The following is a 72,089-nucleotide window of genomic DNA, read 5'->3' as shown; positions in this document are numbered from 1 at the left end:
CAGCCATGTTTCTGTGGCCATTGCCAATGTTGCAGAGGCCAAAGACAAAGCCACAGCAGGCCGCAGGGTTTGTCAACGCTGTAAACAAGTTGACAAGAAGAGGTTTGTCACACCATGGAAGTGCAAGGCCTGTGATGTGGCTCTCTGTGTCATTGTGGACAGGAACTGTTTTGAAGAGTGGCACAAATAGGGTAAAGGCCAGTGGCTATACCTACTTTTTTTGTAAATAGTTGTGTATTGCTTGTATATATCTCAAGAATACTTTTATATGTTCATATTTGCACTTTGTGGTTCAATTTGAAGCTTTTTTTTCATTTTGGACAGAAACTGTTTTGAGGAGTGGCACAAAAAGGTTTAGGGTTAGAATAGAAGAAAAACGCCAGTGGTTATACCTACTTTTTATTGTAAATAGTTATTTATTGCTTGTATATATCACCAAAATACTTTTATATGTTCATATTTGCACCTTGTGGTTCAATTTGAAGCTTTTAAATGCTTGGTTCACCATGTTTGAGGGTTTTACAATAAAAAAACCATCTTTTTTCTAAACGGACTTTGTGTTTTCTGTGTGTGTTTGGGTCCAGTGTGTTGAAATAGTATGTCAAAGTGAAAAACTTACTAACAGATCATATAGGTGAGGTTGTGCTGAAAAAAAAGATACCCAACATTGGTCTGGTAAACATTTCTTTATGTAGTATATCAGGGCAAAATTGAAGGTACCCAAAAACGGCCAAAAAAGCTCCAGACTCCGAAGAGTTAAGAGGATTAGTGGGGTCAGAAGACAATGGGATTATCCAGTGTTGATGAGTGGGAAGGATGTATTTGTAATTATTATGGATCCAAGGCAGCAGCTACTCTTCCTGGGGTCCAGCAAAATGAAGGCAGTTATATATTTTTTTAAACATTACAATACATTCACAACAGATTTCACAACATATTAAGTGTGCCCTCGTGTGTTTGTATACATGTGTCTGTGCCTATGTTTGTGTTGCTTCACAGTCCTCGCTGTTGCATAATGTGTATTTTATCTGTTTTTAAATCTTTTACTGCTTTCATGAGTTACTTGATGTGGAATAGAGTTCCATGTAGTCATGGCGCTATGTACTACTGTGCGCCTCCCATAGTCTGTTCTGGACTTGGGGACTGTGAAGAGACCTCTGGTGACATGTCTTGTGGTATCTTTTCGGCTGTGTGCCAGTAGTTCAAACAGACAGCTCAGTGCATTCAACATGTCAATACCTCTCACAAATACAAGTAGTGATGAAGTCAATCTCTCCTCCACTTTGAGCCAGGACAGATTGACATGCATATGTTAGCTTTCTGTGTACATACAAGGGCCAGCCGTGCTGCCCTGTTCTGAGCCAATTGCAATTTTCCTAGGTCCCTCTTTGTGGCACCTGATCACACGACTGAACAGTAGTCCAGGTTTGACAAAACTAGGGCCTGTAGGACCTGCCTTGTTGATAGTGCAGTTAAGAATGCAGAGCGGCGCTTTATTATGGACAGACTTCTCCCCCATCCTAGCTACTGTTGTATCAATATATTTTGACCATGACAGTTTACAATCCAGGTTTACTCCAAGGAGTTTAGTCTCCTCAACTTGCTCAATTTCCATGTTATTCATTACAACATTTAGTTGACGTTTAGGGTTTAGTGAATGATTTGTCACAAATAAAATGCTTTTAGTTTTTTAAATATTTTTGACTAACTTATTCCTTGCCACCCATTCTGAAACTAACTGCAGCTCTTTGTTAAGTGTTGCAGTCATTTCAGTCGCTGTAGTAGCTGACGTGCATAGTGTTGTGTCATCCACATACGTAGACACACTGACTTTGCTCAAAGCTAGTGGCATGTTGTTAACGAAGATTGAAAAAAGTAAGGGGCCTAGACATCTGCCCTGGGGAATTCCTGATTCTACCTGGATTTTGTTGGAGAGGCTTCCATTAAATAACACCCTCTGTGTTCTGTTAGACAGGTAACTCCTTATCCATAATATAGCATGGGGTGTAAAGCCATAACACATGTTTTCCCAGCAGCAGACTATGATCGATAATGTTAAAATCCAACTTGAAGTCTAACAAAACAGCCACCACAATCTTTTTATCATCAATTTCTCTCAGCCAATCATCAGTCATTTGTGTAAGTGCTGTGCTTGTTGAATGTCCTTCCCTATAAGCGTGCTGAAAGTCTGTTGTCAATTTGTTTACTGTAAAATAGCATTGTATCTGGTCTGAGGGCACACACTATCAAGTAGGCTTAAATTGAAGATTTGTCAATATCGACCGCTATTATCTTCAGTAATTTTCCATCCAAGCTGTCAGACCCCGGTGGCTTGTCATTGTTGATAGACAATAATCATTATTTTTACCTCTTCTTACTTTACGGAATTCAAAATTACAATGCTTGTCTTTCATAATTTGGTCAGATATACTTGGATGTGTAGTGCCAGCGTTTGTTGCTGTCATTTGTAAATTTGCTAATCTTGCCAATTAAAAAATAATTAAATTAGTTTGCATCTGATTCAATGAATGATGGAGCGCAGTTTGCCTTTTTGCCCAAAATTTCATTTACTATCATTCTTTGTCATTTATCATTGTTTCATAGTGTAGTTTCTTTTTATTCAGTTTAGTCACATGATTTCTCAATTTGCATGGCAATGAATTATTGGGTCAACCTACAGGGACATGGAGTGTCTCATCCTGCAAAAGGGATTTTACAGGCATGCTGGGAACATGAGCGAGGACAGAACATGAGCTTTGGGTGGGTGGGTAATATCCAGGTGAATGAGATGGGACTGTATGGAAGGGAGATTAGTCCAACAGTAGCTATTCTTGTAAATCCACCATGGCTACTCCCGCCTGCAGTAGTTGTTCTAGAAGTGTTGGAGAGACTATAGAAAGGAGGGTGTTGATCCATCTGATTTGTTTAATATACATCTGAATACTGTGCATCAGGACTTTGTGGCCATTTACACAGATGGTTCAAAGGATCCAAGGACAGGACAGTATTTGTAGTGCAGGAATGTGGGGTGGCAGTCAGGAAACGTATTACAGATCATCTGGCTGTATATACGGTGAAGCTGATGGCCATACTGTTGGCCTTACAGTGGGTGGAGGAAGTCAAGCCAGACAGAGTAGTTATTTGCTCTGATTCATGTGCAGTGTTGAGGAGTCTGTAGTCCTTTAGCTCACGTAGCAGACAAGACCTGCTTTATGAGGTACTATAAACCCATGGAAAGATTAGACAGATGGGTATACAGATAAAATGTACTTGGGTCCCAGCTCATGTGGGGGTGGAGGGGAATGAGGCAGTTGATGTACTGGCTAAACAAGCACTTAGTAGTGGGGATATTGATGTTGTAGTTTCAATGAGCAAGGCAAAAAGCCTGATATGGACAGTGATGGTGCAGAGATTGCAGGAGCAGTGGAATAGAGATACTAAGGGCAGGCATTTATTTCAAGTACAGAGGAAAGTCGGAGAGGGGAGGACGGCAGGAAGAGACAGAAGAGAGGAGGCTATTTTTTACAAGATTAAGGGTGGGACACAGCCAGTTGAATAAGACCATTAATGTGATTGGAAAGCATCCAACAGGAAAGTGTGATTATTGCCAGGAAACAGAGACCGTGGAGCATGTATTGCTACAGTGTGGCCAGTATCAGAGGGAAAGAGAGAGGATGAGATCTAGTATGAGGGAGGGGATACAGTAAATTAGTTTAAAGAGTATATTGAGTAGAACTTCATTTAGATAGTCTCAAATATATTTTTTAAGAGCAACAGGGCTGGCAGGTAGGATTTAGTTTCTCACTGTCTCTGGCCCACACTCCAGTACAGTAGGTGGCGGTAATGCAACATAACGTTGGATGCCAACAGCCAATAAACCCCACTGAAGAAGAAGACTGGAGCCGCCAGATGGTTTGTCGAAGAAGTATGGTAGAAAGTGTAAGCAAAGTGAGTCGTATGCCGGATCGAAGTCTGGAGGAGAAATGGAAGTAAGTGAGGGAGAATTATCGGAGGTGGCAGGTGTGGTGAAATCCTCGGAGCCCGAGGCTGGTCAGGATAAAGATGAGTCTGTGACGGCAGGAGTAACATTTTGGGAGAAGGTGTACCCCTGCCTTTTGGCTGATCCATTTGTGGCGTCAGTGGGTGAAAACAGATTTGGGTGATGTGGAATCGGTGATGGTAACCTGAGGTGTCCTTGTGATAATTGTTTGTGTTTCTGCTGGTCAGCGGGAGCAGGCGCTTCACTCCAAACGAATTAGGACAAGAGATGTGACTTGTTTTGCTCTCAAGAAAAGGGCTCCATTGAACGGAGTGATTACTGGAGTAGCGGTAAATGTGAAAGTGGACCAACTGAAGGGAAAGATTCCCGGTGTTTGTGATGCTCGTCGTTTAGTGCGACACAGACAGGCTGGCATGAGTGGTGAAACAGAACAGTCGTTGTCTGTTCTTTTGAGTTTTGATGTTGAGTCTCTGCCCTACAAAGTGATGTTAGGATATTTCCGTTTTCTCGTACGAGCTTATGTGCCGAATACATTAGGTTGTTACAGGTGTCAAGCTTATGGGCATGTGGCAGCAGTGTGTAGGAGGGAGGTTCCTAGGTGTGAAAAGTGTGCAGAAGGGCATGAGACTAAGGAATGTGTAGCATTGGGGATAGAAGTAATACGTGTTAATTGTAGGGGTGCCCATAGGGCTGGGGATCAAAGGTGTCCAGTGAGAGAGCGGCAGGTTGAGGTTACCAGGGTTAGGGTGTCGCATGCTGAGGCAGTGAAGAAAGTTGAGGAAGATGGGTCAAGGGGGAGGAATCCTGAGAGGAGTCGTGTGAGTAGTAGATCTGTATCACTGCAGAAGGATGGGCCAAAGAGTGATATAAGTATTCAGTAAGATTGGCTTTTTAGCGTTCATAGCAATGGTGATCAACTGCACTGCAGGGATGGAATGTAAGTCACAGAAAATAGAGGTTGTGGAGGCAGCTGCAGATACATATTTGGGTGTACGAGATTTGACGTCAGAAGAGTTACAGCGTGTGTTGAGTCGTGGTGTCCCGTCCTGTCCTTTCAGGCAGTTGGCCTGATGTAGGACTAGATAGGTTTAAACAGTGGAGTAGGGTGGTGGGTTTTGAATGAGTCTAGGGTTAGATGGTAGGATATTTGTTGATTTATTTTACTTTTTTCAAGCAACGTATAAGGAAGTTATACCCCCTTATACGTTGGTGTTTGTCAGACCATGAGACATCCTGAAAATCAGTCTTCTCATGTAAACGTCTGTAGTGTCCAAACGGTTTGACCTACATACAAACTATTATGACCACTCTATGGAAAGGGGAGACTCTCACGAACACGATGGTGTTCTCCGTTTTGCTCTAAGACCACAAGTGTCACGGTACTCGTCTGAAGGTAACCGGTACCGGTTGAAAAAAATGATGGAAGTATGAAGGTGGTTTTGTGCCTACTCCCCCGTCTGTGCATGTTGCTGTTATGATCAATTTTAAGATGAGTGTTTGTGTTCTGTTAGAGCTAAGGTGCCGTAAAACTTAAATTAAATGGCGAGTCTCAAATAGCCACCTGTCCGTTTTAATAGCCAGGCAACGGCACACATTTCAGGAAATAAACGCCTGTTTCAAATAAACGTCGGGTCTAAATGAATTGTTTGAGGTTACTATGAATTACCATGAATTGTTAGAGGTGTAATGTTTGATTTGTTACATTAAATAATTCAGCAATGACTGAAGAATTATGGCGTTTTTATCGGCAGTAAGAAACTGCTAGCCATTGGTTGCTAACTGCTGAGAACTGCTAGCTAACTGGCAAGCACAAAAATGGTCAACAACTTCGGGAGTACAGACCCCCAGAAATCGGCAGATTGATATGCCATACCTGTCAGGTGGATGGATTATTTTGGCAAAGAAGAAATGCTCACTAACAGGGATGTAAACAAATTTGTGCACAACATATGAGAGAAATACGCTTTTTGTGCATATGGAAAATGTTTTGGCTCTTTTATTTCAGCTCATGAAACATGGGACCAACACTTTACATGTTGTGTTTATATTTTTGTTCAGTGTATTTTAATTGACTGATTTCCTTATATGAACTGTGACTCAGTAAAATCTTTGAAATTGTTGCATGTTGCGTTTGGCTTGAAGCCTATGGGTATCTGCTAGCATGACATGAAAATGGTATCCACGAATTCATCTGACTCTGGGGAAGTAGATGAAGAGCCCTAGTCTGTTAGATATTCAAATTGCATTATTCCACAAGGACCCAACAAATTGAATTAGCAAACTTGGTAAAATGCTAACTTGAAAATGTGTTGTACCAACTATATATCCAATAAATTATAATATTCAGCATATTGAAAAGTATGTTCATAATCTTTAATAGAATTTTGAATGATGCAACATCACATTCGCAATAATATAATTTTACAGAGCATGAATCAAAAGTGCATTTTATGTTTTCATATCTATGAGTCAGGTATGAGGATACTGACCCACCCAGAGGACAGTTTGATGAATGGTGGCAAGGAGCATATTCCACTCTTTCCTTAATGTTACATAATCCTCTTTGACACATAGATATTTGGCAGCAGGAAACTAAACCTATACATCACAATGACTTACACAATGAAACAAGTTCCAAGCTTCTTCTAATTACAACATTGTGTACCAATACTAAATGACCATTATTAGAATACAATTTACAATAACAATTACGGGATAAATTAAAATGTAGGTAGCCTTCATCTAGAGAATCGAGTCTGAGATCAGAGTTTGTTGAAGGAGTTTTTCCACATACTAAAAATAACGTTCACGTTTTACATTCAGAAGCAAATTTCTTGAACTTGAAAACAAAGAAAAAGACATGGACTTGATAGTGTGGTGGAAATGCTTCTCAAAGATATCTCTCAGACACCGGAGCTTGTGAATTCAGTATAGACTTTATTACAATGTAACAAGCCAAGCTGGTCCATGGAGCAACTGCCCATCCTGACTCGGAGCTCTCCTTTTATACAGTTTCATTCTTACACAACATACATAGTCACTCCTCTTTATGTAAATGATTGACATATTTTAGTTCCACGCCACTATGGTTTCCAAAGTCTAAGTGGTTTCTCTCTAGGCGGGGTTTCCCCTCCCCTTGGACTCTTAACACAGTGATATTGGTGGCGTGATACTAGCAGTATCAGAAAAAATAATGAGTACATTCTTAAAGATGATTAGATTACAGGGTGTGCTGACTGTCATTACTATCCAGGCATGCATCTGGATTACAGTGTCAATCATGCTTTATTCTGTTTTTCCCTTCTCGTATACAAAAAGGTGTGGTTGTAGGTTTCCCTTAAGCCCATAATGATTCTGTTATTCCATCTCAACATTTCATAAATAATATAATATATAATATGCCATTTAGCAGATGCTTTTATCCAAAGCGACTTACAGTCATGTGTGCATAAATATTTACGTATGGGTGGTCCCGGGGATCGAACCCACTACCCTGGCATTACAAGCACCATGCTCTACCAATTGAGCTACAGAGGACCACATATGTACTGGAAAATTACCCATAATAGTCATCTGGAATTTTTACATTCATTAGTAGAGCATTTGTTAGTGGGCACAAGCATATCATGCAAGCATAATCTGTTTGTTTCCATTGCATGTACCATAGTTTACATTTTTGTGTCCATCAGGTAACAATTAGAAAATCTTTGCAGAGACAGCAGAGTGAAGTATTTTACGCATCACTTGAGATCTATCAATTGTACAATTATTTCTTACCTAGGCAGTTAAATTGAGCAAAAGTCAGAACAGGTTTTTTACAGAAGGCTAAAATGAATACATACTATAGGCATTTCTCTTGTTTGTGGAATCGTGACAATAATTAAGACAAGCTTAACAGTTCAAAAAAGTCATTATATAATTTATGATGGATGTCCTTGTATTGTTTTTTAAAGGGATTCATTCACTTGCTATGGACTCTAATTACCTGATTGACAAACAGGCACATAGAAATGGTGTATTTCATAAACCAAAATTGAACTCACAGTCATACCGTATGAGCTTAGAATACAAAAATATCCTCATCATACCTCTTTCAGCATATATGATATACAATGTTCTCTCTTATCTTTACCAGGATCCTTTGTCAACTGACTTAGGGTACTGACTGTCCACGGGGCAAACAGGCAATCAGCTACATGCATGAGTGATCTGACATAGCAATCTGGATTCAATTAGCAACTGTGGATCCTCCAGGGCTCATAAAACACCATTCTCAAAATGATGTAATTATGCCCCTGTAGACTGAAGCAGATCTCTTTTGTGGATAATTGCTCAGGCTGCATGCTGGTCTGCTCACAACATGTGCAGAGGCACAACAAGTTATATAGACCTATTAATCAGAACTGGTTTCTAGCGGTTTTGGTGTAAAGCAAAAACAAAAACAAAATCATAATAATGGTATCGCTTTTCATTTAGGTACCCTCTAAAGCTTACTGTCGAAACAGTTTGCACATATATTATGACAAATTTGTGACGTTTTGGTGTTTGGCAGCGTTCGGCAGTTTCTTTTTCGGCTGTTCGAGCACACACAATTTTTTTTTTCTTGAGGCTTGTCAAAGTACCCTTCGTCGGTAATTGGTCAACAGTAGGGATTCTTCAATTACAGTTGAAATCGGAAGTTTACATACACTTAGGTTGGAGTCATTAAAACTCGTTTTTCAACCAATCCACACATTTCTTGTTAACAAACTATAGTTTTGGCAAGTCGGTTAGGATATCTACTTTGTGCATGAGATTATTTCACTTATAATTCACTGTATCACAATTCCAGTGGGTCAGAAGTTTACATACACTAAGTTGACTGTGCCTTTTAAACAGCTTGGAAAATTCCAGAAAATGATGTCATGGCTTTAGAAGCTTCTGATAGGCTAATTGACATAATTTGAGTCAATTGGAGGTGTACCTGTGGATGTATTTCAAGGCCTACCTTCAAACTCAGTGCCTCTTTGCTTGACATCATGGGAAAATCAAAAGAAATCAGCCAAGACCTCAGACAAAAAATTGTAGACCTCCACAAGTCTGGTTCATCCTTGGGAGCAATTTCCAAACGCCTGAAGGTACCACGTTCATCTGTACAAACAATAGTACGCAAGTATAAACACCATGGGACCACGCAACCGTCATACCGTTCAGGAAGGAGAACTGTTCTGTCTCCTAGAGATTAACGTACTTTGGTGCAAAAAGTGCAAATCAATCCCAGAACAACAACAAAGGACCTTGTGAAGATACTGGAGGAAACAGGTACAAAAGTATCTATATCCACAGTAAAACGAGTCCTATATCGACATAACCTGAAAGGCCGCTCAGCAAGGAAGAAGCCACTGCTCCAAAACCGCCATAAAAAAGCCAGACTACGGTTTGCAACTGCACATGGGGACAAATATCTTACTTTTTGGAGAAATGTCCTCTGGTCTGATGAAACATAAATAGAACTGTTTGGCCATAATGACCATCTTTATGTTTGGAGGAAAAAGGAGGTCACTTGCAAGCCGAAGAACACCATCCCAACCTTGAAGCAGGGGGGTGGCAGCATCATGCTGTGGGGGTGCTTTGCTGCAGGAGGGACTGGTGCACTTACAAAATAGATGGCATCATGAGGAAGGAAAATTATGTGGATATATTGAGGCAACATCTCAAGACATCAGTCAGGAAGTTAAAGCTTGGTCGCAAATGGGTCTTCCAAATGGACAATGACCCCAAGCATACTTCCAAAGTTGTGGCAAAATGGCTTAAGGACAACAAAGTCAAGGTCTTGGAGTGGCCATCACAAAGCCCTGACCTCAATCCTATAGAACATTTGTGGGCAGAACTGAAAAAGCGTGTGCAAGCAAGGAGACCTACAAACCTGACTCCGTTACACCAGCTCTGTCAAGAGGAATGGGCCAAAATTCACCCAACTTATTGTGGGAAGCTTGTGGAAGGCTACCCAAAATGTTTGACCCAAGTTAAACAATTTAAAGGCAATGCTACCAAATACTAATTGAGTGTATGTAAACTTCTGACCCACTGGGAATGTAATGAAAGACCCATGGGGCAGCGCACAATTGGCCCATCGTCGTCCAGGATAGGGGAGGGAATGGCCGGCAGGGATGTAGCTCAGTTGGTAGAGCATGGCGTTTGCAACGCCAGGGTTGTGGGTTGGATTCCCACGGGGGGCCAGTATGAAAAATAAATGAATAAATGTATGCACTCACTAACTGTAAGTCGCTCTGGATAAGAGCGTCTGCTAAATGACTAAAATGTAAAATGTAAATAAAAGCTGAAATAAATAATTCCCTCTACTATTATTCTGACATTTCATATTCTTAAAATAAAGTGGTGATCCTAACTGAATTGTTACTAGGATTAAATGTCAGGAATTGTGGAAAAACTAAGTTTAAATGTATTTGGCTAAGGTATATGTAAACTTCCGACTTCAACTTTAAGTGTTTGTCATTCAACGACAGACTACTAGTTTTCATGCACATTTCACTTGAAAAATACAGCACCAAACATCTTATTTAGATGTAAAATTGCACGACTAAGACCTATTTGCTAAAAACGTCAATGAATTACAGATTTCTTAATTATCTTAGATAATTTCTGAGGGAATAACAAGAGAGACAAACAGTAAGAGCGTCTGCTAAATGACTAAAATGTAATGTAATATTGTTGCTTTTGTCTAATTTTTCAAGCGATTTTAAGGGAGTATGCGAACACAGACGTTCACTTCGCCTAGCCGTGTTCAGCTAGGAGCAAACCAAACATATGTATGCAGATGCCTTTAGGAGGGCTGTAAAGGGTAGTAGTTAACTCATTGGTTAAAATTAGGTGATTGTCATTTTGGTGCTTGCTCAAATAGTGAGCTATATGTGGGTGTGTACAGATGTAGGATCTTAATTTGATCAGTCTTTTGTTGCTGAGAATTTTCCTGTACAGCAGGAAATGCAAACTTGTAGTATATTCAAGGTTTATAAAGGCTTCTTAAGTTTGTAATTTCCACTTTAACATGTTAGACTTTATTTGCCCTAACGAAAAATGTATCAACCCCTAAAAAGAATTCCATTAATTATAATCCACATAATTATTCACATTACCTGTTGCTGCATGATTATTTTCCTGCTGTAGCAAACTGGCTTAAATTAAGATCCTATATCTGTAACGTTAATAACAGAAATTACAGTGGAGCAATATAAACCCATTATTTGGCATCACCAAAATGACAGATCACACAATTTAAACTAATTTCAAATGCTATAATAACTCATTATTTATAATTAAACTACCTATTGCAGCGAATAAAGGGGTAATCCAACCAGTACTCAAACCATCGACTATCAACCCAACACCTTAGCCGTATGCAAAGAGAGCCATACCTCTTGCTAGGTTGGTAGGTGTCCTTCGGAAAGTGCGCCCCTGCAATTCTCTTTCTCAAGCCCCTCAGGGCACGCAGTCAATGGCATCATGGTAGCTTCATCTCATGTCTTACACCAATGCAAAGTATTTTGGGGGTGGCCCTGCCCAGGAGTCAAACCCGGGTCCATGACTGTCAACCCAACACCTTAGCCCTTACAAACCTCTTAGAGGGTGCTAGGTGTTGGGTTATGGTCTCTACAATAGGAACTAATAATTCAATGTCTTTAAAACCCCAATAAAGGGTACCTTAATGTAGTACCTTAGTGTTACCCATGAGGGTGCAACATTGAATTACAGTGTATGCATTCTTTTCTCTTAGCATAGATGATATAGCTAAGCCAACATTAAAGTTATTTTTCTCAATCTTCTATCCACATATATCTGAGTAGTAGGCCTACTGGTCTTATTCATTCATATTTTATGAGAGCAAATTATGTCTTGCAAAGCTTAGAATGCATTTCATATAAAGAAAATGTGAGTCATTATGGAACAGATTACTAAGTGTTGAAATGGAGCGAGTGTACTCAGCAGGGATCATTATCACCTTTTTTCCTTTCTATTGTGGAAGTACTGCATGAGGAAAATGTCATATTTACCTCCATGTGGTCTGAAGAGCAAAGCCTTGGAAAATTGCCTATGGACAATTAAAATGGTATAACAGCATTTTCATCAAAAAATGCATAGATGACGTGATACCGATAGTATCTTTCAAAACGTACCCAATAAAAAATGGTGGATTGATAGCAGCCTTGTAGGAAAACAGAAAGAGAGAGATGCTGCTTATAAACAGGGCAAGGTGACCGGGGACAATAGTTTGGTTAAACAGTACAAATATGACTTATGCAGATCGATCAAGAATGTGAAACACAAGTATAGAGACAAAGTGGAGGAGAAATTCAGCGGGTCAGACACAAGGCGTATGTGGCAGGGGCCCCTAACGATCACGGATTACAAAAAGAAAGCCAGCCACATCACGGACACCAATGCCACCCTACCAGACGAGCTAAACAGCTTCTCAAAATTCGAGCACAATGACCCTGAGCTGCCGAGGAGAGCCCCTGATGAAAATATTCTCTGACAACGTGGGCTACACACACAGTCTCCACTGAGGACGTATGTAAGACATTCAAACGTGTTAACCCTCGCAAGGCTTCTGGCCCAGATGGCATTTCTAGCCGTGCCAATTCGCGTACCGCCCTGAGAGATCCACGGACGAAGCAATCACCATTGCACTGCACACTGCTCTTGCCCACCTGGACAAAGGGAATGCATACGTGAGGATGCTGTTCATCGACCAGCTCGGCCTTCAACACCATAGTGCCCTGTAAGCTCATTACAAAGCTCACAGCCCTGGGTCTGAACTCCTCCCTATACAACTGGGTCCTGGGCTTCCTGACGGGCCGCCCCCAGGTGGTGAAGGTAGGCAACAATACCTCCTCGACACTGGTCCTCAACACTGGGCCCCACAAGGGTGCGTCCTCAGTCCCCTCCTGTATTCTCTGTATACCCACGACTATATGGCCTCACACAGTTATAACTCCATCATCAAGTTCGCTGACGACACGTCAGTAGTAGGCCTGATCACCAACAACGACGAGACAGCCTACAGGGAGAAGGTAGGCACTCTGACAGGGTGGTGCCAAGTAAACAACCTCTCCCTCAATGTTAGCAAAGCAAAGGAGCTGATTGTGGAATTCAGGAGGAACCAGGCTGGACACGCCCAATTCTCATCAACGGCGCCGCCATGGAGACGGTCAATAACTTGAAATTCCTCTGCGTACACATCTCAGAGAAGCTAAAATGGTCTAACCACACGGACACTGTAGTGAAGAAGGCACAAAATGTGGCCTGTCCCCGGGGGCCTTCAGTGTTCTACAGGAGCACCATCAAGAGCATACTGTCAGGCTGCATCACAGCCTGGTACGGCAACTCCACCGCCACTGGACCGCAAGGCTCTTCAGAGGGTGATGCGTGCAGCCGAACGCACCATTGGGTGCACACTGCCTGCCCTACAGGACACCTACAACACCAGGTGTCGCAGGAAGGCCAAGAAGCTCATCAGGGACCCAAGCCACCTAACCTTGCCCTGTTCTCTCCACTTCAATCACTCAGACACGTGCAGTGTGCACCCAATTTCTACACACACAGAGATTAAAATTAAAATCCCTTCATTAAATTGACCACCATATAGAGTAGAAATTTGCCTCTCATAAAATAATAAATTAGCATGTTTAACACCTATAATAAATGAATACAACATAAATATGAACGTTACTCAATGTCACAGAAATGTGTTCCTGTGCAAAATGCATCCAAAACTCCATAGATAAAGTGCTCTCTATGCTGCAATAGCACAGTATTCGACTCTATCTCTCCTTTCAATCTCAATAACTTCCTACGGTTAAACCCTTTGAGCTGGTTTCTGAGGCATACTGGTTTGACAATCATTAAATTATACATTCTGTCTGTAATAACCATTTTGACAGATAATCATTGCCGTAGGTGAGAAACTGAAAATACACAAGCTCTCAAGTTTGCCTGCCAGTTAGCATCATTCTGTTAGCCAAGTAACCAACTGGGTAGTTGGCTCATAAATGTTTTTCAATACGCTAGGCATGGTAAGGCAAGGTGAGGCACTGTACAGTATGACGTCTTTCATGTTGTTGTCCAGGGTACTGGACTGATGAAAAAGAAGTAATGGCTCATGGAGAACATCATCCCACTGACATGATTCATGAACTACCACATGCAACATGAAAGAGAACGTTATCATATCCATTCACAGCATAGGCTGCTGTAGGCATGACCATATGAGAAATGTACAGTACATGCTTAAGAAAAATAATTAACTCAGGTCTACCAAGGCTTTTGTTTGAACATATTCAATCCCTTATAAAACAAGCGATTCAAGAGACAATAGGAATAAACAAAATGACCAAAATGACCAAAATGTAAATAACCAAAATGTAAATAGCAGAAGCTCAATGGGGTCCATAATTATTGGCAACATTGATAAAGATGAGTAAAAAAAGACAATCAAATAAATAATATAGATACTGACCTATATAGTATGCTTAAAAAATGGGGCAATTATATTATTTGTCTTGGTTAATTGACCACAAAATCCACATTCTGCAATGGCCATCTGTCGGACTTTGAAAACCTGTGGTTTGAATTAAAGAGGGCAGTCCATAAGCCCAGATGAAGGATATCAAGGATCTGGAAATATTCTGTATGGAGGAATGTTCCAAGAAAAAAAAGTTAAGAACGATTTGAATTAAACATGTCACACATTCCAGCCATTATTACATTTACCATCAACTTTGTTATATGAAATACAAATGCAAATGTAATTCCATTAGGTCAAAACGATATTCCATCAACAGTGTCGTTATCCTCACAAGGGTACTGGAGTAGGCCTACTGCAAACAGGGGTGCCAATAACTTTCACCCCTATCTTTTAGAGATGTTTTAGAATTACTTGTTGAACAAAATCTCTCTCTGAGCAATTGTATTAGTATAAAATATTATCGCATTTGTTTTGCATACAATATAGCATTTATATCATTTATTTTATACAGTTTTTTTTGCTCATTTTCTGTCAAGGGTGCCAATAATTATGGACCCCCCTGTACATATGACAGCATATCCCTAATATGTAGCATCTTCAGCACATTCATAGTTCAACACAAACTTCAGTGTTCAACACCGAAACAACACATATCAATGCCTTTTCCATATAATCAATGCATTTTTCAATCTTCTTAAATTAGCATATATAATACTGCACATTCAATTCCAGTTTCGAGTACACTTGCATTGCACTTCAGAGGTTTCAGAATGATTTGAATTAAAAATATCACACATTTCAGCCATCATAACATTTTAGTCATTTAGCAGACGCTCTTATCCAGAGCGACTTACAGTTAGTGAGTGCATACATTATTATTTATTTTTTTCATACTGGCCCCAGTGGGAATCGAACCCGCAACCCTGGCATTGCAAACGCCATGCTCTACCAACTGAGCTACATCCCTGCCGGCCATTCCCTACCCTGGACGACGCTGGGCCAATAGTGCGCCGCCCCATGGGTCTCCCGGTCGCGACCGGCTATGACAGAGCTGGATTCAAACCAGGATCTCTAGTGGCACAGCTAGCAATGCAATGCAGTGCCTTAGACCACTGCGCCACTCGGGAATCAACTTGGTTACATTAAATACAAATGCAAATGTGATTCCAGAAGGTCAAAAACTATATTCCATCAATAATTGTCAACTGTCAAAAGGCTGCGTCACATCCCCTTACGAACACTCTAATAATTCACTGACATTGTTTTAACTTATTGGTTGAAAAACAAAATGGTATCTTCTGATTTAGAATGTCTGTTTTCTGTGTTTGGTAGGGCTGTAATGTTATTGAGCAACCATGTAAAAAATCCCCCTGGAACTCATTGGCTTCCATTGACAGTCCAAAGTGAAGATTGCAGAGGTCACGTTTTCACATGCTGGTTTTGTGAGCCTCACTGGAATGTATGCAACCAAACAAAAATAAGTGCACATGGAGAGCATTGCCGGGCCCATTAACACACTAACAAAGTCATTTCTGTCATTAGTGGCACAATATTCTTGTGTCAGCAACGTCATGCTTGTTCTGGGAATGTGTCCAGCACAATAACTGTTTTGTATTCATCCGAGTGGTTTTGGACTGTGGGTGATAGAATAATAAATCAGGTCAGGTTATTCTTAAGTTTGATCCGGTCCATTTACTGTTTCTACAGACTGTTAGTGTCGGCAGGCTGCTTGTTGAGAGCATCCAGGGCCGTCTGAGTCTCCTTTTGTCCATCTATGGAGCAGTTGGACACAGCATTGGCCACCTGGCAGAACTTGCGCAGTAGAATCTCCCTTAGAAGCAGGTAAACCCAAGGGTCCAGGATCTGGTTCAGAGAGGCCAGGCGGATGGCGGTGAGAAAGAAGTTACAGTCCACCTGGATGTCTCGACTAGGACTAAGAGTGAAAGACACTTCTGCCGGTTTGCAGTGATGTGAAGACGTCTGTGTCGAGATCATTCTTAACATCAGCACCTAAAGAAGAGAGTCAGTGACAATTGTATCAAGAGTACCTTGGAGGATGTCGCTTTACTTAACATCATTACTAACTTATAGATATACGACATACCATACCTGGTCACATGGATGGCTAACTTGAAATTCCTGCTGTCACTACAGATTTCGGTAAAACGGCTTTCAGTTTCTACACACCTCACTTATGGAAAAATCGTCAGAATACTCTACAGTTAGACGCATTGGGAATGTGGTTTAACCCAAAAAAAAAATGTGTATGTTTCTTATGATCCTTCCTTGATTATATAATTGTTTGGTTTTGTCATGCAGGGCTCACTTGGAAAATAGACATTGCTCTCAATGGGACTCCCCTGTCTAAATAAAGGTTAAATACAATTTAAATAAATAATTGTTGCTAAATCTATGTATTTATGGTAATTACATAGGTAGGTACATTGTAATAACGCTGCAGATAAATAGGCTATATTTGTTACAACTGTGCTTACAGTGTTATTAGTAAACCTGTAGTGCATTGTGTAGGTCTATCTGGAGTGTAGTTATACAAATTAAGTGTAGTTACACCAGCCATGGAACACATTTAGCGACACACCATAAATTGGGACCCTTGGTAGGACATGGGAAGATGCTACGGAAGCCCTGAAGCCCAAGACCCAAACAAATATAATAACAGTCTTGGAATAATCTTGTCCAGATGACTTAGTATCTCGTACAAACAACGGAAACAACTTAATATCTTGTTTAAGTCATTCAGACGAGATACTAAGTCTTTGAATTACTTATTTGCTATTTTGTCTAATTAGGCCTAATTTTTTATGCATAGCCAGTTGTGCTTGTCAGACTGTTGCTGCAGCCATTCATTCACTGATTCCATCCATTGATATCATTATTAATTGACAGTTCTTTGATAGGGCTGCTTTTGAATGCCAGAGCATGTACTGTAAGTGGTCCAACAAGATCTCACGGTTTGACCAATTTGACTACATTCTGATGTTTAACCACATTTCCAAATGTCAAATTTATTTTGAAGTTGCTTGGGTTGCTCCTCCCCATCTGCTCAGCATCTTCCTTCATTAATTCTGAATGGTTAAGGTTTGGGATAGGGTTAAAACTACACTGCTCAAAAAAATAAAGGGAACACTAAAATAACACATCCTAGATCTGAATGAATGAAATAATCTTATTAAATACTTTTTTCTTTACATAGTTGAATGTGCTGACAACAAAATCACACAAAAATGATCAATGGAAATCAAATTTATCAACCCATGGAGGTCTGGATTTGGAGTCACCCTCAAAATTAAAGTGGAAAACCACACTACAGGCTGATCCAACTTTGATGTAATGTCCTTAAAACAAGTCAAAATAGTGTGTGTGGCTCAGTAGTGTGTGTGTGGCCTCCACGTGCCTGTATGACCTCCCTACAACGCCTGGGCATGCTCCTGATGAGGTGGCGGATGGTCTCCTGAGGGATCTCCTACCAGACCTGGACTAAAGCATCCGCCAACTCCTGGACAGTCTGTGGTGCAACGTGGCGTTGGTGGATGGAGCGAGACATGATGTCCCAGATGTGCTCAATTGGATTCATGTCTGGGGAACGGGCGGGCCAGTCCATAGCATCAATGCCTTCCTCTTGCAGGAACTGCTGACACACTCCAGCCACATGAGGTCTAGCATTGTCTTGCATTAGGAGGAACCCAGGGCCAACCGCACCAGCATATGGTCTCACAAGGGGACTGAGGACCTCATCTCGGTACCTAATGGCAGTCCGGCTACCTCTGGCGAGCACATGGAGGGCTGTGCGGCCCCCCAAAGAAATGCCACCCCACACCATGACTGACCCACCGCCAAACCGGTCATGCTGGAGGATGTTGCAGGCAGCAGAACGTTCTCCACAGCGTCTCCAGACTCTGTCACGTCTGTCACATGTGCTCAGTGTGAACCTGCTTTCATCTGTGAAGAGCACAGGGCGCCAGTGGCGAATTTGCCAATCTTGGTGTTCTCTGGCAAATGCCAAATGTCCTGCACAGTGTTGGGCTGTAAGCACAACCCCCACCTGTGGACGTCGGGCCCTCATACCACCCTCATGGAGTCTGTTTCTGACCGTTTGAGCAGACACATTCACATTTGTGGCCTGCTGGAGGTCATTTTGCAGGGCTCTGGCAGTGCTCCTCCTGCTCCTTGCACAAAGGCGAAGGTAGCAGTCCTGCTGCTGGGTTGTTGCCCTGCTACGGCCTCCTCCATGTCTCCTGATGTACTGGCCTGTCTCCTGGTAGCGCCTCCATGCTCTGGACACTACGCTGACAGACACAGCAAACCTTCTTGCCACAGCTCGCATTGATGTGCCATCCTGGATGAGCTGCACTACCTGAGCTACCTGGGTTGTAGACTCCGTCTCATGCTACCACTAGAGTGAAAGCACAACCAGCATTCAAAAGTGACCAAAACATCAGCCAGGAAGCATAGGAACTGAGAAGTGGTCTGTGGTCACCACCTGCAAAACCAGTCCTTTATTGGGGGTGTCTTGCTAATTGCCTATAATTTCCACCTGTTGTCTATTCCATTTGCACAACAGAATGTGAAATGTATTGTCAATCAGTGTTGCTTCCTAAGTGGACAGTTTGATTTCACAGAAGTGTGATTGACTTGGAGTTACATTGTGTTGTTTAAGTGTTCCCTTAATTTTTTTGAGCAGTGTAAATAATTCAAAATGAGTGTCTACCACTGGAATTGAACACGTGACGCTCAGAAGGACGAGCAACCTAGGGTGTCAAAAACACTTTGAAATGTGACATTTGGAGAAACGTGGATAAACTTGATAAACCCGTTTGACTTCAGATTCATATTAGATGCTACAGACAGAAGTTGGCACATCAGCATTACTGACTTCAGACGAGTCCCACGGGGCTTGTTGGGGTCTTAGAGCAAAACATTGGGATGCTACAGACGTTTTTGTGAGAAGACCGATTTTCGGAATGTCTCATGGTCTGACAAACACTGCTGTAGCTTGGCCACCTTCCACCACAGATACGGAAGGCCGACATAGACGTATGTGGTGGATTGAGATGCTGATATCTCTTGATTAAACGGACAGATTTGTATTACATTTACATTTTAGTCATTTAGCAGACGCTTTATCCAGAGCGACTTACAGGAGCAATTAGGGTTAAGTGCCTTGCTCAAGGGCACAGACAGATTTTTCACCTAGTCGGCTCGGGGATTAGAAACAGCGACCTTTTGGTTACTGGCACAACGCTCTTAACCACTAAGCTACCTGCTGCCCGTGGGTATTTTTTTATTATGTTACGGGTGCGTCAATACTCTTAAGGATTTTAATCAGCTCTCAAAATCTGTGGTTAACATGTGGTTGTCGTCATCTGATTAAAAGATGATCCGATCACTAACTGATTGAGATTTGTTGTGTCTACACATGGTAATAAAATGTGTCTCATCTGCCCACTGCAAATTAATCCAACCTGCCTTGGACATCCCCTTATGACAAGCTGTGTAAATCGACAGAAACCACACACTTTTATAGTCAATAGTTGTATAATCTCATCATTATAACCTACTTTTGTTATCCAACGATTTAAGACTGGGTGTAATACTGTTCCGATAACCTAGCTCTGTCCACAGCCTGTCCTATCCCTAAAAAAGTAACTGCACAAACGAGCTGAGTATCTGGATGTGTGTACAAAATACAATAAATACACAGTTTAAATACAAATTACACTTAGGCCTTATTGCACACAGTAGAAACAGAAACAGGTTAAATGATAGAGTACGCCAAAAAGTGCATCTAATGGTGCACCACATTTACCAAAGAGATGTCTGGCCAGGTTTGATATTTACGCATAGATGTTTACATACAATGCCTTCAGAAAATATTCATACCCCTTGACTTATTCCACATTTTGTTGTGTTACAGCCTGAATTCAAAATGGATTACATAGATTCTCTCTCATCCATCTACACACAATACCCCATAATGACAAAGTGAAAACATGTTTTTAGACATTTTTGCACATTTATTGAAAATGAAATACAGAAATATCTAATTTACATAAGTATTCACACCCCTGAGTCAATACATGTTAGAATCAACTTTGGAAGCGGTTACTTTGGCAGCGATTATAGCTGTGAGTCTTTCTGGGTAAGTCTAAGAGCTTTGCACACCTGGATTGTACAATATTTGCTCAATCTTTTAAAAAATTATTCAAGCTCTGTCAAGTTGGTTGTTGATCATTGCAAGACAGCCATTTTCAAGTCTTGCCATAGATTTTCAAACCGATTTAAGTCAAAACTGTAACTAGGCCACTCAGGAACATTCAATGCTGTCTTGGTAAGCAACTGTATATTTGGCCTTGGGTTTTAGGTTATTGTCCTGCTGAAAGGTAGGGGTGTGGATCAGAAAACCAGTCAGTATCTGGTGTTACCACCATTTGCCTCATGCAGTGCAACACATCTCCTTCGCATAGAGTTAATCAGGCTGTTGAGTGTGGCCTGTGGAATGGGGCACTCAAATCACAACGTTGACATCAGCAAACCGCTTGCCCACACAACGTCTTACACACTGTCTGCCATCTGCCCGGTACAGTTGAAACCTGGATTCGTCCGTGAAGAGCACACTTCTCCAGCGTGCCAGTGACCATCGAAGGTGAGCGTTTGCCCAATGAAGTCGGTTAAGACGCCGAACTGCAGTCAGGTCAAGACCCTGGTGAGGACAACGAGCACACAGATGAGCTTCCCTGGGACGGTGTCTGACAGTTTGTGCAGAAATTCTTCAGTTGTGCAAACCCACAGTTTCATCAGCAGTCCGGGTGGCTGGTCTCAGACGATCCCCTAGGTGAAGAAGCCGGATGTGGAGGTCCTGGTCTGGCGTGGTTACATGTGATCTGTGGTTGTGAGGACGGTTGGACGTACTGCCAAAATCTCTAAAACGACGTTGGAGGCTTATGGTAGAGAAATGAACATTTAATTATCTGGCAACAGCTCTGGTGGACATTCCTGCAGTCAGCATGCCAATTGCACGCTTCCTCAAAACCTGAGACATCTGTGGCATTGTGTTGTGTGACAAAACTGCACATTTTAGAGTGGCCTTTTATTTTCCCCAGCACAAGGTGTTAAATCAGCTTCTTGATATGCCACACCTGTCAGGTGGATGGATGATCTTGGCAAAGGAGAAATGCTCACTAACAGGGATGTATTTTTTATTATATTTTAGTCATTTTAGCAGACACTCTTATCCAGAGCGACTTACAGGAGCAATTAGGGTTAAGTGCCTTGCTCAAGGGCACATCGACAGATTTTTCACCTAGTCAGCTCGGGGATTAGAACCAGCAACCTTTTCGGTTACTGGCACAATGCTCTTAACCACTAAGCTACCTGCCGCCCCAAAACAAATTTGTGCACAACATTTAAGAGAAATGCACTTTTTGTGCGTATGGAACATTTCTGGGATCTTTTTATTTCAGCTCATGAAACATGGGACCAACACTTTACATGTTGCATTTATATTTTTGTTCAGTGTAGTTGGGTTCTTTTCTTTGAAAACTTCTGTATTATTGATGCTGCATACTGGGTTATTAATGCTGGGTTATTGAGATATGTTCAGAAGACTGGAGGCGTGGCTTAGTAGGGGCGTGGCCTTAAAATATGTACAGTCTATAAAATGCTGGGTCAAAAACAACCTAATTTGGGTTATTTGGTAACCCATCACTGGGTAAATATTGGACAGAACACACGCTGGGTTATTTTGACCCAGCCAGTTGGGTTGCGTGAATAAGCCAACATGTTGGGTTGTTGGGATTACCCAAACATGGGTTAAACAGTTTGGTATTTTTTACTTTCATGCTGGGTTGACCTAGCAGGTGGGTCTTTTTTAATGTAATTCTCTGGGTATTTTCAGGAGGCGTTGCTTATTAGGGCCATGGATTTCAGATATCTTATTGGCGACCTGTGACAGTAAATGTAATTCCTGTTCATCATGTTAAGTTTACACACTGCAAATAAAATTGCCTTAAAATGTTTAGCATTTTACACATTCTTCTAGAATATTAAGATTATTTATTACATATTATAATAAGGTGGCATCTATCCCAACAATGGGATTTGCATAGGCTTTTAGGGAATTCACACTTCTGTAAGCCTCATTGAAGCTACAAAATCGTAAAATGTTCAACCTTAACATGTGATAACAATACAACAGAACTGAAGAACATAATTACATTTACTCTCACGGGTGGCTAAAAATAACTATCTTAAAGCCACGCCCCTACTAAACTACACCCCCAGCATCAACAACTCAACTTTGCTCTTTTTAAAGAAAACAAACCAACTACATTTACGTCATTTAGCAGATGCTCTTATCCAGAGCAATTAGGGTTAAGTGCCTTGCTTAAGGGCACATCGACAGATTTTTCACCTAGTCGGCTCGGGGATTAGAACCAGTGACCTTTCGGTTACTGGCACAACGCTCTTACCCACTAAGCTACCTGCCGCAACCCAACAGTTGGGTAAACTAAACAACCCAGCGTTTTTTTTTAAGCGTAGGCACTTGGTTTCTAATGAAGTCCATGACCTTTATTCTGGAGAAATTGTAGAGGTATCGTTATCCACTATCTCAACTGGCCGGTGTGATCTATTTTTAGAGGGCAGGACAACAACATTGGATAAATGTATATGCTTTCCTTATTAGGATTTGTTTACACTTCAAAGATATCCGTACAAGATGCATCTTTGACTACCTCCAGAGGTGGTCTTTGCGTCTTTCAATTGTCTACACCTGTCGACAAATGTGGGCACAATCAGAATGTGGGCAAGATCAGGACAACTGACGAATGTTAGAACCAGGTATAAACGAGGCTAAAGACACATAGTGTGGGCTGTCTATGGAATGATATTGGCCAGATAGCCACGTATTCTCGGCAACCCAGAACAAAATCTTGTTTAAACGCTGTCCTCTGGTCAGGTACTTGGTTTGGTTCTGGGACAGGACGAGGAGAGACTACCTATCTACAGCACAGACTGTCTTACCTATAGACTATACTGCATATCATGTGAGCATTACACTATCAGGCATACACATGTTCAGCAGAATGAAACGGTATCTGTACTCTCGTCATGTGCTCCCTGAAGCTTTTCATGCTAAAATGCACCAGTCTTATAGGGCCCGATTCCGACCTACCAAATTACCTAAGCCTTTTGTATGCATGCCTTTCCTACACACTTCTCAGTAGTTGATATTCCGACATACCTTACTCAGTCACATAACAGGCTTTTCGGGCCTGGTTCCCTTGCAAGCGCTGAATAAATGTTATTCAACCACTGAAAACCCTCCCACTTGCTGGCCAACATCTAAATATACAGTATGCATATTCGTCTGTTTCTGCATCAATTGGTAGATTAAAAAAACCCATCTCTGATCTTGTAGATTATTTAGGGTTAGGAAAGTATTTATGAATCATAGAAAAACAGGTTTGGAGAGCCTTTACACACAAAATAAAGAAAATGGTGGTTTGATTAATCCTGAAAATATACTAGATTCTGTTTTTTAACCCATGGTAATGTTGGAAGATTAGTGTACATAGAATTATAATAGCGATGAATAATGTACAATAGTAGGCTATACCCTCGTCTATTGCCTGCGCTAACCATGGAACTGTGTGATGACACAGCCAACTTTTGCCCCATGCGTCGGGTTCAAACTGTTATGGCTTGGTCTGCGCTCCGCTCCATAACAATTTAATTAGCCTATGTCTTTTTTTTTTATATGATCAACTGTTACTAATGATCCTCAGCTACAACCACATGGCTGTGATGGTGTTTACAGAGGAAGCAAATTAAGGTAAACAAAACAATGTAATTAAATGGAATGATAACTAAGAGTAAATTGGCAGTTGAATATGTGTTTTTATTAGCCTACTGATATTGATAGTGGCTAATATTTTACATGATAGAAATAGGAAACAGAGAAAGTCGGGGTAGCCTATAATTAAGACATTCGAGAGTGCCCATCCGCGCAAGTTAAAAGGCTGTACAATTAAATTCTGCATAATTGCACATCATTTCATGAACTTTACTGTGGGAAAGTTGATATGTTGATATGCTTCAGTTTGCGGCCATATGACTAGTTTCATAGTTATAGCTGCAATTCCCTTATCCAAACGATTTACTAATTTACCTAACTCTTATCAATAGCTCTAATCAAGTTGTAAATTATAGTGCATGGAGAATGGTAGTTTTTCTAATAGAAAAATAGAAAAATTAGATGCTTTTTAAACTTGGAACCGGTAGGTTCGCAATACCTTATTCATGGTTTCCCCGCGCGTAAAGGTGGTGGAATTACAATTGAAGTCGGAAGTTTACATACACTTAGGTTGGAGTCATTAAAACTAGTTTTTCAATCACTCCACAAATTTCTTGTTAACAAACTATAGATTTGGCAAGTCGGTTAGGACTTTGTGCATGACACAAGTAATTTTTCCAACAATTGTTTACAGACAGATTATTTCACTTATAATTCACTGTATCACAATTCCAGTGGGTCAGAAGTTTACCTTAGCTAAATTGACTATGCCTTTAAACAGCTTGGAAAATTCCAGAAAATGATGTCATGGATTTAGAAGCTTCTGATAGGCTAATTGACATCATTTGAGTCAATTGGAGGTGTAACTGTGGATGTATTTCAAGGCCTACCTTCAAACTCAGTGCCCCTTTGCTCATGGGAAAATCAAACGAAATCAGCAAAGACCTCAGAAAAAAAATTGTAGACTTCCACAAGTCTGGTTCATCCTTGGGAGGAATTTCCAAACGCCTGAAGGTACCACGTTCATCTGTACAAACAATAGTACACAAGTATAAACATCATGGGACCATGCAGCCGTCATACCGCTCAGGAAGGAGAAGTGTTCTGTCTCCTAGAGATGAACGTACTTTGGTGTGAAAAGTGCAAATCAATCCCAGAACAACAGTAAAGGACCTTGTGAAGATGCTGGAGGAAACAGGTACAAAAGTATCTATATCCACAGTAAAACGAGTCCTATATCGACATAACCTGAAAGGCCGCTCAGCAAGGAAGAAGCCACTGCTCCAAAACCGCCATAAAAAAGCCAGACTACGGTTTGCAACTACACATGTGGACAAAGATCGTACTTTTTGGAGAAATGTCCTCTGGTCCGATGAATCAAAAATAGAGCTGTTTGGCCATAATGACCATTGTTATGTTTGGAGGAAAAAGGGGAAGGCTTGCAAGCCGAAGAACACCATCCCAACCGTGAAGCACGGGGTGGCAGCATCATGCTGTGGGGGTGCTTTGCTGCAGGAGGGACTGGTGCACTTCACAAAATAGATAGCATCATGAGGAAGGAAAATTATGTGGATATATTGAAGCAACATCTCAAGACATCAGTCAGGAAGTTAAAGCTTAGTCGCAAATGGGTCTTCCAAATGGACAATGACCCCAAGCATACTTCCAAAGTTGTGGCAAAATGGCTTAAGGACAACAAAGTCAAGGTATTGGAGTGGCCATCACAAAGCCCTGACCTCAATCCTATAGAAAATGTGTGGGCAGAACTGAAAAAGCGTGTGCGGGCAAGGAGGCCTACAAACCTGACTCAGTTACACCAGCTCTGTCAGGAGGAATGGGCCAAAATTCACCCAACTTACTGTGGGAAGCTTGTGGAAGCTACCCAAAACGTTTGACCCAAGTTAAACAAATTAAAGGCAATGCTACCAAATACTAATTGAGTGTATGTAACCTTCTGACCCACTGGGAATGTGATGGAGAAAAAAAAAGCTGAAATAAATCATTCTCTCTACTATTATTCTGACATTTCACATTCTTCAAATAAAGTGGTGATCCTAACTGACCTAAGACAGGGACTTTTTACTAGGATTAAATGTCAGGAATTGTGAAAAACTGAGTTTAAATGTATTTGGCTAAGGGGTATGTAAACTTCCGACTTCAACTGTACGTCAAGGTCAGAAAATGGCTTCTGTCGCCCCACACCTTCATTTATTTAATCTCCACCCAAAACGAATAGCAGGTGAATGGCACGCTATTCTTATGCTTAAATTCAAGGTCAGAATACGCATAGAGAGAAAAGTGCATAAAAAGGGAATTACGTACCATTTACATGTGCTTAACTTGGGTCGGAATCTGGCCCTTAGAGAATTAAGTCTAAAATGTAATAAAAATACATTCTTTATTTGTATTTTTATACAAATGTTGTTTTATTAAGGACTTAAATAAAAATAAATAAAAAATAACAGTTGAGCAAATTGCTACTTATTTTTGTGGTCTATATTTTGGTAAGAAAAAATTACAAAACAAATATATCAAACCTGTAGGCATAATACAAAAGGGGTTTTGTGTGACTAGATACTCAACATGATGGCAATAGAAATTCTGATATTGGGCTCTATTCAATCTGTATCGCTAATGCGTTAGAGATTGCGCTATTTCATGAACATTCATGAGTCTCGATATAGAACTCGTCGGGTGATTTCTTGAGTGCATGACGTCACTCTGAGCCCTTACCAAAACATGGCAGAAAATGTATCTTCGCCTTGGATCTGAAACCAGTAGTAACCACCAACTTCAATGACAGTTAACATAAAATTTAAATACGAATCTGACATTCTCACGCCCCAAAACATTGTTGCCGAGGAGGGCTTGATAGCTAGCTACAGTGTTTGATTCATATCTGGCGTTTTCTTAAACAGCTCAGCTAGCTAGCGAAATACTAATTAGCGATGCTAGCTAGCTAACGTTAGCTAGACTCGGGAGGTCATGGGCTTCAGGAGCCAGCAGGTTAGATACTGTATGATTCCAGCATGGGCAACAACAACTGGCTTCTAGTTCGTTTTCAGCCAAATATGTTCAACTCATAGCTAGTTTATCCAGTGACCATCGCATTTAGAAGGATAGCTACTGACTGAAATGTAGCTGGCTAGTTAGCATGCTGGCTTACACTGGCCATGCAGTAGCCAACTAGCTAGCTAGCTAATCATGGACACCAAAAGACACAGCTATCTAGACTTGGGAGCTCATGGGCACACAGGCTACATTAGCCAACTGGTTAGACATGATTACACCACAGGCAACAATAACTGGCAACAATAACTAACTTTTCCCCTTAGTTTATCCAATGGCCACCGCATTTAGAAGGATAGCTAATTACTGAAATGTAGCTAGCTAGATCATTGGCCAGGCAGTGGCCACTAACTAATCGTGGACACGTGACCTATTCTTTGATACATATGGGTGAACTTGCTCATATCAAACAACACATACCAGACCGTTTGTGGAAAGGTACAAATAACAATTAGTGAGCTTGTTTTTTGAATGATCGGACATTGAAACTAAAATAGATTGGTAGCTAGCTGGTGAGGTTTTCATTTATTTCTAGGGCTGGCACAATTACTGCATAATCGTGTAACCAACAATTATGGACAATAACCGTGAACTCATCGTCTTAATACATCATAATCGTCTTAATACATGTATTTTAGGAGAAGGGAAGATTTCACTTTATTTAAGAAGATAATATAATTTTTTTCAGGTTTGGGAGCAGAATGGCATGGTCGGGAGGAGAAGCTTCATTTCCAAAAGTTCCAAGTGGCCAAAACCATTATTTATAAAGATGAGGGTGTCACCAAAGCTGTGTTGTATTTATTAGGTATTTCGTAACTAATTTTCAAAGGTGCATTATGATGCATTACAAGAAAAAGAAAAATACTAATGAATGCAGTCTCAGCAAATGCAGGAACATTGCCTATACATTTTAATTACGCTGTAAGGCTACATTTCTGCAATACGAATGTAATAGTTCCATCCTTAACCTAGTCTTCTACTACTCCAGGAACCATTACAAGGTTAAATACAGTTATTAGGTATATTATTTACTTCCAATGAGATGTTAATAAACTACGTGTGTCAATAAGGTTGCAACTGAGACCATTCCTTTGGAATTTTAATTAAAATGTACGTTCTGTGAATTATTTGTAGTATAGGCGTGCCTTGTCAAATATGATTTTAGTCTGTTAGAGAGTTCAACACCACATTGCTATAAAACGAGTAAAACCACCAGAACTTACCAGTAAAGGTGCCCAGCATATAAGCAGCACGCACATGATTCCCAATAGTTGAATGACTGTCTCCGTGGTTAATCGTTCCCACTGCTTGGATGAGTGAGATGTGCCAGATTTCGTTTTGCAACGAATAAGTAATCCACGAATTGTGACGACGTTGCAGGAGAAAGTCACAAGAAGTGAGAATATCCCAAGAACAGCGAAAGTGATGGAGAAAAACATGTTGCCCGAGACCTCTCTGTCTCCAGTGCTTATGAAGCACCAAGTGCCTGGCCATTGCAGCGTGTACTGCCCAACTCCTGCGATCGGCAACAGCGCGAAAAACAGAACAAGACACCATATAACTGCCAGGACTTGCTTTGTCACACTTGTTTTCATGTGATTGGAGTACCAATGAGGACTTGTAATCGCCAATGCTCTCTCAATTGCCATTGCGCTGGCAAGGAATAGAGAACACAGGCCAAAAGTTGTCATGCACACTCCAAAGAAAGCACACAGACTCCCGGATGAGTCTATGCGGTCCCATTTCAAATCGGCTCTGTAAACCGATATAACTATCGGGCTGGTGAGAAGCTGTCCAAACAGATCAGTCAATGCCAGCGACCCTATGCAGAGTAGGAAAGACTTTTTCCTGTTATTTTCTTTTTTTCTGTACGAGCTATATACCAGCATAAGAGCGAGAGAATTGCCCACCATTCCCGTTACCATCATAGTAATGGGGAAAACAACTGATACGGATCCACAGTTGCCACTTTTGGTGACATTGCTCTCACGCAAGGACTTGTTGGATTCCAACATCTCTCCAGGAGAAGAGTTGCGCCAGGTATCCAAAGAGTCGCAGTTGTCGGAAGTCATCCTCTATGTGAGGATACATAAAGTCTAAGTCCACTGTACATGCCCAGCACCCTCCAAGTGTTGTCTGCAAAGCTACTGTGCGTAAAAGCGCGTCAGACCTTTTAAAGCTCGGGAGGCGGGACTACCTGCAAGAGCACACGCACACTTTCAAAATTCGGCAGTACTACCTTTCAACACCAATGGCTCCAGCAGGCTAATTTTGGCAGCTGGACAAGGGCATAATTGGCCATTTCACTGAATTTAAACAAAATATAAAATGCATGTTCACCTTTCTGCTGAAATTAGACTGTAAATGTTTTAGCATAGGCCTATACCTAGTAGGCAGCTATGCCTTACATTGAATATTGGCCTAGGCTATTATTAATGGCTTTGTTGGATTCCAACATCTCTCCAGGAGACGAGTTGCCTATGATTGAACTTACCTGAACTAGGGGTTCTGATCCATTCTGAGTTCCACTGAAAAGCTTCTTTTTTTAAATCCAGGGACCCCCAGCAAAATGTGTGGTCAATAATTGGTGAAAGAAAAATATGAAATTGCACCATGCCAGTCAGTTCTTCTATAAAATGTGAGACATTTTGGCCTTGCTGCTGTTATATTCAATCTTAGTTTTATCACAGCTTTTTCAGGGATCCCTTGGAAGCTCCCTGAGCCACGTGGTTGGAAATCACTGACCTAGGACACTTCAGAGCCATGGGATAAGCCTAGTTGTTGCATTTAAGAAAATGTGGGTCTACTAGCCTGATTATCACAAGGCAAGCCTATATCCTTCACATTGTAGTTTACTTTGAATTAAATGCCATTTGCTAGCCTGATGACTCAAACTAAATTATTCTGCTGCTGTGCCATTCGCTACATACTTTAAACTAATTTCCCTTTACATCGAGAGGTATTTCATTACGCTGTATGTCATCTTCAAGGAGTCTTGCCCTGCTACTGAACAGAGAAGTGTAGCATCATGTCCACCAGATGCGTCAAACTCTTTGGTTGCTGCGGAAGTCATTTATTATCAATGGAACAGTCCACAATGCTACGTTGGGGGTGCCGCACTAGGCTGCTGTGTGTTCTGTATACCGCATGCGCTCAATATTTTGAACTCGTGCGTTTCTTTACAAACGGAAGTACACACACAGAATCCAACTAGCTAGCTTTTAACTAATTAAAAAGTGAAGCACATGTGCATAAAATACAGAAAATGCAGGCTAGATATCTGGAAAAACTAAATGTATATGCATCTGGTGGACACTGGGCATAACGCAAGATGGAGGAGAGCCACTCTTGTCAGAGATCGCATTTATTTTGGGAGATTGCAAAAGATGACCTTTTCATTCAAGACAGGATAAATATAGTTTTTCAGGTGATAATAAAACATGTTTAGTTACTGTACTTTTTCCTCAACTTGTTTCTCTAACTTTATACCAAGTCAAGCTAGCTTGCACTGCAGAGCAGCTAAAAGCTAGGCTAGGTTGAAGATGCTATTGTAATTGGCGATCTCCACCTAATAATTATCATAAAAAACGAACGCCATTACCATCACAAACTTAAACGGGAGGCAACAGTCATAATATAATTGGCTTAGCAGCCAATGTGTATAATTTAACATTGCTATTAAAATAGTATTCACTGGCTAGTTATCCCATAAAGCCATCACTGAAAACAACACATTTTCCATCTTCTGTGTTTTGGTAACTTCCTGTTTTTCGACAGACTGTCTGGACTGAAGAGACTGTAAAGTTAAAAATAATTCTAAGTATGCGCTGTCCATCTTGCAACAGAGCCTTCAACTGCAAGGGGGCGTTAGGTTTCCACTCAGTTGTGGATGTTCCCATTGAAATGCATGACATCTGGTGCAATGTAAAGGAGTGCTTATGGGTAATGTGAACCAGGCTTGTGCCTGGAACACACCTACAGTGTAATTGCGCAAAATGGTAGACAGCATCATCGGGATATGAGTGCAACAAAACTTCAACATTCACCTTCTGCTACCATTTCTGTCAAGCCGTCTATGCATACAATTTGATGAATACTTAGATTTATCCAATGTATGCACCACACAGAACTCACTGCAACTTCCTCTGCGACGCTGCAAGTCAAACGCAGCGTTCCATTGGAAATGAATGCACTGTACTTCTGGTGTACCAAAACGCAATAACACTGTAGGTGTGATCGAGGCATTAACTTCCGTTGGGCGTGGCATAGCGTTTGGCTGGAGCAAGGAGTGTGGGTAGCCAGGCAAGCCATTTGCTGCACTGAAAATAGTTTTAGAATATTCTCGTCACACATTAACCTACCATGAGTGGATAATTCTTCCTCACTATGCACTTGGTTGATAGGCCTATCCCATCATCACGTTTCTACATAGCCTCCTGATGCAGGAGGTTGGTGGCACCTTAATTGGGGAGAACGGGCTCGTGGTAATGACTGGAGCGGAATCATTGGCATGGTATTGAATACATCAAACACATGGTTTCCAGGTGTTTGATGCCATTCCATTTGCTCCGTTCTGGCCATTATTATGTGCCATTATCCCCTCAGCAGACTCCTGAATAGTATTAATCAGTCAGAAAATTAAGTGGGCTAGTTAATTTAGTCTAGTAGTTTTAACTGTAAGTCGCTCTGGATAAGAGCGTCTGCTAAATGACTAAAATGTAAATGCACCAAGGGCCACCTACAGACAAGACTGAGAACAGCAATCAAATATGATTAAAACATAACATGATGTGCTTTGATTATAGAAGTGACCTGTATTTAAAGGTCCAATGCAGCCATTTTTTATCTCAATATCAAATAATTTCTGGGTTACAATTAAGTAACTTACGGTGATTGTTTTCAATTAAAATGGTCAAAAACATACCAAAATAGCTTATTAGCAAAGAGCCATTTCTCAAGTAAGAATTTTGCTAGGACTGTCTAGGAGTAGTCTTAGTAGGAAGAGGAAAACTGAAAACTAGCTGTTATTGGCAGAGGTTTGGAACTCTTTCTTATTGGCCTATAAACTAATTTACCGCCTGGTGATGTCACCAGGCAGGCCAGAACTCCATCTCACCAAAACAGTCAGACATTTTAGGCGGTCATTTCACACAGCTTTTACACTTAAAGGGCATTATCATCATCCAACCTGTGTGGAAATATATATAAACCACAGGGAAATCATGTTTTGAATGCACTGGGCCTTTAAAGATAGTCTCATGATCACACCTGAGTTTTGCATGAAAAATACCACAGCAATGAGTTTGACAGGACTTTACTCACATGTTGCTTACATTTCAGTTTATTTTTAGTGATCAAGATAAGACCTCGTCATCACATTCTATTGATTCTGTCATAAAAAAAGATGTTAACAGTTATCCTTACCGCACAGTAATCCTGAGCTGTTTGAGTATACAACATAGAGCAGAAATTTCATGAGGTAAACTCTTACCAAAGTTGAGTAGAGTGCTTTTATAGGCCCTAAACATGAATTGTGACTGTATGACATACACCGTGTACAAAAGAGTAGGAATACGTGCTCTTTCCATGACAGAGTGACCAGGTGAAAGCTATGATCACTTATTGATGCCACTTGTTGAATCCACTTCAAATCAGTGTAGATGCATTGCCTTGAGATAATTGAGATATTGATTGCCATTCAGATGGTGAATGGACAAGACAAAATATTTAAGTGCCTTTGAACTGGGTATGGTAGTAGGTGCCAGGCAGACCGGCTTGAGTGAGACAAGAACGGAAACGCTGCTGGGTTTTTCAAGCACAACAGTTTCCCGTGTGTATCAAGAATGGTCCACCACCCAAAGGACATACAGCCAAATTGACAACTGTGGGAAGCATTGGAGTCAACATGGGCCAGCATCCCTGTGGAATGCTTGACACCTTGTAGAGTCCACGCCTCGACAAATTGAGGCTATTCTGAGGGCAAAAGGGGGTGCAACTCAATATTAGGAAGGTGTTCCTAATGTTTTATACACTGTGTATACACTACCTGACTAAAGGTATGTGGACACCTGCTCGTCGAACATCTAATTCCAAAATCATAGGCATTAATATGGAGTTTGTCCCCCCTTTGCTGCTATAGTAGCCTTCAACCTTCTGGGAAGGCTTTCCACTAGATGTTGGAACATTGCTGCGGGGACTTGCTTCCATTCAGCCACAAGCGCATTAGTGAGGTCGGGCACTGATGTTCGCAGATTAGGCCTGGCTCGCAGTCAGCGTTCCAATTCATCCCAAAGGAGTTCGATGGGGTTGAGGTCAGGGCTCTGTGCAGGCCAGTCAAGTTCTTCCATAGCGATCTCGACAAACCATTTTTGTATGGACCTAGCTTTGTGACCGGGGGCATTGTCATGCTGAAACAAGAAAGGGCCTTCCCCAAACTGTTGCCACAAAGTTGGAAGCACAGAATCGTCTACAATTTCATTGTGTTGCTGTATGATTTCCCTTCACTGGAACTAAGGGGCCTAGCCCGAACCATGAAAAACAGCCCCAGACCAATATTCCTCCTCCACCAAACTTTACAGTTGGCACTATGCATTCGGGCAGGTAGCATTCTCCTGGCATCCGCCAAACCAAGATTCGTCAGTCGAACTGCCAGATGGTGAAGCGTAATTCATCATTCCAGAGAACGCGTTTCCACTGCTCCATGGTGATCTTAGGCTTGTGTGTGGGTGCTCGTCCATGGAAACCCATTTCATGAAGCTCCCGACGAACAGTTCTTGTGCTGACGTTGCTTCCAGAGGCAGTTTGGAACTAATGAGTGTTGCAACCAAGGACAGATGATTTTTACGCCCTACGCGTGCCAGCACTCGCCGGTCCCGTTCTGTGAGTTTGTGTGGCAAACCACTACACGGCTAAGCCGTTGTTGCTCCTAGACGTTTCCACTTCACAATAACAGCACTTACAGTTGACCGGGGGAGCTCAAGCAGGGCAGAACTTGACTTGCTGGAAAGGTGACATCCTATGACGGTGCCACGTTGAAAGTCCCTGAGCTCTTCAGTAAGGCCATTCTACTGCCAATGTTTGTCTATGGAGATTGCATGGCTGTGAGCTCAATTTTATACACCTGTCAGCAACAGGTGTGGCTGAAATAGCAGAATCCACTAATTTGAGGGGTGTCCACATACTTTTGTATATATAGTGTACTTAGGCCACCAATGAGAGTTAAGGAGGTAAAACGAATGACTAAACTGTCAGCTCCAAATCATATGTTTGTTTCCTAAGCCTAAAATGATACCATCAGAATTCCTTGCACTTATTCAAAACAAGAAATATCAGAAAGTAAAGAAAACTACTTACCTTCACCTCAAAACAGAGAAAGACTTAACAGTAAATCAAATTAGTTTAGCAAGCTTCTTGGTGAATACAATAGACATTTCAAGATGGTTTTACAGACCTGAGTTAGTAATAATTTTTCCCTCACTTAAACAATTTCACACACAAGAATGTTCCTAAATCACTGAAAATCTGGGTTTATAAGACCAACATCTGTAAAAGATCCTTGGTAAAATGGAAGTTCATTCTATGATATTCTCATTTCTCAAAGCCTAATGAGTGGATTTAAAATGTAGCCTGCCATGACATTGTGCAGTTTGGATAAAAAAATTGATGTAGCCTCTTCACAATATTATTCTGTTTCTCTAAAAAGAACCAGACACCATAAGCCTATTGAACACCTAGTTACACACTTAGTTACAGACGGAGATCTTGGTAAGCTTTAAAAAAAAGGCAGCATGAAATGAATTGTAAAGAGAGAACAGACATGTCACCATTTTCTTCTTTTGAGGAAAATATCTGTTGTGTACTGCAACGCTCTGGTAAAATGAACAGCATAATGAACAGATCTGTCTTGTTTTTTGTTTGTTAACACATCCATTAAGATTAATTTTTTCTGTTTTACGGGCTGCTTTAAACTTATTTCTTTTTTGAACTTGAGCCAGAATGGTAAGATCCAGAGGACTGGCCACGGCACCTGAAACAAGACAAAATACCAGAGAGGTGAGTAAGGTGGAAAGGCACGACCATCTACCTAAGGCATCAATTCAGCACATGCACCTGATATAACAACATTAAGATAAGGTATTGTACTAAGTCACATAATTGAAACAAAATCTTGACACCAGAAGTGAAGACGGTAGTAGGTGGCAAGGCTAATATTCAGTACACCATTTTGCGGTATTCCACAGAAACCCAAACCTTTCGGACGATCGTGATCTAGAGCGCCTTTTTTTCCTCTCTCCAGGTGAGGACCTGGAGCGACTGCGCTTCTTTCCTCTCTCTGGCGAGGAGGGCGAGCAAGACCTCTTCCTGGGAGAAGAGCCCTCTCCAGACCTGGAGCTGGATCTTTTGTAGAGATAAAGCAGTCAAGTCAGTGAGGCAAAAACAATAATGAACCAGGTATATACAGTAAGAGAATCAAAGGGGACATCGTCTTACAATAGATATAAAAAACAAAAACAACAGACATATACTGAACAAAAATATAAACGCAACATGTAAAGTGTTGGTACCATGTTTCATGAGCTGAAATAAAAGATCCCAGAATTTTTACATACACACAAAAAGCTTATTTCTCAAAAATGTTGTACACAAATTTGTTTACATCCCTGTTAGTGAACATTTCTCCTTTGCCAAGATAATGCATCCACCTGACCCACCCAACATCGTTTTAGAGAATTTGGCAGTACGTCCAACAGGCCTCACAACTGCAGACCACGTGTAACCACGCCAGCCCAGGACCTCCACATCTGTCTTTTTCACCTGCGGGATCTTCTGAGATCAGCTACCCGGACAGCTGATGAAACCGAGGAGTATTTCTGTCAGTAATAAAGTATTTTGTGTGGAAAAACTAATTCTGATTGGCTGGGCCTGGCTCCCCAGTGGGTGGGCCTATGCCCTCACAGGCCCACCCATGGCTGCGCCCCTGCCCAGTCATGTGAAATCCATAGATTAGGGCCTAATTTATTTATTTCATTTGACTGATTTCCTTATATGAACTGTAACTCAGTAAAATTGTTAAAATTGTTGCATGTTGCGTTTATATTTTTGTTCAGTATAGAAATAGTTGATTTAACATGACAAATCAATTCAGATACAGGGACAAACTAGTCAGTTGTATTGTGACACTTTCCATATTTAAATTGGGGACATCCAAGGAAGAAACAGTATAAGGATACGTTTTTGGATTTTAAATCACTTATACACTTCAAATAGGGCAGTATGGTTTCTGGAACATTCTGCCCAGTCACATACTCTCTCCTAAAGGGAGTGCATGTCACCTCATTCACCTGGAGTTGGACCTGCAAGACTGGTCTCGCTCATGGGAACTGGAGCGAGATCTAGATCTGGAACTGGATGAGCTTCTAGATTGGGATCTGAAAAACAGAAAACACATTTTCCCAATATTTTCTATTGTGTGGAAGACAAACATGTTACAGCTATCAAACGTGTAACAGTCCATTAATGGTAAGAGAGATCAATGTTCACCACCTTGATGTACACAAACCAATGGTCACTGACTACTTTGGACCATGTGACAGAAATCCATTCAAACAATTAAACTGACAATACCAGGGATTCAACCTTAAAATAAAGCAATCTGATACAAGCATAAAAAGGTCAATCTCAACAATAAACCAAGTATTAAACTGGTGAGTATAAACCAACTATTCCAAAACATGAATAGAAGATGCACATTGATGTAAATACAGGACCGCCCAGTCATTGCCATTTGATGTCATAAGCCATCTTACAATGTTGTGTCCACTCTTACGTCATTACATTTACATTTTAGTCATTTAGCAGACGCTCTTATCCAGAGCGACTTACAATTAGTGAGTGCATACATTTTTCATACTGGCCCCCCGTGGGGAATCGAACCCACAACCCTGGCGTTGCAAACGCCATGCTCTACCAACTGAGCTACACGGGTCATGGTAGTAATCTTACATTTATTTAATTGTTTTACATTTTAGTCATTTAGCAGACGCTCTTATCCAGAGCAACTTACAGTAGTGAGTACATACATTTTCATACTTTCTTGTACTGGTCCCCTGTGGGAATCGAACCCACAACCCTGGCATTGCAAGCGCCATGCTCTACCAACAGCCACACGGGACCAGTTGACATCAGTTGAATCAAACTCCCCCAAAATAATAAAAAATTAATGCAATAACCCTTTCACATTGCCATTAGGGGGTAAACCCACACACACATTTTAAGTCACTTAAATGACAAAACAGGAGACAAAAAAAGCAAAGAATGACATAATTCATGTGAATCAATAGGTTAGAAGGAAGATTGAACTGATACTGACATTTTGCCTGGAGTTACCCTTGACCTGTGCCCTTTTACCTGGACCTGGACCGAGAGCTGGAGGAGCCAGAGGAAGATTGGGAAGACCCCGGGGGGCTATCCTTCTTCACTGCGACTGGCTTGTCCTTCTCCCCCTCATCACCACTGGCATCCAGATCGTACTTCGACAAGTCAGCATCATCCTCGTCATCATCCTGGCGAACCAGAGGAATTACAGTTTTAAAACATAGCTGGGTTGTGTGTTAACTAGGCACAAAACAGAAAGAAACAGTTGAAGGTTATGAACAATTCAGTGTTCCGACCTCCATCCCTGACGTATCTCTGAGGTCCTATCTGAACGTGTCCAATAAGAAGCATCAATTCAAATTTTCCATTGCACAATATTTTGTTACAATATCTGGCATCACCCAGATAGGTGCTCCACCATTGTGCTACATATTAATAGTGGACATGGTGAGTTACTACTGCCTTACAATGGAAAGCAATGGAAAAGTGCTATACACAGTAACTCACTGTGTTCCAAAACTTGTCCTCCTGCAATAACTGAACAGGTTAGTTTGCATTTTATTTTTACATCTCAGGGATCATGTCCTTACATCTAGTTTGTATTTTGAAAGGTCTCCTTCCTCTTCGTCATCATCATCCTCCTCATCTTCTGCTTTCACTGGATCTGCCTTTTTGTCACTCTCTTTCGAGGAAGACTTGCTCCCAGGTTTCCCGCGGTACTTTTTCTTTTTTCTCCCAAACTGGTAAATATTGAAAGACAAAATAAAATATTAGTGTAACTTGAATGGCAACATACATTGTTGTCTATACCAAATCGTAAACCAGTATTATCTGATAGTTAGAAACCACAGTAAGAGCTTATTCACAAAAGACATTCACCTCGTCGTATTCTCCATCAGATTCATCTCGGTCGATGTACTCCACATTCTCCCGCTCATTGAACCCTCCACCATATCCTGATAACACGAAAGGGCAATTGAATTAAGAATAAACAAGGAATATTCAAGGAGGCAATTTACTTTAAAACATGACAAAGAACTTCTAGGGCAGTGTTGTGTAGTGCACCTGTTCTCTCCTCGAGCTTGGCATATTTAGGAGTGTTGCACATGTTGCACTCAGACCTCCTGGCCCAGTTCACATTGCCACAGCTATAAATAAAAAAAGGCAAACTATCATGTGCTTATCACATACAGTCAAAGCATTACCTGTGTTAAGATCCACCATGCACGTGTCTTGAGGGTTTATGAAGAGTTAGTCACTTACGTTTTACACTGCCAATCGTTTGCACTAAAGAGGCCCCGACTCTTCTCAGCCAGGGTCTTGCCAATCTCTGTTCCTCCTGCTTTCATCATCTTTGCCTCTGTTGTCTTTTCTGTTTCGGATAAATAGGGATTCACATTGGTGTGACAATACTTTGACACAAGTCAGTGAAACAATCCTGGACATGTTATTCCTTGATACCTCTTCCTAACGCATGAATTGTCGGATGTGCTCCGACACTCGTCGGCTGTATCAGGGCTTGCAAACTATCACGGATTACAAAGGGAAACCCAGTCGCGAGCTGTCCAGTGCCGCGAGCCTACCAAAACAGCTAAATGCCATCTATGCTCGCTTTGAGGCTAGCAACACTGAACCATGCATGAGAGTACCAGCTGTTCTGGACGACTGTGTGATCACACTCTCCATAGCCAATGTGAGTAAAACCTTTAAACAGGTTAAACATTCACAAGGCCGCAGGGCCAGACGGATCCGAGCATGATCTGACCAGCTGGCAAGTGTTTCCACTGACATTATCAACCTCTTCCTGACCCAGTCTGTAATACAGTACCTATACGTTTCAAGCAGACAACCATAGTCCCTCTGCCCAAGAACGCCAAAGTAGCCTGTCTAAATTATTATCGCCCCGTAGCCATGAAATGCATTGAAAGGCTGGTCATGGCTCACATCATCCCAGACACCCTGGACCCACTCCAATTCGCATACCACACTGCCCTTTCCCATCTGGACAAAAGGAACACCTACAGTTGAAGTCGGAAGTTTACATACACGTTTTTCAACCACTCCACACATTTCATGTTAACAAACTATAGTTTTGGCAAGTCGGTTAGGACATCTACTTTGTGCATGACACAAGCAATTTTTCCAACAATTGTTTACAGACAGATTATTTCACTTATAATTCACTGTATCACAATTCCAATGGGTCAGAAGTTTACATACACTAAGTTGACTGTGCCTTTAAACAGTCAACATTCCAGAAAATGATGTCATGTCGTTAGAAGCTTCTGATAGGCTAATTGACATCAATTGAGTCAATTGGAGGTCTACCTGTGGATGTATTTCAAGGCCTACCTTCAAACTCAGTGCCTCTTTTGTTGACATCATGGGAAAATCAAAAGAAATCAGCCAAGACCTCAGAAAAATAATTGTAGACCTCCACAAGTCTGCTTCATCCTTGGGAGCCATTTCCAAACGCCTGAAGGTACCACGTTCATCTGTACAAACAATAGTACGCAAGTATAAACACCATGGGACCACGCAGCCATCATACCGCTCAGGAAGGAGACGGGTTTTCGCGTACTTTGGTGCGAAAAGTGCAAATCAATCCCAGGACAACAGCAAAGGACCTTGTGAAGATGCTGGAGGAAACAGGTACAAAATTATCTATATCCACAGTAAAACGAGTCCTATATCGACATAACCTGAAAGGCCGCTCAGCAAGGAAGAAGCCACTGCTCCAAAACCGCCATAAAAAAGCCAGACTACGGTTTGCAACTGCACATGGGAACAAAGATCGTACTTTTTGGAGAAATGTCCTCTGGTCTGATGAAATAAAAATAGAACTGTTTGGCCATAATGACCATTGTTATGTTTGGAGGAAAAAGGGGGTTCCTTGCAAGCCGAAGAACACCATTCCAACCGTGAAGCACGGGGGTGGCAGCATCGTGCTGTGGGGGTGCTTTGCTGCAGGAGGGACTGGTGCACTTCACAAAATAGATGGCATCATGAGGAAGCAAAATTATGTGGATATATTGAAGCAACATCTCAGGACATGAGTCAGGAAGTTAAAGCTTGGTCGCAAATGGGTCTTCCAAATGGACAATGACCCCATGCATACTTCCAAAGTTGTGGCAAAATGGCTTAAGGACAACAAAGTGAAGGTATTGGAGTGGCCATCACAAAGCCCTGACCTCAATCCTATAGAAAATTTGTGGGCAGAACTGAAAAAGCGTGTGTGAGCAAGGAGGCCTACAAACCTGACTCAGTTACACCAGCTCTGTCAGGAAGAATGGGCCAACATTCACCCAACTTATTGTGGGAAGCTTGTGGAAGGCTACCCAAAACGTTTGACTCAAGTTAAACAATTTAAAGGCAACGCTACCAAATACTAATTGAGTGTATGTAAACTTCTGACCCACTGGGAATGTGATGAAATAAATAAAAGCTGAAATAAATATATAATTCTCTCTACTATTATTCTGACATTTCACATTCTTAAAATAAAGTGGTGATCCTAACTGACCTAAGACAGGGACATTTTACTAGGATAAATGTCAGGAATTGTGAAAACCTGAGTTTAAATGTATTTGGCTAGGGTGTAAACTTCCGACTTTAACTGTACGTGAGAATGCTGTTCATTGACTACAGCTCAGCGTGCAACACCATAGTGCCCTCCAAGCTCATCACTGAGCTAAGGACCGTGGGATTAAACTCCTCCCTTTGCAACTGGATCCTAGACTTCCTGATGGGCCGCCCCCAGGTGGTAAGGGTAGGTAACAACACATCCGCCACGCTGACCCTCAACACAGGGGCCCCTCAGGGGTGCGTGCTTAGTCCCCTTCTGTACTCCCTGTTCACCCACGACTGCGTGGCCGCGCACGACTCCAAGATCATCATTAAGTTTGCAGACGACATGACGGTGGTAGGCCTGATCACCGACGACGATGAGACAGCCTACAGGGAGAAGGTCAGAGACCTGGCAACAACAACCTCTACCTCAACGTCAGCAAGACAAAGGAGCTGATCGTGGACTACAGAAAACAGAGGGCCGAGCACGCCCCCATCTCCATGTTCTGGTCCCCCTTGGTCAGTTCAGAGTAATGATCAGAGACCTCCATGTTGATAAATGTGTCTGTTTTTCTTAATGTTTTGTAATTTTGTATATTGTATGTAAGTGTTTTGATGTGTTTATGCAGGGCTAATCTGTAAAAGAGACCCTAGTCTCAGTATGACTTCCCTGTCAAAATAAAGGTTAAATAAAAAATAAATCCACGTCGACAGGGCTGTAGTGGAGCAGGTTGAGAGCTTCAAGTTCCTCAGTGTTTATCATGGTTCACATACACCAACACAGTCGTAACGCAAGCACAACAACACCTCTTCCCCCTCAGGAGGTTGAAAAGATTTGGCAAGGTCCCTCAGATCCTCAAAAGGTTATACAGCTGCACCACTGAGAGCATCTTGACTGGCTGCATCACTGCTTGGTATGGCAACTGCTTGGCATTCGACCGCAAGGCGCTACAGAGGGTAGTGTGTACAGCCCAGTACATCAGTGGGGCCTAGCTCCCTGCCATCCAGGACCTCTATACCAGGCTGTGTCAGAGGAAGGCCATAAAAATTGTCAAAGACTCCAGCCACCCAAGTCATAGACTGTTCTCTCTGCTACCACATGGCAAGCGGTACCGATGCACCAAGTCTGGAACCTGAACAGCCTCTACCCCCAAGCCATAAGATTGCTAAATAATTAAATAGTTAATCAATAGTGACCTGAAGTATCTGCATTGACCCCTTTTGCACTAACTATTTTGTCTCATCACATACACTGCTGTTACTGTTTATTACCTATCCTGTTGCATAGTCACTTTATCCCTACCTATATGTACATATCTATCTCAATTACCTGGTACCCCGTCTATATAGCCAAGTTATCGCTACTCATTGTGTATTTATTCCTCGTGTTATTATTTTTCAATTTTTCCTTCTTTCTTTTCTTCCTGCATTGTTGGGAAGGGCCTGTAAGCATTTCACGGTTTGTCTACACCTGTTGTTTATGAAGCATGTGATAAATAACATTTAATTTGGTTACTTTTCTGATGGACTTGGATATCTTTACAGGCTGGCAGACATTCAATAGCAAACGCTGGTTCTCTTGAAGTCTCATCACAATAAATCTGTGTTCCTCCTACCAAACGATTGTCAATTGTAAATTTGTCGAGCAATTCATCTGGACATGCAGACCATAAAGAGACATGCCAGGGTAGTAAGTATAGTAATGGGCCCAACAGAGACAAAATAACTTACCCCTGCCACATCTATTACAGCTTGTTCTTCTGGCAAAGTTCACATTTCCACATCTAAAGGGAAAATAACACAACGTGTGAAAATGAGCTTTTGCAAAATCCAAAATGGTTTTACTGTACAGAGCTAGCTCACCATTGGACAGTGAAGCTACAATTTAAATGTTGGCTCTAGCTACTGCAGCATTTTGGAATTGAGATCAGATGAATATTAGTGAACTGTACAGAATGTCAACCACCAACGCCTCGAGGCATGCTTCACCGTCTGCATTGACGCAGGTTGAGACATTATGCAACTTTACCTGGACCTACGCAGTTACATATTCGTTACTAGTCATCTGCTTCTAGCTAACGTTAGCTACAACACAAATGCCTAGGCTATCAATCAACTGGATGTGGCTAGCAACAAACCAGGTTCTCTCTCAATTCAAGACGAATTGGCAAGATGAATTGGCTAGCTAGCGGTAGCTACATTGTACCGCTTGACTTGGTGATAAGAGTGATATTGAAAAGATTATCGTCCAGTGTGGATACTTTGAGATTTTGGCAATGAAGCCATTGATCTACCTCCCCAGAGCCAGATGAACTTGTGGATACCATTTGTATGTCTGTGTGCAGTTTGAAGGAAGTTGCTAACTAGCGTTAGCGCAACTGCTAACTGGCGTAGTTAGCATTGGCTCGCCAAACGACCTCTAACTTCCTTCATATCTGGATGCACAGCCATAAAAATTGTAAAATGGATTTGCGTCACGGCACCAACATTAGCGTTCCAGCAACAACATTAAGACTTCCGGTTTTCTGATTGAAAATAAAAGTCTGCGGTAAAATGCTATGTGTATGATACTAAATTACTAAAGTTTGCAGCTTTGTATAGTGCATAATGTTAAACTAATGTTACAAAATGATAACTACATCGGGGGAGAATTACTACTTTACAGTGGGGAAAATAAGTATTTAGTCAGCCACCAATTGTGCAAGTTCTCCCACTTAAAAAGATGAGAGAGGCCTGTCATTTTCATCATATGTACACGTCAACTATGACAGACAAAATGAGAAAAAAAAATCCAGAAAATCACATTGTAGGATTTTTAATGAATTGATTTGCAAATTATGGTGGAAAATAAGTATTTGGTCAATAACAAAAGTTTCTCAATACTTTGTTATATACCCTTTGTTGGCAATGACACAGGTCAAACGTTTTCTGTAAGTCTTCACAAGGTTTTCACACACTGTTGCTGGTATTTTGGCCCATTCCTCCATGCAGATCTCCTCTAGAGCAGTGATGTTTTGGGGCTGTCGCTGGGCAACACGGACTTTCAACTCCATCCAAAGATTTTCTATGGGGTTGAGATCTGGAGATTGGCTAGGCCACTCCAGGACCTTGAAATGCTTCTTACGAAGCCACTCCTTCGTTGCCCGGGCGGTGTGTTTGGGATCATTGTCATGCTGAAAGACCCAGCCACGTTTCATCTTCAATGCCCTTGCTGATGGAACGAGGTTTTCACTCAAAATCTCACGATACATGGCCCCATTCATTCTTTCCTTTACACGGATCAGTCGTCCTGGTCCCTTTGCAGAAAAACAGCCCCAAAGCATGATGTTTCCACCCCCATGCTTCACAGTAGGTATGGTGTTCTTTGGATGCAACTCAGCATTCTTTGTCCTCCAAACACGACAAGTTGAATTTTTACCAAAAAGTTATATTTTGGTTTCATCTGACCATATGACATTCTCCCAATCCTCTTCTGGATCATCCAAATGCACTCTAGCAAACTTCAGACGGGCCTGGACATGTACTGGCTTAAGCAGGGGGACACGTCTGGCACTGCAGGATTTGAGTCTCTGGCGGCGTAGTGTGTTACTGATGGTAGGCTTTGTTACTTTGGTCCCAGCTCTCTGCAGGTCATTCACTAGGTCCCCCCGTGTGGTTCTGGGATTTTTGCTCACCGTTCTTGTGATTTTTTTGACCCCACGGGGTGAGATCTTGCGTGGAGCCCCAGATCGAGGGAGATTATCAGTGGTCTTGTAGGTCTTCCATTTCCTAATAATTGCTCCCACAGTTGATTTCTTCAAACCAAGCTGCTTACCTATTGCAGATTCAGTCTTCCCAGCCTGGTGCAGGTCTACAATTTTGTTTCTGGTGTCCTTTGACAGCTCTTTGGTCTTGGCCATAGTGGAGTTTGGAGTGTGACTGTTTGAGGTTGTGGACAGGTGTCTTTTATACTGATAACAAGTTCAAACAGGTGCCATTAATACAGGTAACAAGTGGAGGACAGAGGAGCCTCTTAAAGAAGAAGTTACAGGTCTGTGAGAGCCAGAAATCTTGCTTGTTTGTAGGTGACCAAATACTTATTTTCCACCATAATTTGCAAATAAATTCATTAAAAATCCTACAATGTGATTTTCTGGATTTTTTTCTCTCAATTTGTCTGTCATAGTTGACGTGTACCTATGATGAAAATTACAGGCCTCTCTCATCTTTTTAAGTGGGAGAACTTACACAATTGGTGGCTGACTCAATACTTTTTTTCCCCACTGTACCTCTAATTGCCCTGAATGCCTCTGCTGATCCCACAGCTATTGTATGCAGTAGTCATGCGCCTATGAACCAGAGTGATACTGTTAGCACTGAGGTGGTGTGCCCTAGTAGGAAGTCCACTGTGTTCAGCTCACCCTGCACTAACATAAATAACATGAGCATATCTACCTCTGTTTTATTGCTTTACTGGGAAGCTTACCAATCAAGCATCCCAGAAAAGTGCTAAAAATAGCCCACGTTAACATATGTAGCTTAAGAAACAAAGTTCATGAAATCAATAATTTGCTAGTAACATATGACATACATATTCTGACATTCTCTGAAACTCACTTAGATAATACCTTTAAATGAAACAGTGGTAGCAATACATGGTTATAAGATCTAAAGAAAATACAGAAATGCCAAAAGGTGGAGGTGTGGCCGTTAAATACTGTTGAAGTAATATGGCTACAGGTACATCTGCCTCACCTACAGGCCATTCTGGTGGGAAGATGCTATAGACCACCAAGTGTGAACAGTCAGTATCTGGATAACATGTGTAAAATGCTTGATAATGTATGTTATATCAACAGAGGTATATTTTCTGGGTGATTTAAATATTGACCGGCTTTCATTAGGCTCCCCACTCAAGAGGAAGCTTCAAATCGTAACTAGTGCCTGCAACCTGGTTCAGATTATCAGTCAACCTACCAGGGTAGTTACAAACAGCACAGACATGAAATCATCAACATCTATTGATCACATCTTTACTCATGCTGCAGAAATTTGCTTTAAAGCAGTATCCTAATCCATCGGACGTAGTGATCACAATATAGTAGCCATATCTAGGAAAACCAAAGTTCCAAAAGGCTGGCCCTAATATAGTGTATAAGAGCTCATACAATAAGTTTTGTAGTGATTCCTATGTTGTTGATGTAAAGAATATGTGTTGGTCCATGGTGTGTAATGAGGAGCAACCAGACGCTGCACTTGACACATTTATGAAATTGCATATCCCAGTTACTAATAAGCACGCACCCATTAAGAAAATGACTGTACAAACTGTTAAATCCCTGTGGATTGATGAGGAATTGAAAAATGGTATGGTTGAGAGGGAAGAGGCAAAAGGAATGGCATATACAGTGGGGAAAAAAAGTATTTAGTCAGCCACCAATTGTGCAAGTTCTCCCACTTAAAAAGATGAGAGAGGCCTGTAATTTTCATCATAGGTACATGTCAACTATGACAGACAAAATGAGAAAAAAAATCCAGAAAATCACATTGTAGGATTTTTAATGAATTTATTTGCAAATTATGGTGGAAAATAAGTATTTGGTCACCTACAAACAAGCAAGATTTCTGGCTCTCACAGACCTGTAACTTCTTCTTTAAGAGGCTCCTCTGTCCTCCACTCGTTACCTGTATTAATGGCACCTGTTTGAACTTGTTATCAGTATAAAAGACACCTGTCCACAACCTCAAACAGTCACACTCCAAACTCCACTATGGCCAAGACCAAAGAGCTGTCAAAGGACACCAGAAACAAAATTGTAGACCTGCACCAGGCTGGGAAGACTGCAATAGGTAAGCAGCTTGGTTTGAAGAAATCAACTGTGGGAGCAATTATTAGGAAATGGAAGACATACAAGACCACTGATAATCTCCCTCGATCTGGGGTTCCACGCAAGATCTCACCCCGTGGGGTCAAAATGATCACAAGAATGGTGAGCAAAAATCCCAGAACCACACGGGGGGACCTAGTAAATAACCTGCAGAGAGCTGGGATCAAAGTAACAAAGCCTACCATCAGTAACACACTACGCCGCCAGGGACTCAAATCCTGCAGTGCCAGACGTGTCCCCCTGCTTAAGCCAGTACATGTCCAGGCCCGTCTGAAGTTTGCTAGAGTGCATTTGGATGATCCAGAAGAGGATTGGGAGAATGTCATATGGTCAGATGAAACCAAAATATAACTTTTTGGTAAAAACTCAACTTGTCGTGTTTGGAGGACAAAGAATGCTGAGTTGCATCCAAAGAACACCATACCTACTGTGAAGCATGGGGGTGGAAACATCATGCTTTGGGGCTGTTTTTCTGCAAAGGGACCAGGACGACTGATCCGTGTAAAGGAAAGAATGAATGGGGCCATGTATCGTGAGATTTTGAGTGAAAACCTCCTTCCATCAGCAAGGGCATTGAAAATGAAACGTGGCTGGGTCTTTCAGCATGACAATGATCCCAAACACACCGCCCGGGCAAAGAAGGAGTGGCTTCGTAAGAAGCATTTCAAGGTCCTGGAGTGGCCTAGCCAGTCTCCAGATCTCAACCCCATAGAAAATCTTTGGATGGAGTTGAAAGTCTGTGTTGCCCAGCGACAGCCCCAAAACATCACTGCTCTAGAGGATATCTGCATGGAGGAATGGGCCAAAATACCAGCAACAGTGTGTGAAAGCCTTGTGAAGACTTACAGAAAACGTTTGACCTGTGTCATTGCCAACAAAGGGTATATAACAAAGTATTGAGAAACTTTTGTTATTGACCAAATACTTATTTTCCACCATAATTTGCAAATAAATTCATTAAAAATCCTACAATGTGATGTTCTGGATTTTTCTCATTTTGTCTGTCATAGTTGACGTGTACCTATGATGAAAATTACAGGCCTCTCTCATCTTTTTAAGTGGGAGAACTTGCACAATTGGTGGCTGACTAAATACTTTTTTCCCCCACTGTAAGTCTGGCTGCAAAACAGATTGGCAAACGTACTGCAAATTGAGAAATCATGTGACTAAACTGAATATAAAGAAGAAAATACACTATGAAACAAAGATAAATTACAAAGAATGATAGTAAAAAGCTTTGGAGCACCTTCAATGAAATTTTGGGCAAATAGGCAAACAACGCCAGCATTCATTGAATCAGAAGGCTTATTCGTCACAAATCCCACTGATATTGCCAACTACTTTAATGATTTTTTCATTAGCAATATTAGCAAATTTAGGCATGACATGCCAGCAACAAACGCTGACACTATACATCCAAGTATATCTGACCAAATTATGAAAGACAAGCATTGTAATTTTTTGAATTCCGTAAAGTGAGTGTGGAAGAGGTGAAAACAATGACAAGCCACCGGGGTCTGACAACTTGGATGGAAAATTACTGAGGAGAATAGCAGACGATATTGCCACTCCTATTCGCCATATCTTCAATTTAAGCCTACTAGAAAGTGTGTGCCCTCAATCCTGGAGGGAAGCAAAAGTCATTCCGCTACCTAAGAATAGTAAAGCCCCGTTTACAGGCTCAAATAGACCAACCTTTAGTAAACTTTTGGAAAAAATAGTTTTTTACCAGATACAATGCTATTTAAAGTAAACAAATTAACAACAGACTTTCAGCATGGTTATAGGGAAGGACATTCAACAAGCACAGCACTTACGCAAATGAATGATGATTGGCTGAGAGAAATTGATGATAAAAAGATTATGGGGGCTGTTTTGTTAGACTTCAGTGCGGCTTTTGACATTATCGATTATAGTCGGTTGCTGGAAAAACATATGTGCTTTGGCTTTACACCCCATGTCAAATTGTGGATAAAGAGTTACCTGTCTAACAGAACACATAGGGTGTTCTTTAATGGAAGCCTCTCCAACATAATCCAGGTAGAATCAGGAATTCCCTAGGGCAGCTGTCTAGGCCCCTTCCTTTTTTCAATCTTTACTAACGACATTCCACTTGCTTTGAGTAAAGCCAGTGTGTCTATGTATGCTGACGACTCAACACTATACACGTCAGCTACTACAGCGACTGAAATGACTGCAACACTAAAAGAGCTGCAGTTAGTTTCAGAATGGGTGGCAAGGAATAAATTAGTCCTAAATATTTCAAAAACTAAAAGCATTGTATTTGGGACAAATCATTCACTAAACCCCAACCAAATCTTGTAATGAATAATGTGGAAATTGAGCAAGTTGATGTGACTAAACTGCTTGGAGTAACCCTTGATTGTAAACTCATGGTCAAAAGATATTGATACAACATTAGCTAATATGGGGAGAAGTCTGTCCATAATGAAGTGCTTATTTGCCTTCTTAACAGCACTATCAACAAGGCAGGTCCTACAGGCCCTAGTTTTGTCGCACCTGGACTACTGTTCAGTCGTGTGGTCAGGTGCCACAAAGAGGGACCTAGGAAAATTGCAATTGGCTCAGAACAGGGCAGCACGGCTGGCCCTTGTATGTATGTATGTACACAGATTGATTGTGTATTTATTCCTCATGTTATCTTTCTATTCTGAGTTCCAAGATAGCGTAGCAGTGCGGTCGTGTTCTCTTGTGTGTCCATGTAAATAGCCTGTTTTTTGTATTTTTTTTGTATTTTACGTATATATTTCCCTATCACACTTTTCATCCTTCTACTAAATATACTTTCCTGCAACCCGCCTCACTCAATGCGGAACGGATTCTATTATTTACTCACCTTTATCTGGAATCTCCAGTTGAAACTAGCCAGCCAGCTAACTAGCTAACTAGCTACTTGCTATTAGCCGCCGTTAGCGGTTTTCACCCAGAACATTGGATTTTCTGCCGGAATAACGGAATCACTGGACCATAACACCGGATCTAGCTAGCTGCAACCGAATGGATGTCGAATGGATGTTGCTGTAGGCTAATCACCACTGCCCCCGTAGCACCAGTTAGCCTTGAGCCTTGAGCTAGCCCCGGCTATCTACCTCTCTGTCTACTGGACGGGAGTAGCCAGCTAACCAGCCAACTAGCTACTTGCTATTAGCCACTGTTAGCGGCTTTTCTCCATTGTCCGTGGCCTGCACTACCTACCAGCCAGCTCTAGCCTGGACTATTATCAGATTTTCTGCCGGAATCACTGAATCACTGGACCATTAACACTGGATAACCGCAACTAGCTAGCTGCAACCAAATGAACGTTGTTGTTGGCTAATCAGCCTTAAGCTAGCCTTGAGTCAGGCACATCTCCCGGCTATCTACCGCTCTGTCAACCGGACGGGACCTCCTAGAGTCGACACGGAGCACTGCCGATCCATCATGACTGGTCTGCCGACGTAATCGTCTGTGGTTTCAACAAGCTTCCCGTTGCGACGACCACGAAGATCAATCTGCTAGCCCCGGCCTGCTAGCACACGCAAACTACAACCGTGCATCCTGCTCGCTGTGCTGAAGCACCAATTTGAACTGCTCTCGGACTCACATATTGCTGTTCACAGGACCGTATGATCACTCAGCTGCACAGCTGATGCCTGCTGGACTGTTCCTTTACACGGTACCCTGTCCTGTTTATTCTGTTTAGCCTCAGCCCAAACTTTATCGCCATTAGCAGTTGTTGTCTTAGCTCTCTCTAATAACACCTGTGATTGCTTTATGCCTCTCTCCCATGTCAATATGCCTTGCCTATTGCTGTTCCAGTTAGTTCTTATTATACAATTTCACTGTAGAACCCCAAGTCCCTCTCAAACTGCCTCAAATAGTTCCTTTGTTCCACCCCCCATACACGCAGAGACCAGCTCAATCGGTGCCTCCAGTGATGCTATCTCTTTCATTGTTACCCAACGCTTAGGTTTACCTCCACTGTACTCATATCCTTCCATATCCTTGTCTGTACATAATGCCCTGAATCTTTTCTACAACACCCGGAAATCTGCCCCCTTTATTCTCTGTACCCCCAGTATCACTCCTACTCCCCAGGAGCTATCATTTGTTGACTTCTGTAACCATAAAAGCCTTGGTTTTCTGCACGTTAATATCAGAAGCCTCCTTCCTAAGTTTGAGTTATTCACTGCGTTAGCACACTCCGCCAACCCTGATGTTCTAGCAGTGTCTGAATCCTGGCTTAGGAAGGCCACCAACAATTCTGAAATGTCCATCCCCAACTACAACATTTTCCGTCTAGATAGAACTGCCAAAGGGGGTGGAGTTGCAATCTACTGTAGAGATAGCCTGCAGAGCTCTATCATACTATCCAGGTCTGTGCCCAAACAGTTTGAGGTTCTACTTCTAGAAATCCACCTTTCCAGAAATAAGTCTCTCACTGTTGCCGCTTGCTACAGACCCCCCTCAGCCCCCAGCTGTGCCCTGGACACCATATGTGAATTGATTGCCCCCCATTTATCCTCAGAGTTCGTACTGCTTGGTGACCTAAATTGGGATATGCTTAACACACCGGCCATCCTACAATCCAAACTAGATGCCCTCAATCTCACACAAATTATCAACAAACCTACCAGGTACAACCCTAAATCCGTAAACATGGGAACCCTCATAGATATCATCCTGACTAACTTACCCTCTAAATACACCTCCACTGTCTTCAACCAGGATCTCAGCGATCACTGCCTTATTGCCTGCGTCCGTAACGGGTCCGCGGTCAAACGACCACCCCTCATCACTGTCAAACGCTCCCTAAAACACTTTAGCGAGCAGGCCTTCCTAATTGACCTGGCCCAGGTATCCTGGATGGAAATAGATCTCATTCCATCAGTAGAGGATGCCTGGTTGTTCTTTAAAAGTAATTTCCTCTAAATCTTAAATGAACATGCCCCATTCAAAAAATACAGAACTAAGAACAGATATAGCCCCTGGTTCTTCTCAGACTTGACTGCCCTTGACCAGCACAAAAACATCCTGTGGTGTACTACATTAGCATCAAATAGCCCCCGCGATATGCAACTTTTCAGGGAAATTAGGAACCAATATACACGAGCAGTTAGGAAAGCAAAGGCTAACTTTTTCAAACAGAAATGTGCATCCTGTAGCACTAACTCCAAAAAGTTTTGGGACACTGTAAAGCCATGGAGAATAAGAGCACTTCCTCCCAGCTGCCCACTGCACTGAGGCTAGGAGACACTATCACCAACGATAAATCTACAATAATCGAGAATTTCAACAAGCATTTTGCTACGGCTGGCCATGCTTTCCACCTGGCTACCACTACCCCGGATACCAGCTCTGCACCCTCCGCTGCAACTTGCCCATGCCCCCCCCCCGCTTCTCCTTCACACAAATTCAGACAGCTGATGTTCTGAAAGAGCTGCAAAATCTGGACCCCTACAAATCATCTGGGCTAGACAATCTGGACCCTTTCTTTCTAAAACTAGCCGCCGAAATTGTCGCAACCCCTATTACTAGCCTGTTCAACCTCTCTTTCGTAACGTCTGAGATCCCCAGAGCTTGGAAAGCTGCCGTGGTCATCCCCATCTTCAAAGGCGGTGACACTCTAGATCCAAACTGTTACCGACCTATATCCATCTTGCCCTGCTTTTCGAAAGTTTTTGAAAGCCAAGTTAACAAACAGTTCAGCAACCATTTCAAATCCCACCGTACCTTCTCCGCTATGCAATCCGGTTTTCGAGCTGGTCATGGGTGCACCTCAGCCACGCTCAAGGTCCTAAACGATATTATAACCGCGATCGATAATAGACAGTACTGTGCAGCCGTCTTCATCGACCTGGCCAAGGCTTTCGACTCTGTCAACCACCGCATTCTTATTGGCAGACTAAATAGCCTTGGTTTCTCAAATGACTGCCTCGCCTGGTTCACCAACTACTTCTCAGATAGAGTTCAATGTCTCAAATCGGAGGGCCTGTTGTTTGGGCCTATGGTAGTCTCTATGGGGGTGCCACAGGGTTCAATTCTTGGGCCGACTCTTTTCTCCGTGTATATCAATGATGTCGCTCTTGCTGCTGGTGACTCTCAGATCCACCTCTACGCAGACGACACCATTTTGTATACATCTGGCCCTTCATTGGACACTGTGTTAACAAACCTCCAAACGAGCTTCAATGCCATACAACACTCCTTCAGTAGCCTCCAACTGCTCTTAAACACTAGTAAAACTAAATGCATGCTCTTCAATCGAAAGCTGCTGGCACCCGCCCACCCGACTAGAATCACTACTCTCGACGGGTCTGACCTAGAGTATGTGGACAACTACAAATACCTAGGTGTCTGGTTAGACTGTAAACTCTCCTTCCAGACTCACATTAAGAATCTCCAATCCAAAGTTAAATCTAGAATCAGCTTCCTATTTCGCAACAAAGCCTCCTTCACTCATGCTGCCAAACATGCCCTCATAAAACTGACTATCCTACCGATCCTTGACTTCGGCGATGTCATTTACAAAATAGCCTCCAACACTCTACTCAGCAAATTGGATGTAGTCTATCACAGTGCCAATCGTTTTTTCACCAAAGCCCCATATACTACCCACCACTGTGACCTGTACGCTCTTGTTGGCTGGTCCTCACTACATATTTGTCGCCAAACCCACTGGCTCCTGGCCATCTATAAATCACTGCTAGGCAAATCCCTACCTTATCTTAGCTCATTGGTCACCATAGCAACACCCACCCGTAGTATGCGCTCCAGCAGGTATATCTCACTGGTCATCCCCAAAGCCAACACCTCCTTTGGCCGCCATTCCTTCCAGTTCTCTGCTGCCAATGACTGGAACGAATTGCAAACATCTCTGAAGCTGGAGACTCTTATCTCCCTCACTAACTTTAAGCATCAGTTGTCAGAGCACCTTACCGATCACTGCACCTGTACACAGCCCATCTGAAATTAGCCCACCCAACTACCTCATCCCCATATTGTTATTTATTTTGCTCATTTGCACCCCAGTATCTCTATTTGCACATCATCTCTTGCACATCTATCATTCCAGTGTTAATACTAATTGTAATTATTTTGCACTATAGCCTATTTATTGCCTTACCTCCATAATTTGCTACATTTGCACACACTGTATATATATTTTCTGTTGTATTTTTGACTTTATGTTTTGTTTTACCCCATATGTAACTCTGTGTTGTTGTTTTTATCACACTGCTTTGCTTTATCTTGGCCAGGTCGCAGTTGTAAATGAGAACTTGTTCTCAACTGGCTTACCTGGTTAAATAAAGGTGAAATAAAAAGAAATTTAAAAACACAGAAAGCTAACATTAATAATATGCATGTCAATCTGTCCTGGCTCAAAGTGGAGGAGAGATGGACTTCATCACTACTTGTATTTATGAGAGGTGAATGCACCATGTTGAATGCACAAAGCTGTCTGTTTGAACTACTGGCACACAACTCGGACACCCATGCATACCCCACAAGACATGCCACCAGAGGTCTCTTCACAGTCCCCAAGTCCAGAACAGACCAGGGGAGGCACACAGTACTACATATAGCAATGACTACATGGAACTCTATTCCACATCAAGTAACTCATGCAAGCATGAAAATTAGATTTAAAAAACAGATAAAAATGCACCTTATGGAACAGCGGGGATTGTGAAGCAACACAAACATAGGCACAGACTCATGCATACACAGACATGATAACATATGCACTATACACACACCTACACATGGATTTTTTGTTGTAGTTATGTGGTAGTAGAGTAGGGGCCTGAGGGCACAGTTATGTGTTGTGAAATCTGTTGTGAATGTATTGTAATTTTTTATAACTGACTTAATTTTGCTGGACCCCAGTAAGAGTGGGTATCCATAATAAATACAAATACTGTATTACCTCAACAACCTCGTACCCTTGCACATTGAGTCGGTACTGGTACTCGTTGTATATAGATAGCCTCATTATTGTTTTTATTGTGATACTTTTTCTTTTTTATTGAGCAAATATGTCTTACTTTTTAACTCTGCACTGTTGGGAATGGGCTGGTAAGTAAGCGTTTCCCCTGTTGTATTCCGCGCATGTGACTAATACAATTGTATTTCGTAAATGGCTGCAATTCCGTGACCCGGAAGTACTTATTTACTGTTGTTGACGAAACGCGATAAAAAAATGGTAGCTATACATGAGTTAATCTAGACTCTGGGGAAATCCTAAATATCCCCACCACAAGTGAGTTTACTAACTAGCCACCATCTAAACCCCCAAGTAGTGTATTCTTGACATTGGGACAATAGGTAAACCAAAAATACTTGTTGGTTAAAACAGTTTTGACATAACGTTAGCTCGCAGGTGTTGTTTATCCAGTGTTTGTGCGAGGTTAGTTTACAAACAAGCTGTAGACACAGAATGGGAGTTAGCTAACTAGTTTAACATATTTGGCTGCCCTGCACACACGTAGCTAGCTAGCCAGTGAGCTGTGGTTAACTATACAGTTAGCTACTAGCTAACCAAGTTAAGCTAGGTATAGCTAACTTAATTGTATCGGTGTAGCTAGCTAGCTAGTTGCCTAACTATCACATCAGCTATCTAGGTAGTTGTGGTTAGTTAACTCGGTACCTAGTTATCACGTTTTTATTTTGTTAGTTATCAAGGTAAACGGGCCTCGTCCTTTGTAGCTAACGTTATTTGGCTAACGTTAGCTCACATTGAAAGCTAGACACCGCAAGCCTCGTTTTATTTGAATGATTCTCCAACATGTCTGTTAAAAATGTAGTCCATTATCTTACTTCTTATCAGGGCAAATCCAGTCTCCGTCGCTCACGCGAAAACTCTTTCCCGTTATTGTTGTCTCCATGGCTAGCTGGCCTCAACGCATGAAAGAAAAGTGACAGACGGGGCTGGCTGGCTGCTTATGCTAGTTGGCTCACCGCCTTCTGTTATTCGAGTCCAGATGTGTATACTACGAAGGAAGCTTGCTAGAACTACTCAGGGTTTTCTCAAGCTAGTTAGCTTCACATTCCAGCTCAGGCATCATCCGTACTACGACGGTGGAGATTGCTCGTCCGTCCTGCCGCTAAAGGCGAATAGCTGCGTGCCGCTCCGACCGCCCAGAGTGGCTCGCAGGTGGTTGTGCGTCAAGAATTCAGCATAGCATGTTTGGCTGAAGGTCTGGTTATTAAATGGGTAAATAGTTTAATCCATTCTCCATTTCATGAATGTATTCACAGGTAAATAGTACTATGCTCTAAACCGTTCTGGTGACAAATACACTTTGTTTCCCTGTTTCCAATCGTCCACATGGCTGGGAGAACCTATTCAAGTAAGTAAATACATTTCGAAAATGTAAATGTTTTATTAGCTAACTAGCTACAATGCAGGCTAACTCAAATGAACTGCTAGCTAGCTATCTAGCCAACTTTACATACTGTATAGCTAGCTAAGTGAATTAAATATCACCAGCTACCTAACATCATATTAGCTAGCTATCTTGATGTATTTATCATTGTAAAAAACAAACAGTTAGCTAACAGCCATTGAGGAGGGTGAAAGGACAGCAGCCCCAACTGTCAAAGTGAGAGAGTAGGCTACTCTGGATAGGGCAGGTACTTTTGTGTAGTTCCAGTCCCTAGAAGTGAGGACAGAGATAATAGTAACATAATATTCAGTGCTGTCTAACTTGAGTGTAATGAAGTCTGTTTGTTGTGATGTTTTCTGTCTTCAGATACAGAGAGCTGTGAAAGCCTGTCTGCAGATGAAGAGGTCCCAATGAAGAGCAGTGGTTCTCAGTCCTGGTCCTGGGGACTCAAATGAGGGCACATTCTTGTTTTTGCATTAGTACTACACAGCTGATTCAAATGATCAACTCATCATCAAGCTTCAAGGGGTATTTATGTATTAATTTGTGATGCTATCCATGATAAGATCCTGCTGTTGTCACATGCTGCACATGTGTGTTCACATTATCTATCTATCCAATGTTATCATGATTTGTTATAAGATATATTATACTTTAGTAATCCACAATGACCTGGTGATGTAAAAGTCTAATAATTACATATCTTATTCCTACAGATACCTTGCAACTGGCGATTCCTTCAAAACGATTGCCTACAGTTACCGTGTAGGGCACTGCAAGGTTGGGTGACCAGGTCCATCTGGGATTGCCTCCTGGGGGAATTCAGGCATGTGAAGGCTACCTGTGTCCTGCATAACTTCATGAGAATGGACACGAGGACCAGGAGCGGATCTGAAGCTTGCTGCCATGTGCCAGAGGAGAGGTCTGCTGCTCTGCAGGATGTTTCAAGGACGGGGGCCAACAACGCAGCACGGGAGGCAATCCGTGTGCAGGAGATCTTCACTTCCTACTTTTTCGAAGAGGTTGCTGTTCCCTGGCAACACCATAGACAACCAAAGGCTCTTTTAAGAGCCATCCACATTGCAATAAGAGTATTCTTCCATTTACTTACCTACATACATTTACATTTAAGTCATTTAGCAGACGCTCTTATCCAGAGCGACTTACAAATTGGTGCATTCACCCTATAGCCAGTGGGTTAACCACTTTACAAAATTTTTATTTTTTTAATTTTAATTTATTTATTATTATTTTTTTGGGGGGGGTAGAAGGATTACTTTATCCTATCCCAGGTATTCCTTAAAGAGGTGGGGTTTCAAATGTCTCCGGAAGGTGGTGAGTGACTCCGCTGTCCTGGCGTCGTGAGGGAGCTTGTTCCACCATTGGGGTGCCAGAGCAGCGAACAGTTTTGACTGGGCTGAGCGGGAACTATGCTTCCGCAGAGGAAGGGGAGCCAGCAGGCCAGAGGTGGATAAACGCAATGCCCTCGTTTGGGTGTAGGGACTGATCAGAGCCTGAAGGTACGGAGGTGCCGTTCCACTCACTGCTCCATAGGCAAGCACCATGGTCTTGTAACGGATGCGAGCTTCAACTGGAAGCCAGTGGAGTGTGCGGAGGAGGGGGGTGACGTGAGAGAACTTGGGAAGGTTGAACACCAGACGGGCTGCGGCATTCTGGATGAGTTGTAGGGGTTTAATGGCACAGGCAGGGAGCCCAGCCAACAGCGAGTTGCAGTAATCCAGACGGGAGATGACAAGTGCCTGGATTAGGACCTGTGCCGCTTCCTGTGTAAGGCAGGGTCGTACTCTCCGAATGTTGTAGAGCATGAACCTGCAGGATCGGGTCACCGCCTTGATGTTAGCGGAGAACGACAGGGTGTTGTCCAGGGTCACGCCAAGGCTCTTACTTACTTTGATTTCTACTTCTCAGGTGAGGGTGCTGTTTAGGTAAGGGTGATGTCTGTTCAAAACAAAACATGCTCTTTTAAGATTCACCCATATATACATTTTTTAGAACAATTAGACACCCTGTAACCCACACCTACACACTCGTGTATCAATCTGATTGATGGATTGTGTTGTGCAGGCTCAAGTGTATAACTGGCTCCTTTCACCTTCAAAGAATAGGCAAGAGGACCATCCATGAAGAATAGTAAGACACTGATTTATTTAACTACGCTATATTGTTTGTCCTTGTGTGTCTGTGCAGATTTTTAAGTATAAAGTACTCTGCAGCCACTTAGTGCTATCTCTCTCTCCATCTGTCTCGTCTGCAGGTATGTTTTGATGTGAGAGAGGATGCCAACCCCCAGTCCCGTCATCGCCACCTCACCCGCTCTTAAGATAACCTTCGGGCCAACTGGGAGCCCAAGGCTGGTTAGGAGACACCGCGAGACACTTCTGTAATTGTGACGAACTGAGAGAATATTAAGTTTAGTAGCACTGTAATTCAATAATCATACATTGTCTTCCCTGCTCCTCTGTTCTTACCTATTTACCTTTCTGTCTTTTACACTCTTATACCTCTGTCCACCACCTCTTTCTTCCTCTGTTTTTATAATGCACACCAGATGAGCATTGAAGTACAGATTTAACTTGTATTTGTAATATATTACAATTATAATATTTATAATGGATGTATTATGTATTTGTAACACTTGGATAATGAACTTCTTTCAATAAAGTGTTTCACATTCTCTACTGGTTGAAATTAAGTCTCATTTGATGAAATACTACATTATTTTTCAGTCATATCCAACACCAGGAGTCTGAATGATGCTATGTCTGCATGTATGTATTACAATTATACACTTCAACAGTATTTACCAATCCTGGTCCTGGGACATCAATGATTACACATTGTAACTATTCAATGGACTAGAAACATGATTTAACTAGTTAAAGGCTGATTTGTAATTCATATATACCAAATTTAAAAAACAGTATACTACACTTCCTATGCATCATGTAAATCCTCTAAATCCGGTTCATCTCAATATCTAATTTCCTTCATCTGCGCTGATCTGAGGACACAGGATAGGTGTAGTATTTCATCAAACTAGACTTAATTTCAACCAGTAGAGAATGTGAAACTCTTTATTGAAAGAACTAAATTATCCAAGTGTTATAAATACATAATACATGCATTATAAGTATTATAATTGTAATATTACATTATAAATGCAAGTTTTACACTCTTTCTCACACCTCTTTCTTCCTCTGTTTTTATAATGAACACCAGATATGCATTGAAGTACAGATTGAACTTGTATTTATAATATATTACAATAATATTTATAATGCATGTATTATGAATTTATAACACTTGGATAATACAGAGTTTCAATAAAGAGTTTCACATTCTCTACTGGTTGAAATTAAGTCTAATTTCATGAAATACTACACCTATCCTGTGTCCTCAGATCAGTGCAGATGAAGGAAATTAGATATTGAGATGAACCAGTTTTAGAGGATTTACATGATGCATAGGAAGTGCAGTGTACTGTTTTTTAAATTCTGTTTCTGTATATATGAATTACAAAGCAGCCATTAACTAGTTAAATCATGTTTCTAGTCTATTGCATAGTTACAATGTGTAACCATTGATGTCCCAGGACCAGGATTGGTAAATACTGTTGAAGTGTATTATTGTAATACATACATGCAGACACAGCATAATTCAGACTCCTGGTATTGGATATGACTGAAAAAGAATGTAGTATTTCATCAAATGAGACTTTATTGAAAGAAGTTCATTATCCAAGTGTTACAAATGCATAATACATACATTATTAATATTATACTTGTAATATTATATTACAAATACAAGTTCAATCTGTACTTCAATTCACATCTGGTGTGCATTTTAAAAATAGAGGAAGAAAGAGGAGGTGTGAGAGTGTAAAAGACAGAAAGGGGAAAGAGGTAAGAACCGAGGAGCAGGGAAGACTGCATAGGATTAATGAATTACCGTGCTACTAAACTTAATATTCTCTCAGTTCATCACAATTACATAATAGTGTCTCTAGCGGTGTCTACTAACCAGCCCTGGGTCCTCAGTTGGCCCGAAGGTTATCTTAAGAGTGGGTGAAGTGGCGATGACAGGACTGGGGGTTGGCGTCCTCTCTCACATCAAAACATACCTGCAAACGAGAGACGGATGGCGAGAGAGATGGCATGATTAAGCCTTGTTTTTTTTTATTCTAACACTGTCAGTCATCATAATCATCAGGAGGTGAAATGCAAAACTGACCTTGGATCATTAACTCTGGGACTACTACATCGCTATCTGTATTTCAATGTAAAGCATCTCTTTTAATAATACTTCCTGTTGACCAAGTGAACTTTCATCTGATCACGCTGTGCCCTCTATGTAGCCAGTTCAGATGTGGGAGAGGTTCACCGACACAGCTGATAGAACCTAGAGGATTTAGGGAGAAGGGTGGGAGAGGGATGAAGTGAAAGAGAGAGACTGTTATTGAGAAAATAAGGTAGTTAAAGAGACCATGTTCAACAGGAATCTGTGTGTGTGGCCTCACCTGGTGTCCACATTAAGTGGCTGTAGAGTACTTTATACTGAAAAACATGCACAGACACACGAGGACAAAGAATATAGCGTAGTTATCTAAATATAAATAATGAAGTGTCTTACTATTCTCCATGGTTGGTCCTCTTGCCTATTCTTTGAAGGTGGAAGGAGCCACATTTATACACCTGAGCCTGCTTTACTGCAGAACACAATCCACCAATCAGATTGATACACGAGTGTGTAGGTGTGGGTTATAGGGTGTCTAATTGTAATAATTTTTTTCATTATGGGTGACTCTTAAAGAGCATGTTTAGTTTTTGTACAGACATCACCCTTACCTAAACAGCACCCTCACCTGAGAAGTAGAAATCAAAGGGAGAGAAACTGGGAATTGAATAACTGCAGTTGACATAGCTAAGTAAATGGAAGAATGCTCTTATTGCAATGTGGATGGCTCTTAAAAGAGCCGTTGGTTGTGCATAGTGTAGTCTATGGTGTTGCCAGGGAACAGCACTCTCTTCGAAGAAGTAGGAGGTGAAGATCTCCCTCACACGGATTACCTCCCGTGCTGTGTTGTTGGCCCCCATCCTTGAAACATCCTGACCTCTCATCTGGCACACGGATGTGAGCTGCAGATCCCCTCCTGGTCCTCGTGTCCATCCTCATGAAGTTATGCAGGACACAGGTAGCCTTCACATGCCTGAATTCCCCCAGGATGCAGTCCTAGATGGCCCTGGTCACCAAACCGTGCAGTGCCCTACAACTGTAGGCAATTGTTTTGAAGGAATCTCCTTTAGTAAGGTATCTGTAGGAATGTGGAAGATATGTCATTATTATACTTTTACATCACCAGGTCATTGTGGATTACTAAGGTATAATATATCTTATAACAAATCATGGTAGCATTGGATAGATAGATGCATGTGCACACACATGTGCAGCATGTGACAACAGCAGGATCATATCAAGGATAGCATCACAAATGAATACATAAAAACCACTTGAAGCTTGATGATGACTTGATCATTAGAATCAGCTGTGTAGTCCCCAGGACCAGGACTGAGAATCACTGCTCTTCATTGGGACCTCTCAAACTGCGGACAGGCTTTCACAACTCTCTGTATCTGAGGACATAAAACATCGCAACAAACAGACTTCATTATACTCAAGTTAGACAGCACTGAATGTTATGTTACTTTTATCTCTGTCCTCACTTCTGGGGACTGGAACTACACAAAAGTACCTGCCCTATACAGAATAGCCTACTCTCTCACTTTGACAGTTGAGGCTGCTATCCTTTCACCCTCCTCCATGGCTGTTAGCTAGCTGTTTGTTTTTTACAATGATAAATACATCAAGATAGCTAGCTAATATGATGTTAGGTAGCTGGTGATATTTCATTCACTTAGCTATTTCATTCACTTACATTTTCAAAATGTATTTACTTACTTGAATAGGTTCTCCCAGCCATGTGGATTATTGGAAACAGGGCAGAAATTTTATTTGTGACCAGAGCGGTATAGAGCATATTACTATTTACCTGTGAATAAATTAGTGAAATGGAGAATGGATTAAACTATTTACTCATTTAATAACCAGACCTTCAGCCAAACTTGCTATGCTGAATTCTTGACGCACAATCGAACGTGCTGCTATATGCTGCCAGCACACCCACATGTGAGTCACTCTGGGCGGCCGGAGCGGCACGCAGCAATTTACTGCGTACTAATGTACACGAGCTGTTAGGGTTTGCTCATAGCGTAACTTGTTTCGCCCTTCGTCTTCTATGGTATTATGGTGGTCCGCAAACAACGTTAGAGGTGCATGTTGCCACCTACTGGGTGTGTGAAAACTAATAAACTTTAAAGCTGCAATATGTAACTTTTTGGGCGACCTGACCAAATTCACATTGAAATGTGTGTTATAAATATGTCATTCTCATTGAAATCTAGTGTAGATCTGTTCTATGTGCGCTATTTCTATGTTTCCCTTTCTTAATTTTCGTTTTTGCTTCATTTACTTTCGGTTTTGTAAACCAGCTTCAAACAACTGAAAATACAATATTTTTGGTTACGGAAAATAAATTGCACAGCGGTTTAGATGGTACAATGATTCTCTACACTCTAATTGCTTGTTGTGTCACATAAACTGAAATTAAGCGAACTATTAGAATTTTACCAACCAGGAAATGTCGGAGTGATTTCTGCATAGTGCATCTTTAAAGGTGAACTGCACCAGAGAGGAAGAGTGATGACCTACTTGGCAGAAAATCTGTCTTCCTCCAGCAGTTGGCATTTTTACATTGTTTCACCCACCAAGCAAGGAATTTTTATATGGAGGTCAATGAGAGAGTGTTGAATTTGGTCAACAAAAAAACGAATGTCTTATTTGCTACGTTAGGTTTATTTGATCGAATAGAAGTTTCGTAATGATTAAGTTGTTACGAGTGTACTGATATAAGTAGGACACTTGACATCCCGGCAACGGAAAGTAAGCAAAGAAACCGGGGCGCAACTTTCACTGGGGACGGGGTTCATGTCTCCCCCCACATTCTGAAATTGCATTTTTGCCCCCCACACACACAGTTTTATCATTGCAATGTGATACAAAAAGCGGCAACGGTGTGCTTTAGAACCATGCGGATGCCTCCCAGCTGTCAGTAGTTTAGGACCGCATGGACACGACAGAGCGGGCTGACAGGCTGTGTGAGCAAAGCTTCTGAAAGGCTGGCTGGACCAGCACGGTAGAGTTGAGCCTAGTTCATTGTGTGTGTGTGTGTTGCGCTCTTTCACCAAGTTGTAAAAGCAAGCAGAGCAGAAACGGGCTACTCTTTAATTGACTGATGTAGCTGACAAGGTGACTGCTGTTTAACTTAACAGAAAAAAAAACTAAACTAGTGTTATGATGAGTTTCTCGGGTATCAAGTAATTCATGATGCAAGAAGATATTTAACACTTAGATGGAGAGTACATACAAATATTTAATAGATTCGGTACCAGGTTCATCTAACAAAAAGGAGCGTGCTTTGCCTCTTGTCATCCAAACTACCAGACAAAGAAAACCTCCGTTTATATACGTCATGTTACATGTTTCTTCAACAACATCTGTTAACCATCAGTGGGCACTCCCTTCTTTGATGTTATTACCTTGTACCCCAAGTCAGTATATCATCTCCATCAATCATTCTAAGATAAACCTCAGTAAGCTTCCTTGACATACTGGAATCCTTTGTATTCAGACTGTGCGGCACCCAGAATCACTTATCTGCTAAATGTAACCTGGTTCCCACAACACTATGAAATGACATCATAAAAACTAGTGTTTATTTGCAGTGCTGACATGAAAGTTAGCTAATGTTTCATCTCCTCTCGACTGAGGTGAATGAATAAGCTACGCTAGCTTGCCTGTAGCTGCCACAGCCAGGTCAGCTCTAGCCTCTAGTTATCTGTCAGATTGTAATAATAGCCAGCTCATATCGCTATCTGCTGTTGTTTGTATGGAAATGTTGTGTAGCCTTTGTTTTGTCCCGTTTTAGAAGTAAATTAACTTGGCTAGCTTTCGCCAGTTGATGTACCATTAGAGAGGGAGCTGGCCAAAAGTTGGCTAACATTAGCTATTATTTTTGCCTCAATCACAGTAGACCTGAATCAAACGATGAAACCATCGGCCAAATGATTGAAGATTGATATTCTGAAGTTTTTTCAGTGCAATGTGAGTTTTATTAGACAGTATGGCAATGTAACATTATTGATCTGTCAGTTTCCCTAGCTAATTCCCTACTTTTCACACTGACACAGTGATAAACATGCTCTAACGTTACAGGCTTCACTGTCATGGTGCACAGTAGAGGTCTGCGCAGGACCGATTTCTTCATCCTGCTCCAGCCTGCACCTGCTGACTGACTCCCACTACCTCAAGAACTGGTCCCAAACCCAACTGCCGTCCCGCAATGTTATTTTAGGCGTATGTGACGGAGCTCACTTGCCAGCCATGGTCCCAGCAATTTTGCGCCCTATAGGCAATATTAAATGCACCAAAATAACCTAAAATAGGTAAAATTACCAGAGATTCTGACATGGCCCTTATATTGTATTACTGGGCTATATCGGCCAATATGCTAGATGTAGTTTAAAGAGAGCAGAGTTGGAGAGACTTTCGCTTGAGCTATTTTTATAGCCTACCTTTTAGGAATGGGAATATTTTCAGACGTAGAAATATGGGTGATCAATATTTAGGCCTATTTCTAGGCAATGTGGTGAACTATAGCCTAATCATAGGCCTATTTAGGAAGTTTTGCATAGGCCTATCGGATATAACCTACCTTTTAGGAGGACAATTTGCATGCAGAGACAAATAAATGGGTAATCAATATTTATTGAAAATGAAAACGTGCAATGCTCGTGTGCCTTTTCCTTTTCAATGATGATTAAATGTTTTGATTGCACTTCGACTCACTTTGGTTGAGCGCCCTCCACTTCTTTCCATTATCAATATTTATTTACAGACACTGTAGTAAACTACAGACTAATCATATTTAAGTTAATTTCATATTCAAGTTAACTGCCACTTGATTCTCCACCCATGTAGGCAGCCTACAGTACTCTATTTCAATGAGACTACATACTAGGCGCACTTAAACTCTCTCGCCCAACTAGGAGAGGTAGGCTACTGAAGTTTAAGCAGTGAATTCTGAGTGTGTGAATAATGTGAAAAATACAGTGGGGAAAAAAAGTATTTAGTCAGCCACCAATTGTGCAAGTTCTCCCACTTAAAAAGATGAGAGAGGCCTGTAATTTTCATCATAGGTACACGTCAACTATGACAGACAAATTGAGGAAAACAAATCCAGAAAATCACATTGTAGGATTGATGGTGGAAAATAAGTATTTGGTCACCTACAAACAAGCAAGATTTCTGGCTCTCACAGACCTGTAACTCTTCTTTAAGAGGCTCATCTGTCCTCCACTCGTTACCTGTATTAATGGCACCTGTTTGAACTTGTTATCAGTATAAAAGACACCTGTCCACAACCTCAAACAGTCACACTCCAAACTCCACTATGGCCAAGACCAAAGAGCTGTCAAAGGACACCAGAAACAAAATTGTAGACCTGCACCAGGCTGGGAAGACTGAATCTGCAATAGGTAAGCAGCTTGGTTTGAAGAAATCAACTGTGGGAGCAATTATTAGGAAATGGAAGACATACAAGACCACTGATAATCTCCCTCGATCTGGGGCTCCACGCAAGATCTCACCCCGTGGGGTCAAAATGATCACAAGAACGGTGAGCAAAAATCCCAGAACCACACGGGGGGGCCTAGTGAATGACCTGCAGAGAGCTGGGACCAAAGTAACAAAGCCTACCATCAGTAACACACTACGCCGCCAGGGACTCAAATCCTGCAGTGCCAGACGTGTCCCCCTGCTTAAGCCAGTACATGTCCAGGCCCATCTGAAGTTTGCTAGAGTGCATTTGGATGATACAGAAGAAGATTGGGAGAATGTCATATGGTCAGATGAAACCAAAATAGAACTTTTTGGTAAAAACTCAACTCGTCGTGTTTGGAGGACAAAGAATGCTGAGTTGCATCCAAAGAACACCATACCTACTGTGAAGCATGGGGGTGGAAACATCATGCTTTGGGGCTGTTTTTTCTGCAAAGGGACCAGGACGACTGATCCGTGTAAAGGAAAGAATGAATGGGGCCATGTATCGTGAGATTTTGAGTGAAAACCTCCTTCCATCAGCAAGGGCATTGAAAATGAAACGTGGCTGGGTCTTTCAGCATGACAATGATCCCAAACACACCGCCCGGGCAACGAAGGAGTGGCTTCGTAAGAAGCATTTCAAGTTCCTGGAGTGGCCTAGCCAGTCTCCAGATCTCAACCCCATAGAAAATCTTTGGAGGGAGTTGAAAGTCCGTGTTGCCCAGCGACAGCCCCAAAACATCACTGCTCTAGAGGAATGGGCCAAAATACCAGCAACAGTGTGTGAAAACCTTGTGAAGACTTACAGAAAACGTTTGACCTGTGTCATTGCCAACAAAGGGTATATAACAAAGTATTGAGAAACTTTTGTTATTGACCAAATACTTATTTTCCACCATAATTTGCAAATAAATTCATAAAAAATCCTGAAAATTACAGGCCTCTCTCATATTTTTAAGTGGGAGAACGTGCACAATTGGTGGCTGACTAAATACTTTTTTTCCCCACTGTATGTGTTTTTAATACAATAGCTAGGGTAACGCATACAAAGCAGAAAGAGGACCATTTCCAAAAAATCTGTGGGACAACAAAAATATTTTAATCCCAAAGTCGTCTGTCTGACTGCCCGCTCCCACCTGCAGCATGAAAAATGCAGACCACACTGCAATGATCTCTGTTGTGACCCACAGGTCCAGAAGGCATCCTGCCAGGAATGGAGGCCTCTAGTGCAGTCAGTGTCAAGAGTTGCTGTAGGTAGGTGTGGTGTGGAATCAGGCGCAGGACGCAGAAGTAAAGTCCAACAAAATACTTTAGTAGATCACACAAAATAATCCAACAAACCAGCCCGGAGGCGAGAAAAGCGCGCACAGGCGTACACAAACGGGCGCACTAAACAAGTGCGTAATCTTCTCCTAAAAACAAACAAGGAGGTAAGCTACAAAATAGCGCACCAAAATACAGGTAGCGCAGCAACACGACAAGGAACAATTACACACAACACCTAACTAACAACAAGGAACTAAATAGGGTGCTTAATGAGACATAACACAAAACAGGTGTGACAAACAGACAAAACCAATCAAACAAGAAACATAGAACGGTGGCAGCTAGTACTCCGGAGACGACGACCGCCGAAACCTGCCCGAACAAGGAGGAGGGGCCGCCTCGGCCGAAACCGTGACAGTACCCCCCTGCCGCCCCGGCCTCGGGACGACCAGGAGGACGCGGAGCAGGGCGCGCAGGATGACCACGATGGAATTCGGTCAGTAGGGACGGATCCAGAATGTCCCTCCTCGGCACCCAGCACCGCTCCTCCGGACCGTACCCCCTCCCACTCCACGAGATATTGGAGACCCCCCATCCGGCGTCTCGAATCCAGGATGGTCCGAACAGTGTACGCCGGAGCCCCCTCGATGTCCAACGGGGCGGAGGAGTCTCCTCAATCTCAAAGTCCTGGAGTGGACCAGCTACCACCGGCCTGAGGAGAGACACATGGAACGAGGGGGTTAATATTCTTGTAATCAATGGGCAGTTGTAACCTGTAACACACCTCGTTCAATCTCCTCAGGACTTTAAAAGGCCCCACAAACCGCCGACCCAGCTTCCGGCAGGGCAGGCGGAGGGGCAGGTTTCTGGTTGAGAGCCAGACTCGATCTCCAGGTGCGTACACTGGCCCCTCACTGCGGTGTAGGTCGGCGCTCGTCTTCTGTCGACGGATGGCTCGCTGCAGATGGACGTGTGCAGCGTTCCCACGTCTCCTCCGAGCGCCGCACCCACTCATCCACAGCAGGGGCCTCGATCTGGCTCTCATGCCAAGGTGCCAGAACCGGCTGGTACCCTAACACACACTGGAAAGGGGTTAGTCTAGTGGAGGAGTGGCGGAGAGAGTTCTGTGCCATCTCGGCCCAGGGCACATATCTCGCCCACTCCTCCGGCCGGCCCTGACAATATGACCTCAGTAACCTACCCACATCCTGGTTGACTCGTTCGACCTGCCCATTACTCTCCGGGTGGTAACCCGAGGTAAGGCTCACCGAGACCCCCAACCGTTCCATAAAGGCTCTCCAGACTCTGGAGGTAAACTGGGGGCCTCGATCGGACACTATATCCTCGGGTACCCCGTAATGCCGGAAGACGTGAGTAAATAGGAGCCTCGGCGGTCTGTAGGGCAGTAGGAAGACCCGGCATGGGAAGGAGACGACAGGCCTTCGAGAACCGATCCACAACGACCAGGATGGTGGTATTCCCCTTGTGAGGAGGGAAGGTCGGTAACAAAATCCACCGAGAGGTGAGACCAGGGTCGTTGTGGAACGGGCAGGGGCTGTAATTTACCCCTGGGCAAGTGTCTGGGCGCCTTACACTGGGCACACACTGAGCAGGAGGAGACATAAACCCTCACATCCCTGGCTAACGTTGGCCACCAGTACTTCGTACTAAGGCAGTGCACTGTCCGGCCAATACCTGGATGTCCAGAGGAAGGTGACGTGTGAGCCCAATAAATCAGCCGATCCCGGACCTCGAGCGGGACGTCGTCCGACCCTCCGGACACTGTGGAGGGCTAGGGTCGGTGCGTAATGCCCGCTCGATCTCCGCATCGACCTCCCACACCACCGGTGCCACCAGACAAGACTCCGGTAGTATGGGAATGGGCTCCACGCACCTCTCCTCCGTGTCATACCTCCGGGCAGGGCATCTGCCTTCCCGTTCTGGGACCCAGGGATGTAAGTGATCTTGAACACAAACCGGGCGAGAAACATAGTCCATCGAGCCTGGCGAGGATTCAGTCTCCTAGCTGCCCGAATGTATTCCAGGTTACGGTGGTCGGTCAGAATGAGGAAAGGGTGTTGAGCCCCCTCAAGCCAATGCCTCCACACCTTTAGGGCCTGTACTACGGCTAACAGCTCCCTGTCCCCTACGTCATAATTCCGCTCCGCCGGACTGAGCTTCTTAGAATAAAAAGCACAGGGGCGGAGCTTAGGTGGTGTGCCGGACCGTTGTGAAAGAACTGCCCGATACCGGCCTCAGACGCGTCCACCTCTACTTGGAAGGGGAAAGCGGGATCCGGGTGCGCCAGCACCGGAGCCGAGGTAAACAGGTCCTTCAGTCTCCCAAAGGCCCTGTCCGCCTCAGCCGACCACTGCAAGCGCACCGGACCCCCCTTCAGAAGAGACGTTATGGGAGCTGCCACCTGTCCAAAACCCCGGATAAACCTCTGGTAGTAATTCGCAAAACCCAAGAACCGCTGCACCTCTTTAACCGTAGTTGGGGTTTGCCAATTACGCACGGCAGACACTCGGTCCACCTCCATTCTCACCCCTGACGCAGACAACTGGTAACCCAAAAAGGAGACTGACTCCTGAAAGAACAGACATCTCTCGGCTTTGACATACAGGTCATGCTCCAACAGTCTCCTCAATACCCTGCGCACCAGGGCTACATGCTCGGCCCGAGTAGAACTGTACACAAGAATATCATCTATGTACACCACTACTCCCTGCGCCTGCATGTCCCGGAAAATCTCATCTACAAACGATTGGAAGACTGATGGAGCATTCATTAACCCATATGGCATGACGAGATACTCGTAATGGCCGGAGGTAGTACTAAATGCTGTCTTCCACTCATCGCCCTCCCTAATGCGCACCAAGTTATATGCGCTCCTGAGGTCCAATTTTGTGAAGAACCGTGCCCGTGTAATGACTCCGTCATGGTCGCAATCAGCGGGAGTGGATAACTATATTTCACAGTCACCTGATTGAGACCGCGGTAATCAATACACGGACGCAAACCTCCATCCTTTTTCTTCACAAAAAGAAGCTCGAGGACGCGGGAGAAGTGGAGGGCCGTATGTATCCCTGTCTCAGAGACTCGGCAATGTAAGTCTCCATTGCCCTTTTCTCCTCCTGTGACAAAGGATACACATGGCTCCGCGGGAGCGCAGCTCCCTGTCTGGAGGTCTATCGCACAATCCCCCTGTCTATGAGGCGGCAACCGTGCCGCTCTGGTCTTACTAAACACGAGTGCCAAATCCTCATACTCAGGCGGAATGTGCAGTGCTGGCATCTGGTTCGGGCTCTCCACCGAGGTCGCCCCTACGGAAACACCCAGACATAGCCCCTCACACTGAGCAGACCACCCTTTAAGAGCCTTCTCTCGCCACGAAATCGTAGGATCATGGGTAATCAACCAGGGAAGCCCCAGTACCACCGGATACGCAGGAGAGTCGATCAGATAGAGTTGAATCGTCTCCTCATGACCCCCCTGCGTCATCATCCTAAGTGGCGCCGTGACCTCCCTAATCAACCCAGATCCTAACTGACGACTATCTAAGGCATGTACAGGGAAGGGCTTATCGACTGGAAGGAGGGGAATCCCCTAACTCAACACAGAATTTACGATCTACAAAATTCCCAGCTGCGCCTGAATCGACTAGCGCCTTATGCTGGGAACGAGGTGCAACCTGTGGGAAATAAACAGGTAATGTAATGTGTACGACAGAAAGCTCTGGGTAAGTAGGGCGCCTACTCACCTGGGAGGACTCCCCAATGTGTGACCTGCCATCTCCCTCACCAGGGGACCCTCCCCAGCACCTAGCCGCGGTGTGCCCTCCGCGGCCACAGTTGGTGCAGGAGACTGCCCCCTCGGGCTCCTTCCTCTCCTCCCTCTAGCGCCAGCACCTCCAAGCTCCATCGGGCTCGGCTCGGAGGCGCTGGAGGGTGGAATGGGAGGCCCCCACCTGGGACGTCTGCGGGTCGCGAGCAGGGTGTCCAGCCGAATGGCCATGTCCACCAACTGGTCAAATGTTAGTGTAGTATCCCTGCACGCTAACTCTCACGGACGTCCTCCCGAAGGCTACATCTAAAGTGGTCTATGAGGGCCCTCTCATTCCACCCTGCATCTGCCGCTAGAGTCCGGAACTCCAGCGCAAACTCTTGAGCGCTCCTCATCCCCTGTCGGAGGTAGGAATAGACGCTCCCCGCCGCCTTCCCCTCTGGTGGATGGTCGAAGACAGCACGGAAGCGGCGGAGAACTCCGCATAGGTGACTGTGGCGGCGTCTATTCCCCTCCATTCGGCGTTGGCCCACTTCAACGCCTTGCCGGTGAGACAGGAGATGAGGGCGGAAACGCTCTCGTATCCCGAGGCGCCGGGTGTATGGTGGCAAGGTAGAGCTCCACTTGTAATAGGAACCCCTGACACCCGGCAGCGGTGCCGTCGTACGCCCTCGGGAGCGAGAGCCGAATCCCACTG

General features: G+C 42.6%; 3 protein-coding genes and 2 long non-coding RNA genes across 7 annotated transcripts in view; 3 read left to right on the top strand and 2 right to left on the bottom strand.

Moving 5' to 3' along the window:
- LOC121554870 (piggyBac transposable element-derived protein 4-like) overlaps window positions 1-190 on the top strand; it is a 2,062-nt gene extending 1,872 nt beyond the window's left edge. Inside the window, exon 3 of the mRNA XM_045205748.1 lies at window positions 1-190. This exon is cut by the window's left edge and continues 105 nt beyond it. Within this exon, the coding sequence (XP_045061683.1) occupies window positions 1-190 (190 nt within the window).
- A 15,615-nt stretch (window positions 191-15,805) lies between these two features.
- On the bottom strand, window positions 15,806-29,480 carry ptger3 (prostaglandin E receptor 3 (subtype EP3)). Its single transcript, XM_041838684.2, has 2 exons — window positions 28,632-29,480; window positions 15,806-16,535 (listed from the first exon to the last, which is right to left on the bottom strand). Exons 1-2 carry the CDS (start codon window positions 29,478-29,480, stop codon window positions 16,227-16,229), a joined length of 1,158 nt encoding a protein of 385 aa, XP_041694618.2. The 3' UTR covers window positions 15,806-16,226.
- A 5,365-nt stretch (window positions 29,481-34,845) lies between these two features.
- LOC121533294 (zinc finger Ran-binding domain-containing protein 2-like) lies at window positions 34,846-56,542 on the bottom strand. 2 transcript variants are annotated; one of them, XM_041839105.2, is made up of 10 exons: window positions 56,037-56,542; window positions 43,081-43,133; window positions 39,046-39,154; window positions 38,848-38,930; window positions 38,662-38,738; window positions 38,373-38,522; window positions 37,816-37,970; window positions 36,750-36,836; window positions 35,659-35,805; window positions 34,846-35,434 (listed from the first exon to the last, which is right to left on the bottom strand). In XM_041839105.2, the coding sequence occupies exons 1-10, from the start codon at window positions 56,102-56,104 to the stop codon at window positions 35,377-35,379; spliced, it is 987 nt and encodes a 328-aa protein (XP_041695039.2). In that variant the 5' UTR covers window positions 56,105-56,542; the 3' UTR covers window positions 34,846-35,376. The 2 variants fall into 2 exon arrangements, with proteins under 2 accessions (XP_041695039.2, XP_045061249.1); XM_045205314.1 differs by lacking the exon at window positions 43,081-43,133 and having other exon boundaries at window positions 56,037-56,122.
- On the top strand, window positions 56,485-57,731 carry LOC121532663. Its single transcript, XR_005994357.2, has 3 exons — window positions 56,485-56,569; window positions 56,972-57,133; window positions 57,322-57,731. It is a non-coding gene; the product is annotated as an uncharacterized LOC121532663 (long non-coding RNA).
- Window positions 57,732-58,433: 702 nt separating this feature from the next.
- Window positions 58,434-59,304, top strand: LOC121573045. Of its 2 annotated transcripts, XR_006001950.2 has the most exons (3): window positions 58,434-58,534; window positions 58,691-58,756; window positions 58,881-59,304. It is a non-coding gene; the product is annotated as an uncharacterized LOC121573045 (long non-coding RNA). The 2 variants fall into 2 exon arrangements; XR_006657152.1 differs by having other exon boundaries at window positions 58,434-58,756.
- Window positions 59,305-72,089: the final 12,785 nt, after the last annotated feature.

This window comes from Coregonus clupeaformis, chromosome 20 (genome assembly GCF_020615455.1).
Source record: "Coregonus clupeaformis isolate EN_2021a chromosome 20, ASM2061545v1, whole genome shotgun sequence".
Taxonomy (NCBI): domain Eukaryota; kingdom Metazoa; phylum Chordata; class Actinopteri; order Salmoniformes; family Salmonidae; genus Coregonus; species Coregonus clupeaformis.
This window is presented reverse-complemented; position numbering and strand designations above follow the sequence as displayed.

Excerpts from the sequence above, each read along its gene's own strand:
- ptger3 (XM_041838684.2), bottom strand. The coding sequence starts at position 29,480 with ATGACTTCCGACAACTGCGACTCTTTGGATACCTGGCGCAACTCTTCT. Across the intron at positions 16,536-28,631 it reads TATGCTGGGCACCTTTACTG|GTGCTGATGTTAAGAATGAT; the intron begins GTAAGTTCTGGT and ends TCTCTTCTTTAG.
- LOC121533294 (XM_041839105.2), bottom strand. The coding sequence starts at position 56,104 with ATGGAGACAACAATAACGGGAAAGAGTTTTCGCGTGAGCGACGGAGAC. Across the intron at positions 37,971-38,372 it reads TTTCAAAATACAAACTAGAT|GATGATGACGAGGATGATGC; the intron begins GTAAGGACATGA and ends CTGGTTCGCCAG. Across the intron at positions 36,837-37,815 it reads AGCTCTCGGTCCAGGTCCAG|ATCCCAATCTAGAAGCTCAT; the intron begins GTAAAAGGGCAC and ends TCTGTTTTTCAG.